This window comes from Rhinopithecus bieti, unplaced genomic scaffold, assembly GCF_001698545.2.
Source record: "Rhinopithecus bieti isolate Rb0 unplaced genomic scaffold, ASM169854v2 scaffold_45617, whole genome shotgun sequence".
Lineage (NCBI taxonomy): Eukaryota > Metazoa > Chordata > Mammalia > Primates > Cercopithecidae > Rhinopithecus > Rhinopithecus bieti.
Genome location: NW_016819136.1, coordinates 211,940 through 284,028, shown reverse-complemented (window position 1 = coordinate 284,028; position 72,089 = coordinate 211,940). Strand labels below are relative to the sequence as shown.

General features: G+C 36.5%; 2 protein-coding genes across 3 annotated transcripts; one reads left to right on the top strand and one right to left on the bottom strand.

The window, feature by feature from the left end:
• Positions 1 to 11,478: 11,478 nt before the first annotated feature.
• SLC35A5 (solute carrier family 35 member A5) lies at positions 11,479 to 32,544 on the bottom strand. The gene is made up of 7 exons (XM_017858570.1): positions 32,281 to 32,544; positions 31,009 to 31,157; positions 26,290 to 26,388; positions 24,841 to 24,971; positions 21,536 to 21,603; positions 14,280 to 15,060; positions 11,479 to 12,952 (listed from the first exon to the last, which is right to left on the bottom strand). The coding sequence occupies exons 2-7, from the start codon at positions 31,136 to 31,138 to the stop codon at positions 12,887 to 12,889; spliced, it is 1,275 nt and encodes a 424-aa protein (XP_017714059.1). The 5' UTR covers positions 31,139 to 31,157; positions 32,281 to 32,544; the 3' UTR covers positions 11,479 to 12,886.
• ATG3 (autophagy related 3) lies at positions 32,283 to 60,777 on the top strand. 2 transcript variants are annotated; one of them, XM_017858571.1, is made up of 12 exons: positions 32,283 to 33,092; positions 36,159 to 36,200; positions 40,340 to 40,389; positions 43,281 to 43,351; positions 44,878 to 44,985; positions 49,420 to 49,469; positions 51,628 to 51,709; positions 55,335 to 55,369; positions 55,625 to 55,780; positions 56,892 to 57,019; positions 58,959 to 59,027; positions 60,508 to 60,777. In XM_017858571.1, the coding sequence occupies exons 1-12, from the start codon at positions 33,021 to 33,023 to the stop codon at positions 60,587 to 60,589; spliced, it is 945 nt and encodes a 314-aa protein (XP_017714060.1). In that variant the 5' UTR covers positions 32,283 to 33,020; the 3' UTR covers positions 60,590 to 60,777. The 2 variants fall into 2 exon arrangements, with proteins under 2 accessions (XP_017714060.1, XP_017714061.1); XM_017858572.1 differs by lacking the exon at positions 36,159 to 36,200.
• The last annotated feature ends 11,312 nt before the right edge of the window (positions 60,778 to 72,089 follow it).

The following is a 72,089-nucleotide window of genomic DNA, read 5'->3' as shown; positions in this document are numbered from 1 at the left end:
GGAAAAAAAGGGTGACTCAAATTATTTTCCAGACAAGCTGTCCTTTGTATTAAATGGCTATAGAAAGTAATAAAAAATCCAAAACCTCTTTGAATAATAAGATGAATAGAAAAAGTCTGGAGTTAGTAAATAATTATTAGATGCTGAAGATATATATACCAAACCTCAGGAAATTTATCAGTCAAAACTCTTTCAGAAAAGAAAAATCTATTTTAAGACTGCTTCCAGCTGATAGATGAATTAGCATTAAAAAGTTATGAATGAGGAAGTTATGTCATGAACAAATTAAGTTTAATTACTTACGATAACTGGGATTAATAAACTAAAAGGGAAACTATTCGTTGTTGAAAAAAACTATATATAGTAAAACATTTTTTAAAAGGAAATTACAAATTAACAAATTATGACGCATAAATTCCAAGCGGCACCACAATTTTATATCCCACTAAGAAAGTATGCTGCTAACTAAAAACAATGCCTTTTTATTACTTAGAATTTGTATTTTATATTTGTTTAAAGACTGCTTAAAGACTGATTTATCATGTATCACTCTCTAATAACATAAAGGGAAACAATAAGCTAAATAAATTAATAAAGCTATTCCTAAAACATTTTCCCATTTCAAGCCAGAATCTTTTGAATCACTATTTGATTCATTGCTGTAGATGTCTGAAGTTTTCCACACAGAATAGTTCTCTGCACCATTGAGAGAACTGAGGATGCTGCCTAATTTCTTAAGGGAGTTTCTCTGCTGTCTCCAGGATTTTTTTCTAAGCTATCAATATCCATTCTGTATAATTTGAGGCTGTCATGTTCTTGTTCTTAACAGGAGGCATCAAAGGAAGATTTTCAGACAAGTAACACACTTATTCTCTCCTCAAATGGTCCTTCAGTGGTGTGTCGACTGAAATGTCAAGAAGTTGTACTTATTCAGTCATGCCAAATACCTGTATGCATAGGCAAAGGCAGCTGCATCACTACCATCACAAGGCAGCAGCTATTTTAACATGCTATTGCTTAAAACATTCCAATTTCAGAGATAGTAACATGTTAAAACACGAGTCTCAGAATCGACGCAATAGAGGATAGTAGACCTGGACAAAATACGCAGAGCTTATTAAAACAGACTGGGAGTTGGGAGGAAACATATCCTAAGTTCCTCATCTTTCAGTGAAGATAGTAAATTAATAATTTTATTTTTTGAAGTTGATAACATCATAAAGTTCTAAGTTGCTTTTAAAATTGTAAAAGTAAACACTAGTAATAAAACAGGCTAGGAGTATAGGTGTAATAAATTTCAAATATTATAAAAAACTTTCAGATCAGTTCAAAATACCAAACCAATACTAACTTTCTCAAAAAAATTATTGAGTACTAAAGATAGGCCAAACTACACCTAATAATTCAATTAAAATATGCAAATAACAATTAATAGAACATTAATGATACCAATATTAACATTAGTATCAACATATTAACATTAGCAATATTAATGTCATATAATATTTACATTATAAAAAATGCAAACAATATTATCCATAATAATATTGACCAATAAAATATAATATTAAATAGCATTAGATGGGAACAAGTGGTAACTTTTAATTATTAAGGACATATGTAAATCAGTTAAGATATAAGTGGCATGAAGCTTTTGCACCAAAAAAAAAAAAAAGCACAATGGTGAATGATACAAAATAAAAACAGTCAGAAATAAAATACAAGGGGAAAATGACAATAACGTTGTAATAAATTTTGTACTAAGAAACAGCATATATTCTGTTTAAATGTTCATGAAACATTCACAAAATTTGTCATAAATAGTCATAATTCTATAAAAGGTAGACTATAGATATCAACCCCTAACCAAAGACATAAAACCAGAAATTAATCATTAACAAAATTGAGGTTATTGTGTATAAAACTTCAAACACACTACCCTTGACTCAAAACACAATAGTTGGAAAATAATGATAATGACAATACTATATTTCAAAGTCTCTGAAGATTGGCCTAAAGTATACATACTTCAAGCAATGATTCTAGTAGTTATAAATATATTAACTAATAAGAAAAAAATGTCTTTCAACTACACATAAAAGATATTAGAGCGTAAACCCTAGGAAAAAAGAAGATAAACTTTAATAAAGCAAGAATTAATTTAAAAAAGGATTCTAGGAAGAAGGCAGAGCAAGAAGCTCTGTCATCCAAACATTGGATATCTGTGCACTGATCACTGATTCCTGCTTCTGATCACACAAAAGCAGACAAAATGGTGGCAGCTAATGGTGTTACACTTCCCCTTATTGTTCTAAGCCACTTTCTCTTGGATTGAAGTGACTCCTAGGGGATTTAAAAGGCTGGGGCCCTTTTCCTTCTCCCCATCCACTTCAATTTTTCTCTTTCCTCCCTTTTGGGAACCTTTCTGGAGCTGAAAGGCACAAAACTGAAATGAAAATTCACTAGAGGAACTCAGAGACAGATTGGAGCAGGTGGAATAAAGAATCAGGAACACACAACAATGAAAATAACTGAGTCTGAGAACAGAAAGACTAAAGAAAATTGAACAGAGATCAAGGGACCCATGGAACATCTTCAAGCAGACAAATACACACATTATAAGAGTTCAAAAGGAAAAGAGAAAGGGGCACATGGAATATTTAAAAAAAAAAAATGACTGAAAACTTTTCAAATCTGATAAAAGCCATGAGTATAAACATCCAAGAAACTCAATGTAATCCAAGTATCAAGAACTCAAAGAGACCCATACCAAGATACATTATATCTAAACTGTTGAAAGACAAAGACAAAGACAGAATTTGGAGAGCAGCAAGAAAAAAGCAACTCATTATAAACAGGGATTCCCAATAAGATTATTAGCAGATTTGTCATCAGAAACTTTGGAGACTAGAAGACAGTGGGCTAATATATTTAAAGTGCTATAGGGGGAAAAAAAAAGAAAAAAAAAAAAACCCTGCCAACCAAGAATTCTCCATCTGGCAAAAAACTGTCCTTCAAAAGTGAGGGAGAAACAGGCATTTCCAGATGAACAAAAGCTGAGGGTGTTTGTTGTCACTAGATCTGCCCTGTAAGAAGTACTAAAGGAAGTTCTATAAGTTGAAAAGGAAGGACAGTAGACAAGAGGAAATGAGAAATTTAAATGTTCACTACAATAAAATTAAACACAAAAGAAACATTAATGCAAAAAATGAGAGGAAAACAGCTTTAAGACATATATAAAACAAATAGCAAAATGATAAAAGTAAGTCCCTCTTTATCAGCAATTACTTTAAATGTAATAGGTTAAACTGGAGAGACATAGGCAAAAGACATACATAGGCAGAATGAATTTTTAAAAAAACCACAATCCAACTATCTGCTTCCTTCAAGAGATTTACTTTAGTTCTAAAGGCATAAATAGGTTAAAAGTGAAAGAATGAAAAAGAGTATTCTATGCAAATAATAACCAAAAGAGAGCAATGGTGGCTATATTAATATCAGATGACATAAAGTTCAAATCAAAAATGATTATGAGAGACAAAGAAGGACATTATATATTAAAAAATGGTTCAATATAGCAACAAGATATAACTATAAACATTTACATATCTAATAACAGATCATCAAAGAATATACAGCAAAAATGGACAGAATTGAAAGGAGAAACAGAAATATCTACAACAATATTTGCAGAATTCAATATCCCACTCTCAATAATGGATAGAATAACTAGACAGAAGGTAAGTAAGGAAATAGAGGGCTTGAACAACACAATAAATTACCTAGATCTAACAGACGTGTACAGAACACTCTATATATCAACAAGAGAATACAAATTCTTTTGAAGTGCACATGGGACATTTTCCAGGACAGAACATACATAGGTCACAAATTATGTCTCAATAGATTTTAAAAGATAGATGTCATACAAAGTATCTTCTTTGACCATAACAGAATAACATTATAAATCAATAACAGAAGGAAAACTGAAAAATTCACAAATTTGAGGAAATTAGACAACACTCTTAAATAACCAAAGAAGAAATCACAAAGGAATTTAAAAATATTTAGAAATGAATGATCATGGAAATACATACCAAACTTATGAGATACAATAAAAGCAGTGCTAAGGAGAACATTTATAGCTACAGAAACATTAAAAAACAAAAACAAAAAAAAACAACAACAAGATTTGAAATGAACAACCTAACTTTACAATTTAAGGAATTAGAAAAAGAACAAAATCACCCAATACTAGCAGAAGTAAGGAGTTGAACAGAGATGAATGAAATAGAAAATATGAAAATAATCCAGAAAAACAAAAGTTGTTTCTTTGAAAAGATCAACAAAATTGACAAACCTTTAGGTAGATGGACTAAGAAAAAAAGAGAGAAGCCTCCGATTACTAAAATATACAAATGAAAGTAGGGCCATTACTACTGATTCTACAGAAATAAAAATAATTATAAGAGAGTACTATCAGCAACTGTACACCAACAAATTGGATAACACACATGAAATGGACAAATACCTAGAAACATAAAACCTACCAAACCAAGTCACAAAGAAATAGAAAACCTGAGTAGACTTAGCAAGGAGATTGAATCAGTAATAAAAAACCACTCAACATAGAAAAGCTATGGACTGGAGGGTTTCATTGGTGAGTTTTACAAACATTTAAAGAACTAACACCAATCCTTCTCAAACGTTTTCAAAAACTTGAAGAGGAGAGAACACTCCCTAACTAATTCGAAGAGGCCAGAATTACCATGATACTAAAGCAGACAAATAAATTACAAGAAAACAAAACTACAGACCCATATCTCTTATGAACAAAACTAGAGGCCAATATCTCTTACGAACATGTAAAAATACTCACCATCCACAGAGAGCAAGTGTAGATAAACTCAGAACATGCCTGAGACCCGGTTAATTAATAATACTGACTTCTGGGGAGTTGAAAAGAAGGGACTTCACAGTACAGAGGATCAAAGCTGCCAGTGTTGGGAAAGGCAGATTGCTGGGGAAAGGAGTGAGATCTGGACCAAGGTAGCATCCTCTGGAAACTTGTGATGAAGGTAAGAATGAAGAAATTGCTATAAATTAAAGGTCCTACTAGAACAAAACAGCATCTCTGAATCAGAAAACACACTATGCCTATGCTCCAAAACATTTACTTTTATTAGAGTAACTGCATGTGCACACGTGCACGCATGCACGCACGCACACACACACACACACTTCTCAACAAAATAGTAGCAAGCTGAATTCAGTGCATATTAAAAAGATTATACACCATGACCAAATGGGGTTTATTCCTGGAATGATCAATGCAATGCGTAACATTAACAGAATGAAAAAAAACCATGTGATTATTTCAATTCATGCAGAAAAAGCATTTGATACTCTTTCATGATAAAAACCCTTAGAAAAGTAGACAAAAGCTACAACATCCAATCCATATACACAACAAACAATACATACAATCCATACATAAAAAACACACACCAAATATCATAAGCAATGGTGAAACACTGAAAGTTTTTCCTCTATAATCAGGAACAAGGCAAGGATCCTCACTTTCGCCACTTCTATGAAACATGGCACTGGAAGTCTTAGCTAGAGCAATTAGGCAGAAAAAAAAAATGCAAGGCATCCAAATTGAGTAGAAAGAAGTAAGATTATCTCTGCAGATGACATGATCTTATGTGTAGAAAACCCTAAAGATTCCACAAAACCACCACTAGAACTAATAAATGAATTCAGCAAAGTATCAGGATACAAAGTCAACACAAAAAATCTGTTGCATTTCTACATACTAACAACGAACAATCCAAACAGCAAACTAAGAAAACAATTCCATTTGCAATAGCAGCAAAAAGTATAAATTACTCAGCTGAGTGCAGTGGCTCATGCCTGTAAACCCAGCACTTGGGGAAGCTAAGGTGGGTGGATCACTTCAGGTCAGGGTTCAAAATCAGCCTGGCCAACATGGTGAAACCCCATCTCTACTAAAAATTAGCTGGGCACGGTGGTGCATGCCTATAATCCTAGTTACTCGGGAGGCTGAGGCAGGAGAATTTCTTGAACTCGGGAGGTGAAGGTTGCAGTGAGCCAAGATCATGCCACTGCACTCCAGCCTGGGCGACAGATTGAGACTCCGTCTCAAAACAAAAACAAAAACAAGAAGAACAGAATAGATTACTTGGAAATTAACTTAATCATTGAGGTAAAAGACCCGCACAACAAAGGCTACAAAACATTTCTGAAAATTAAAGACATAAATAAATGAAAAGATGTACATAAATTGGATGACAATTTTATTAAGCTGTCAATACTAAAATGATCTACAGATTTAATGCAATCCATATCAAAATCTTAATACTTTTTTTTTTTTTTTGCAGAAATAGAAGAACCCATTGCAAAATTCATACAGAATATCAAGGGACCCTGCATAGCCAAAACAATCTTGAAAATGAAGAATAAAGCCAAGGACTTACACTTCTAGATTTCAAAATTGACTACAAAGCTATAGTAATCAAAAGAGTATAGTACTGTCATAAAGAGAGACATACAGACCAGTGGAATAGAACAAAGATTCCAGAAATAAACTCTCACATATGCAGTCAAATGATTATTGACAAGGATAACAAGACCAATTAATGGAGGAACAAACAGTCTTTTCGACAAATAGTGTTGAGAAAATTGGATGGCCACATGCCAAAGAATGAAGCTGGACCCTTACCTAACACCATATACAAAAATAAACTCACATAAACTCAAAATGTATCCAAGACCTAAGTATGAGACCTAAAACTATAAAACTCAATAGAAAACACAGGGAAAATTTTTCCCAACATTTGATTTGGCAGTGACACCAAAGGCACAGGCAATGGAAGAAAAAATAGACAATTTGGACTTCATTAAAATTTAAAAATTTTGTACATCAAAACCTATTATCAACAGAGTAAAAAGGCAAGACAGATTAGGAAAAATATTTGCAAATAATATATCTGATACGGGATTAATATCAAGATATATAGAGAACTCCTAAAACTCAACAATGGCAACAAAACAAACAACCAGATTCAAAAGTGAGCAAAGGATTTGAACAGGCATTTCTCCAAAGAAGATATACAAATGACCAACAAGCACATAAAAAGATGCTCAACATTACTAATTATTAGCGCAAGGGAAATCAAGTCTATATCATCATACCCATTACAATGGCCACTAAAAAAACAAAAACAAAAATAGAAAACAACAAGTGTTGGTGAGTATATGAGGAACTTGGAACCCTTGTATACTGTTGGTGGGAATGGAAAATGGTAGAGTTTCTAAGGAAAACAGTATGCCAGATCCTCAAAAAATTAAAAATGTACCCTTTAATTTACAAAGAATTACCATATAATCCAATAATTCCACATCCAGGGGTGTGTGTGTGTGTGTGTGTGTGTGCATGTGTGTATATATCAGCTATACCCACTAGCATTCCCACCAACAGTATACAAGGGTTCCAAGTTCCCCACATACTAACACTTGCTGTTTTCTGTTGTGTGTGTGTGTTTTTTTAGTGGCCATTGTAATGGGTATGATGTGATATCTCACTGTAGATTTGATTTGCCTTTCCCTAATAATTAGTGATGCTGATCATCTTTCCATGTGCTTGTTGGTCATTTGTATATCTTCTTTGGAGAACTGTCTATTCAAGTCCTTTTCCCACTTTTCATGTATATACACTCAAAAGAACTGAAAGCAAGGTCTCTAAGAGATTATTTGTACGCTTACGTTCATAGCATCATTATTCACAAAAGCTAAATTGCTGTAAGCAACCCAGGTGTCCACTGATGGATGAACGGATAAAGAAATGTGGCATATACATAAAATGAAATGTTATTCTGTCTTAAAAAGCAAAGAAATTCTGACATACTACAACACTGATGAACCTTGAGGACATCATGCTATGTAAAATAGTCACAAAAGGACAAATACTGTATGATTCCACTTATAAATGAGGTATTTAGAATAGTCAAAATCATAAAGACAGGAAGTGGGATGTTGGCTGCCATAGACTGAGGGGAGGGAGAAATGGGGAGTTATTGCTTAATGGGTATAGAGTTTCAGTTTTGCAACATGAAAAGGGTTCTGGAGGTAGATAGTGATGATGGTTGCATACTATAAATATACAAATGTGCTTAACAACTACTGAATTGTACACTTAAAATGGTTAAGACAGGAAATTTTATGCTGTGCATGTTACCACAATAAAAATGGAAAAAATAACTAGAAATAGCTTGTTAGAACCTATACTTTTACAAAACAAGAGAAAACACTTTCAGACACAAAATAAAGAATGAGAAAAACAGAACTACACCAATGGGAAATTCAAAGGATTATGAGAATAAATAATAAATTCCTATGCAAATAAATTCAAAAATCTGTATGAATGGCTTTTTTAAGCAAAACAAATGATCAAGAGTGAACCAAGAAGAGGAAAAGGAAGAGAGAGAATGTTGTGAGAGGGAAAAATAAAGTATCTCAAAAAAGTGCCAAGCCTAGGCAATTTTACTAGTGAGTTCTTTCAGAACTTCAGGGAACACATAAAGTTGATTATTTTAAAAATCTTTCCAGGGCGCTAAGGCCAATGGGAGTTAGTAGCTTGACCCCCACCACAACCATATGGGATTGTTAGGAATATGGGTTGATAAATCCCCAGCAGGATTAAATGCATGATTTGCAAAGTCAGCAAGTTTCAGTCATCTTGACAGCCACAGGGTGGTACTTGAAGCAACTAAAACAGCAAGTGAGGGCAGAAGTTCTGCAGGATTGTTGGGGGTCTGTTATGATTCTATTTGAGCAAAATATCACCTTCTCATTACATTCATATTTGACATAGACGCTTATTGGTTGTAAAGCTTTGTATTTTAATTTGTAAATGTTTTGGTTTTCCTCTAAAAAGTATAAGCAGTTTATATTTTATTATATTATGTTTGTATGTATTTAAATAACAGTAAAGTAGAAAAAAGTCCATGCTGACATTTATGACATTTTTTTTTCCTTTAAAAGGAAGTTTAAGAAACTCTGCTCTAGATTTCAGAGAAAAAAATATTGCACTTTATTGAGCTTGACTTTCTCTGCCTCTTCTCCCCACAGGAAAGGCAGACGTTCATGGGAAAATCAGGAAATCAGGTAAAGGAAAAGGAGCCAAGGAGGATATGGCCTATTTAATCAAGCCTATTGGGTCTATACAGAAAAGCAAAAAGATTCTCTGCAGATCTACCAAGTCTAGTCCAGCTTACAACTGACAAGGCTTCCATATGAGACTTCAGAGGCAAAAAATGCCTTAGAGTTATAGAGTAATTCTGTCAAGCTATCCCCCCTCTATGCGGATCTTGAAAACCTACGGCAGCAAGATGCAGCTGGACAAGGATTTGAGATCTTGAGTCTAAGCCATCTTTCTCTCTATAACCAACAGCCATGTTGCTGCTTTCCCTCAGGATTAGGCACATTCCTGGATAGTTCAGTCCTAGGACCAATGACAGAGTTAGACCAGGTCATTCACCGCAGGCCACACTTGTGGCACAACCAAAGGCTATGCAGAAACTATCAAGGGAACAGATTCAGTGCATTATGTGTAGGTCATAACTGTGCAGAAGAGAATCTAAAAATAGAAAGGAACTTTAGAAATCAGTCCAACTTCTACACTAATGAAGGAATATCTTCTAAAATATCCTGATGACATAATCTCTTCCTAAAAACTTCAGTGATAATTTATTACTATTCTCTACTACTCTTCAGGAAGGTTCCTTTAACTGTTGAAAAGTAACCTATTTTGGGAAAGTCCTCATTATAATAATAATCACTACCATATAAATCTTACTGTAGTTTGGTTCTCCAGAGCAGAAAAAACGTCTGCTTCTTTTTTCACGTGAAAATTGCTCCTCTCCAGGCTACGCTATACTGATTTCAGGTGCATGCAGGATATGGTTTCTAGACCTCGGACCTTCTTAAACAGTGGTGCCCACAAGACCTCCAGTGGATACACATCAGAACTTCGCATCTTAAAAAAAATTACTTTTATTTCCGATTGAGGGGGTACATGTACAGGTTTGTTACATTGCGTATATATGGTATATTGCATAATGGTGAAGTTTGGGCTTCTAGTGGACCCATCACCCACACAGTGAACATTGTACCCAACAGGTATTTTGTCAACCCTCATGCCCTTCCCATCTCATACGGTTAGGCTTTGTGTCCCCACCAAAATCTCATCTTGAATTGTAATCCCCATAATCCCCAGGTGTTGAGGAAGGAACCAGGTGGAGGTAATTGAATCATGGGGACAGTTTCCCCCATGCTGTTCTCATGATAGTAAGTTCTCATGAAATCTGATGGTTTTATAAGCATCTGGCATTTCCCCTGTTGGCACTCACTCTCTTCTGCTGCCTTGTGAAGAAGGTGCCTGCTTCTGTTTCGCCTTCGGCCATGCTTATGAGTTTCCTGAGGCCTCCTCCCCAGCCATGCAGAACTGTGAGTTATTTAAACCTCTTTTCTCTATAAATTACCCAGTCTCGGGTATTTCTTTATAGCAGCGTGAGAATGGACTAATGCACCACCCTTCTCACTTTGGAGTCCTGTGTCCATGTGTACCCACTGTTTAGCTCCCACTTATAATTGAGAACATGTGGTATTTGATTTTCTTTTCTGAATTATTTCAGTTAGGATAATGGCTTCCAGCTGCATCCATGTTGTTGTAAAGCACATGGTTTCACTATTTTTTATGGCTGCAAAGTATTCCATGGTGTATATGTACCACATTTTCTTATTCCAGGCACTACTGATGGACACTTAGGTTGAGTCCACAATTTTGTTACTGTGAATACTGCTGTGATAAACATACCAGTGGGATGTCTTTTTGATAAAATGATTTATTTTCCTTTGGGTAGATACTCAATACAGGGATTGCTGGGTCGAATAGAACTTAACATTTTTAGTTCCAGCACATGATCTTGTGCTCTCACACTCTTTCTCTCCCTCTCTCTTGTTAAGTGGCAAGTTAACATAAGTAAACTTAACTTTGTGCAAAAAATGCTTTCCAAAGAGGAAGGTGAGGAACAAAAATAATTGTAAATAAGAAAATCAATCTCCATGCACTACTGAAATCTGCTATTTATGTATTCTGCATGTGATACCTTTGTAAAAAAAAATTTTTGTTTTATAAGATTAAAATGTTTTGTATGCCACATTTCCTAAAAAGGTCCTGCTGTACCTCATTTCCCTTACCTTTAAAATAAATTGCCATAATAGATATAATCTTCCTATTTCACATAACTGATAAAAATGCCTTTGTTATTCTTAGAAGTTAAGATCTACTTAAAGAGAAAGTTTTAAAAGTTGTGTGGGTTTTTGTCTCACTCTATTTTTTAAGATTAAAAGTACTCCACATCACACCCTATATGACAGAGTGGCAACACAAGACAGGTTTAATAACTATTTTAATTACAAATTTCCACCAATTCTTGTCAGTCATATTATTGTGGATATCACAAATGAATGTATAACAGTATTACCTCATATTCATCTGCATGAAACTTAGGAGAAAGGAGAGAAGAAATGTTTAAGTTTCTGAGAATGACACCATAAAGCTCATATTTACTGTATGGTAGTCTGTAAACATACAGTATGGTAGTGGGCTGCAGTTAAGCCCACTCTTTTATATTCACCCAGCTGCACGACCTTTGGAAGGGGGCACCCAAAAAAAAAAGTCTTTTTGTCTGGCTCATTTTAAAATATCTATCACCTGACTTTTATCTATGAGAGTTAACTGGCTGCATGCAAAAAATACCCATGAAAATCCATGACTGTATTAGTGTGAAGTAGCCCTGTAAAGTGACTTTATATTATGGTCTTTCTATTTAGGTAATAATTTTATATATCAGTAAACAGTCACATGGCTAAGTGATCCCATTTAAAAGTCCTAGTTATCAGCTTTATGACAATCTGGATTATTCTGAAGCCGCATCTCAACTCTTCGGATGATTACAATATTGTACACTTGAATTAATAACTAATAAATAAAATACCCCTTTATTCTCCAAAATGTAATAATTCAGGAGTAAGAGTCTAAGATTTTGTATTACCCAAACTAAGGAGAAAATGGCCCACCGTGGTTGTTTTAAATGATAAGCTACAGTGGTAACTATGGTGACTAGAACCACATTTAAAAACATAAAAATATTATTACAAAAAATCAAATTTCTCATGAATTTCTAAAAATTAAAATTTTGAGATTTTGTGTCTGAGATTTTTGTTTCTTCAGCAAAATATTTAGCACATACTACATCATCCCAAATCTATGGTATGGCCAGGTATTTAGGTCCTTCAACCAACATTTTTAGAAAGGGTCCCATTGCTCTTTACTCGCAAAATGACTATCTCTAGGGCCTCAAAATTCAAGAGACAACCTAGATAATCAAAACATTAAAAGAGGGAAGACTTTGGCATGTAAACTAGAACTACATAATTGTGAATATCTGGCAAACTGATCGCTATGTGTATATATGAGCTATAGCTAACATGATTATTACAAGTTTTTTGGAAACTTGAAGGCCAAGGAAAATAATCTGCAAACATATCTTGCTGATTTATCAAGTACGAGATGTTACTGAATTCTTCATATTGTTACTTCTGTATCAGTTCTTTAGAATTTCCTAGCCTTTGGGTACTCTAAGCCTTGGATGGAACCATTTAGGGAGTAGCCAGATATATGCAAAGAATATTAGGATTTAGAAATATTTCTGGTTTATCAAAGTGAAAAGATAAATATTACAAATACTGAAAATGTGAAAATAAGGTTCAAGAGAGCTGCCAACTATGTGGGTACCAGTTAGAAAGTATCTTCATCTGACTCATCACTCTTGGGTTTGGTAAGTCTTTCTAGTTCTTCTCCATCCTAAAAGGAAACATGAAATCAGTAATTAGAACAAAACTGGAAAGGTAGCATTTTTAAAGATTACTAAGGGGAAACCTTACTAACAAGTCATTGGTCTTACCTTATTAAGCTATAGATATAACCTGGTCAAATTAAATAAAAACGTTCTTGGAAAGTTAACTATATAAGTATGAGAGGGTAAAAAAGTGAAGGGCACTCGCACTCAGTACTCAAAATTTCAAAGCTAACATGAGCAAAGTGAGGAGCACCACCTGCTGGTAGGCCTTCATAGGCCTTGTTATCTATATATATTTTCTTTTACTTAAAAATTATAGCAAATGGCATTATCAGTTGTTGGAAAAGAATACAGGACTTCTGGATACACACTCTGGCTAAGAGCAGGGTATCTGAAACTCAAGATCCTATTTTTTTCATCTTTAGAATCTGTTGAATCACAACAGAGGCATTACACCCAGGGAAGCTCTGCCATGAATGTTATTAAGCAATAGATTATTTTTCCCAAAGAGTGAAATGTTCATTGTATAAAATATTTCATATTTCGTGTGTTCAAGAAAATTGTAAATCTAAAGCTAGATGTCTACTTCACTTATTTAAACATATATTTAACTCCTTAATTGAATCTTCAAAGAGATCATCAATTTGCCACTAAAATGATTGACAGAGCCTTCCAAAACAATTGCAAACAACTGGGAGATATTCGGAATAATTGCATAAGCATTTTTCTAGAAAATGTTTTCCTCCTACTTGCCTTGCAAGGATCCTTTTGAAAACTACCTTGCTAATGAAATAAACAAACCCTGCTCTTCTGGTATACTGGCTTATGAATAACTACAGGGAGGACTGAGGAGCCAGGTTTTCTATTCAACAAGACTTACTAATATGAAAGACCAACTTCTCTCACAAATGAGCTTATTTTCCTAACTATGGTGGTAAAGAAACAGCAAGGGACTTGGAGTCAGACATAGGTATACCAGTTCTTTCATTTATTATCTGTAAACCATTTTGCCTGTTTCTTCACTTGTAAAATGATGGAGACAGTACAAGACAACCTGTGAGGTACCTTCCAGGTGTGTAATTCTATAGTATTCTATGAAATAACACATAAGGTCCTTGAGATTGACTTATACTTTTTCTCTACACCTGACAGCACTGATCATGAGCCCTTGCAAACATCAGGAGTCCAATGAATGTTTGTTGATTCAGTTTTAAAAGTCAGAGATCCAATACATTCTTTGATAAATCAGTACTGATTTTATTTTTTTCCTTGAATTAACTATGCTTTAAATTTGAGAAGAACAAGCAAAAAAGAGCACCCTCACAAACTTACCCCACTGGAACGCTCCCAAAGATTGCCACTTAGATCTCGGATCCTTTCTTGCCTAGGTGCGTATTCTGGACCTTGAGGCTTGCTGGCATTATAAATAAATATAGAGAGAAGGACTGATGGGGCTTCCAAGAGAAATTCCAGGGAGGGTCTGAAGTCAAAGACCAGGACAGACACTGTTGTGATAATGACAGTGGTAACCTGGGCCATCAAGACATGGAACATGTTATCCAGGAACTTCAGAATGAAAGCCACTGAAAGGCCCTGGAATGCAGTTACAAAAATAAGGGCCACTGAAAATGCATTGTGGCCATAAAAAAATCCACAGTTCTTAATCTGATCACGGTTACTCCTCTGAAGGCCCAGAGTCAGCCCATTAAACAGAATGCCAAAGAAATAGAGTTTGCTGTTCTGTATGAAGATGCTTTCAGAGAGCTGGTTCCCTTCCTTCAATATCTTTTCATTATAAATACTAGCCATTGAAGAAATAAAACACTGGACTATAATAAGAACATGGCCCATGCCAACACGGATGTGACTGAAAACCCTGGCTGTGGTGTTCCATTTAGCTTCAGGAAAAGTCCATTCCTTTGCTGTACAATTGTCTTTTCTGGGACACTCACTTCTGAAAAGAAGGCAGGAATTGGACGGGCTGAAGAAGGCATCATGATGAAATCCATGTCCTGTCAAGTTGTGCTGTAAAGTTTTAGTCCCGGCAGTCAAGGCCACAATAGACAAAAATAAAATCAGGAGGGAAGCCCACTGGATCCAGTTTAGACGCCTCCTGTTCAAAGATGAAAAACAAGATTTTACTACTGTTTTCCCCCCATATCAAGAGTGTCTACTGAAAACTCAGGCACTTGAGTATTTGGTTGAATAAACTGGTCCCAGTTTTTGTTAGCATTTCCTACCATTCAAGTTCAGAGAAAACCTGTTGGTGCCTGTCTCTCAAATTTAATGTTTTAATTCATTTTTATAACACCTATCCCTTAAGGTTGCTCAAGTCATTTCCCCTCTGTGTAGGTCTTTCTAACCTACAAGTTTAACATGGCCTCCTTTCTACCTCTAGAGCTGATCTTGGACCTCTAGCACAATAACTTTTATCATACTATAAAGTTACAGCAGAGATTCTCAACCTGGTTTCCCAGAACCAGAAAGAATGTAGATGAGCTTCAGAAATCTTGTGCGTAGATGAATTTCTCTCTATGCAGGAGATCCTGCAAAGTTTTCTCAAATCTTTAAAGGTGTCCATAACCCAAAAAAGATTTAAAGGAGAAGGTCAGCTCTAGATCCATGGCCTAATCATACAGCATTAAACAGCAAACTGCTGGCTGACAAGCCAAAGAAAAATGTTATTTTGGGCAGTATTTCAGTTTACAAAGTCCTAACAATCTTTTATTTATTTTCCTTAGCAACAAACTTGTGATATATAAAGGATATGTACTATTGTTATTCCATTTTGCTGATTCATTCTATTCAACAGATGTTTAACAAGCAGCTACTACGTGCCAGGCAAGCTGGGGAGATAAAGATGATTTATCTCCATGTTCAAGGAATTTATGCTTTAATAGTGAGAAAACAATGAAACTAAATGATCTCAGTATGTGTGAAAAGTGATTAATGGGACAACTGGAGTATACTGAGGAACACTAGAATCTGTAAATAGTCAGGTATTGCTTCAAAGAGGAAATGACACTTGAGCTAAAAGATGAAAAATAAATTAAAGTTTATCATGTGAAAAAGGAGTTGGTGATATATCCAGGTAGAGGGAAGAGTCTATGCAAAGGCAACAAGAACATACAATGTTGACAAAGAAAAGAGGAATATCTCACTCTCATTGGCATTGTCAGGAGGCCTCTTGGGGGTACAAAATCTTGATGTTTGAAGATCAGTTAGGCAAAGAAGGGGAACACCAAGAAAAAAAGAGGAACATAAAAAATGCAGAAGTGTAAAGCAACAGGTGGGAACCAGAAGTTATGAGAATTTGTATAACATTGGAGCATTTATTGAGCACCTACCATGCACTTAGGCATTCCTGCTCTAAGGGAGGAAACAGTTAACCTAACAGATTTCCCTAAGGTCATGTACTTAAAGACTAAGGAAGGAATCGGATCCATGGTTTTATATGTCTTCCTTCTGCATCATCATACCTCCTAAGTATAATTCTAAGTTTCCAGGATGCACATATAGGAAGTTGTATGCATATAAAGCTTCATGCTCTGAAACTGCTAAATGCACAGACTAGCCTAGATAGCAGCATACCTGTGCACACTATTATATGCTTTCTCATACGTAAGTAATTTTCAAATAGCCAGATCTAGAACTTACTGATGTGGTTAGTGCAGTCTTATGTCATCAGGTGAGAAACTGTAAACTAATCACTTAAATTTCTGAAGGTGCAGCTGGTACACATTAAGTAGCAGAAAACAAATAGAATGACCACAGAGATAAAAAATGGGTGTCCATTTTACAAAAAAATTCTACAATTGATTATTGCAAATCGCATACAAGTGAGGCAATGATATAATCTACAGTTCCTTTAAAAGTTTTCTAGCAGCTACACATTTGTCACTAATATTGATATTAAGAAAAAAGAAATCCTTAAGCTAAACAACACCTTCTGTAAACAATTACTCATTCAAGGTAATGCTCTAAGGAATGTAAAATTTATTAAGGATTAAGCTAAAATTAAAATGGTAGATTTTCAGGAAAGAAAATAAAGCTTAACAAATTACCCTGTAAAGTCAGCTGACTATCTGAAATGACAACTGAGTCTGCATGACTGAATTCGTTCTTCAGTTTAACTGATACAGAACAGTGGAAGCTCACTCCACTCATCTCTCCACTGCCTGTAAAACATAGTAATGAATGCTCAGAGCTGAATGCCTGTGGCTAGAAGGCTACTCTTCATGAGGGCCTCTGCTCCCAAGTGAATTGTTTGCTCACAGAATCTCTGTTCCTAAACATGTTTTTGCCAGGTGACCTCACTGTTGTCACTACATAAAGATTACACAAATGATAAACTATGAGTAAAAGACAAGAAGCTGTTTTTATGAAAACTAAGTTGAACACTTTGGGAAGATTAAGGGAAAGTAAATCATTCAGAAGATAAAAAGCTGTTTTCTAATAACATACAGGTGAGCTAAGGAACTTCAATCAGTAACATACTCAAAGGAGGGGCTTTAGCTCAGCATTAGAAGAATGATGAATACATGTATATTGATATACTCTAAGTTAAAATAAATTGTTTATTTTCTATATATACTTACGTATATGATTCACAACTATAAGTTTTCCTAGCAACTAAGCAATAGGTTCAAATTGTGTCAGATAAAAGCACTTCTATATTTGGTAAACTAATGCAGGGTATGAAGACAATTAAATGGAAAGACTCACAAAATTGTTTTCTCCAGAAACTGTACAAAGCACATTTCTTAGTAGCACAGAGAGAGTGACAAGGGACAGATTTATAATGAGAAATCAAAGAGAAAATTTATCAAGTGAATGAATGATTCTGGAGAATTGCTTGTACTACCACTGACTGGCACTTTTCTTTGTTCTTATGTTGTTTCAGACAGTAACTAAACTTTCCCTTTACTTCCTACACATCCACCATGTTTCAAAATGTATTTTTAATTAATTTTTTACCATACCCTCTCTTTGAGGAAATCAGAGAAACTTATGTACATTTTTTAGGTAAAAATAAGTGCTGGTCTTGGTTATCTTTTGTCTCCAATCTCAATGTTTAGGTTGGTGTCATTTCCCAAAGCGAAAGCAAATAAGATTATACAACTTTGCTTAGGTTACAAGCAAACCAGGGAAGCAGGCTGCAAGGCATAATGCCTGCTACCAGTTTCTACCACGAACCAGTGGCTTCTACTTCAAAGAAAAATCCATACATTCACACATAGTTTGAATCCTTGGAAAACAACATGCTAATAATCTAATATTGTCTTTTATGAGAATGCCTTTAGGTATTTTATTCTTTTTAGAAAAGACTATAGGATATTTAGATAATATTTTTCTTTTTCCCACTTTCAAATTCCTCCAAGTAATCCTTGCAGTAGTTACCAGACTTACTTTGCCCGCTTTTGTAGCTTTATATTCTTTTCAAGAATTTTTTAAATTATTATTTAATTTTGTTTTTTTTCTTTAAAAAAATTTTTTTTTAATTATTTTATTTTGTAGCCTTGTATTCTTTACCTATATGGGAAAGGTATTTGATAGTTCTGCTACAATCAAGTATAAGACAACAGATTTAATATTCTAAATGAAAAGTGGCAAACAAAGAATATGTGATAGAACTATTAAGCTGCTACTCCTAGGTCAAAACTTAATCACAAAGGGCAAAAAGACCATCAAATGATTCACAAAGAGTAAATTAAACAGGGAAAACCAACGCAAACCACCAACTCCAAAAAGATCCAAATAGAACAAAGTTAAGTTGACTTCAAAATGTAATAAAAGCATATACATCAATGAGATATTTTTCAGCTTTAAAAAACAGAAGGAAATCCTGTCACGTGCTACATGGATGAACCATGAAGACAATATGCTAAACTAAGTGAAATAAGCCAGTCACAAAAAGACAAATACTGTATGATTCTATTCATATGAGGAATCTAAAGTAGTCAAATTCATAGAAACAGAGAGTGAAATGGTAGTTATCAGGGGTTAGGGTGAGGCAGGGAAAGGAGAGTTGTTTAATGGACTTAGACTTTCAAATTCGTAAGGTGAAAAAGTTCAACATCTACTTCACAACAACATGAATATACTTAACACTACTAAACTGTGTGCTTAAAACTTGTTAAGATGGGCCGGATGCGGTGGCTCATGCCTGTAATCCCAACACTTTCGGAGGCTGAGGCAGGTGGATCACAAGGTCAGAAGATTGAGACCATCTTGGCCAACATGGTGAAACCCTGTCTCTACTATAATACAAAAAATTAGCTGGGCGTGGTAGCATGTGCCTGTAATACCAGCTACTTGGGAGGCTGAGACAGGGGAATTGCTTGAACTTGGGAGGTGGAGGTTGCAGTGAGCTGATATCGCGCCACTATGCTCCAGCCTGGCAACAGAGCAAGACTCTGTGCCCACTCCCCCGAAAAAAATTAAGATGGCAAAATTTTTTTTTTCTTTTTATACCACAATTAGAAAAAAGAGTTAAAAAATGTAATAAGGCCAGGCGCAGTGGCTCGCACCTGTAATCCCAGCACTTTGGGAGGCCAAGGTGGGTGGATCACCTGAGGTCAGGAGTTTGAGACCAGCCTGGCCAAAATGGTGAAACTCTGTCTCTACTAAAAATACAAAAATTAGCTGGGCGTGGTGGTGTGCGCCTGTAGTCGCAGCTACTCGGGAGGCTGAGGCACAAGAATTGCTTGACCACAAGAAGAGGAGGTTGCAATGAGCCAAGATGGTGGCACTGCACTCCAGCCCGGGTGACAGCCCGGGCACTCTGTCTCAAAAAATTTAAAAAAGTAATAAAATACTTAAAAGACATTCTCATAAAAGACAACATTAGATTATTAGCATGCTGCTTTCCAAGGATTCAAAACAGAGAGATGTCAACAACAAAGCAAATATATGTCTAAGAATCAATATTATTCCTCTGAAAATAAGAAAGTATGTAGAAATGTTTTTGAACTTTAATTCATACCAGAGTTAGTTATTATTAAAATTAGCAAAATGTAATCAATATTATAATTAGTATTAAAAGCAAATATTTAAAATTTAATTTAAACTTAGAATGAACTTCCTTAATACAAAGAGTTAAATGCCTAAAAAGTTAACAAGGAATACTTACTATAGGATAGAACTACAGCTACTGGCCAATTTCAAGTCAGGCAATACATACTTTTAGTCTTTAGTAAATTCAGTTTTAAACTGATGTAATTTTGATATAATATTTTTATATTATACAACTTCAGTATAATACCATCGTTACTCATTAAAAGTAAACGACAAACACTTTGAAAACACATGTTTTTGAGACCTGCACTCCCTTATTAAATAGTGATCCTTTTATCATCTTGGAATATGGAAATGGTCTTGGAACCATTCTATTTATCTTCACAGAAGTGCATCTCTCATCTATCACAGGAATCAATACACAAATATTATTGCTTGCATACATTTTCTCAAAAGTCAACTTTTATACTACAAAGTGAGATTCAAATTGATTTCAAAGGCTTCAAAATGTTTTGGAATATCATTTTTAACTTGCTAAAGAATTATTTTCACAATTCACAAATAAATTGAAAAACAGATATGTAGAACAAACTTCGATGAACTCTAACATTTAAACTGGGCTAAATGTAATGTTCACCTTTTCCTTATCTCTCACATTAGCTATCAAATTAAATGTTTCCTCAGGGTAAAACAAAATTTATCAGGAATCTTATATAATTTATATATTAAATGTATCACGGACTCAACAAATTAAATCTTTGTACCAAGTCAGTCACCCTTTCATATACTCAAATTATGAAAGAACACACTATCAGCACACTGAGAATCAATAAATCAAAAAGATAATGTAAAATTACAAAAATGCAACAAATTTAGTAAGAAATTAATTTTATTTAATCATCATCATTAAGTAAGAAATTAAACTGAAGTATGCAGATCCTGTATCATCTTCCTGCCTCAGGACACTCTGCCTTTTGCTTTGAAGAGAGCTTAATTTACTTAAAAATGTACTATCCAATGGTCCTCTTGGAGATAGTAAAAATTGGTGATAATATTTTTAAAAGTTTAAAAACCTATCCTTCTTAACGGTAATTTTGACTAGATTTTTCACACAAACCCTGTGCTAATTAGTGCATAAATCACGTCCTCATCTCAAATAGTTTAATAAAAAACTGGCCATTATCTATCATCTCCAAACTCCAAATTACAAATATATTAACCATCTTAGGAACCATTTGCTTCCCTATTAGTGCAGAAAGATTTTGCATAAAAAGCTCATTAATTCTTTGTTGAAAATCTGGCACTAAATATGAAAATACTAATTATAACACAGTTAATTATCTTATTTTTAAGAAGCTCAAGACATTTGCATTCATCTGATCACAGAGGATTTAGATGGACTAGCACTGGAGTTGCTTTCTACATGGCTTAAACATGCCCAATACACAAAGCCAATTAGGAACAAAATCCTGGCTTTGGGATTCTGAGGGCTCAGTGTTCTGAGTGTATCATTTGAAATCGGGCTGTGTTATTTTAAAGTATGATATATGTTTTCACAGCAAGTTACTTACTTCAGCACTATCCTGAATAGAAGAGCTGTTGTTATAATGCTAAAATTTGAGAAGATAACAGCCATGGCCTAGAAAGAAAGAGAAGATAGAGTTACAATCCAAACAAAGTACTGACCTCAGAAATGTCCTAGCTTGGCAGTTCACCTGACAACAAAAGCTTTTTGGTCAAAAAACAGAGGGGTTATTAAGGTACCAATTTCACCTGAGGATTAAATTCCAGTTTTGTCGCTTGTCAAATTCATGTAGATGTGATCAAATTATTGTCCAGGCATTGCCTGTGAAAATAATCTTTATATACAGATCTGAAATTACTTACAAATTCCAAAGGTTTAGGTCTAGAAATGACAGTTACTATGCTTATGAAGCCTACTTTTCAAAGTTCTCAAAGTGCCTTATGGATTTTTAACACTGTTTCTATGGTCACATAGAAGGCAGGTACTGTTTGGCCCATTAATATAGTAAGAAAATTGAAGTATAGATTTTTTTAAGCATCTTTACCATTCTAAGAACTGTTATGTATCGATTTTCCTGGTTGAACTGCAGTAACTCAATACCAAACTCATACTCGACAGTCCTGGGCACTGATTCAAGTTGTTCTAAACATTTAGAAATGTATCAGCCAGATTTTAAAACCATTTGTTTTTATGAATTCAGTCCTATTTCACACATGAGAGTATTAATCTGAACATGTATACATTATGCTCAGAAAGCATGAAATTCCATCATTGCTGCCCATAATCAGATGTGACAATAGTAATAATTTTTTAACGCAAATCTTAGGATGTACTTCACCCTGCCTTCCTGCTTGCTATCACTTTAAGGTGATTAAACCCCAAAAGATATTAACAGTCACATATACCCACTAATTAAAACAAACGTGACTAATATGCAGCTAAATTAAACATAAGAGTAAACTCAATTAAAAATGGCAACAACTCCAAGAATATAACATTGTTGTTTTCCTACTGAATTCTCATGGGAACCATCATTTTAAGGTTTTCTCAGTGTACTTCTCTGTAGAAAAATGCCTGTGAACCCATAGTTAGGAGATGACTAAGAGGAGAAGAGGAAAGTGGCTGCGAAGTGTGGAAATAGTGGCCTTGATCAATCACAATAAGGGCAATGCAAAAGTGCCTAACCATGCAGCCTGACTGGCTTGATGAATTCTGAAAATTCTGAAAACTCTTTCCATGCAAGAAGATAAAATAAATAAAACATCAGAGCTCTTTGCCCCAAACATTCCAAGCATCTCTATTTAATTCCTTCAATAGACTCAGGCACAGCAATACACAGAGTATGCATGTGCTTTATTCTGTAAGATATATGGTTGTACAAAATCAGGAAGGAAGAACAAAGCAATAAGCTGGAAGAAAAATAAGGAAGTTGCCATTTTGCTTTGCTACTGGGGGACACAGAAAAGAGACACAAGTTTAGAGCGAATCTGTGATAAAATACAATAAAATTTATTTATTGAATTTGCATAATTATGTTATTGGGGACAGCAACTCTCTAAGAATTTAGGAGACAACAGATTCTAGATGGACTGGACACTTATTAGCAACATGCATTACAGAGTCAAAGAAAACTTCAGGTCATCAACTGGCCCAGTTCGCTGCCTTTGAACTAGTATATTATTATTATTATTATTATTATTAGTTTTATAGAAGGGGCAATTGAAACTTTAAGCAGTTGGGCCTGCCTAGTTACGCAGCTTCTAAATTGTGGAAAGTCAAACACCTGTTTTCTACTAAAATTCTTTATTTTTTTTATTTTTTTTTATTTTTGAGACAGAGTGTCGCTCTGTCGCCCAGGCTGGAGTGCAGTGGCCGGATCTCAGCTCACTGCAAGTTCTGCCTCCCGGGTTCCCGCTATTCTCCTGCCTCAGCCTCCCGAGTAGCTGGGACTACAGGCGCCCGTCACCACGCCCGGCTAGTTTTTTGTATTTTTTTTTTAGTAGAGACAGGGTTTCACCGTGTTAGCCAGGATGGTCTTGATCTCCTGACCTCGTGATCCGCCCGTCTCGGCCTCCCAAAGTGCTGGAATTACAGGCTTGAGCTACCGCACCCAGCCTCTACTAAAATTCTTGATAGGGTTTGGCGGTGTCCCACCCAAATCTCACCCTGAATTGTAATCCCCACATGTCAAGGGCCGGGCCACGTGGAGATAATTGAATCATGGCGGCAGTTTCCCCCATACTGTTCTCGTGGAAGTGAATAAGTCTCATGAGTTCTGATGGTTTTATAAATGGGAGTTCCCCAGCACAAGCTCTCCTGCCTGCTGCCATGTAAGACATGACTTTGCTCCTCTTTTGTGTTCCGCCATGATTGTGAGGCCCCCCCAGCCTTCTGGAACTGTGAGTCCATTAAACCTCTTTCCTTTATAAATTACCCAGTCTTGGGTGTGTGTATTTATTAGCAGTGTGAGAACAGGCTAATACAGTTCTGTATTGAGCCCCCCTTTTCACCCCACTCTAAAACTGATTTGCTTATATTTAAGAAATTTCACAGAGAAGACTGGTAGCAACAGAAATCCTATTTATAATCAAATGCCTAAATTTACTTTTTAAAGAAATTTAAAACACATTTTGGCAATAAAGGCAATAGCAATCTTCATTTTATAAAATATTACGGGGAAATATCCATGTGACCTATTGTGACCCAAACTGAGTAATAGGTGAAAGCAGAAAACCAAACTCGGATTACTAATGGCTTTCTAAACTGACATAAAGGATGCCAAGAAAGATGAGAAGTATTTCCAGCATTATCAGTTATAGATGGCATTTCTAGTTGGGAAGACATGATCCCCACCCTTGAAGAACTTGTTGGTTAAATGATAGGACTAACAGAAAAGAAAACCATACAAATAAAATTCATACAAACTACACTAAAACAGGTGTAAGAAAGGTACATTGAGTGTGTAACTTTCTGAGTTAATCAGGGAAGTTTTCTTGGCTGAGGTCCTGGATGCTGAGATGAATATTAGAGGTTAGTGGCCACAGGACGTCTCAGAAAATAGGTATACTAATTAGGGTTACATAAGAAGAGGTGGTTTCGGATTCCGTGGTCTAGGGAGAAACTCCCCCATGGTAGTCAGCCCAGTTTAATACAGTAATCTTGACCATTTAAGAGAATCTGGAATGCGTATTGATAATTCAGTACTCAGATAATTCTGGGGAAATCTCAGGAAGGCCAGTGAGGGCAATGAGGAACTAACAATGCCAACAAAATGATAAAAAAAAAAAGTTAATTCTGGGATTTATTTCTCCATATCTTTTCAATGATAGTTTCTTTGTCATATTTACTTACTGGTTGAAGATAGGACAGGACATAGAAGACAATCAAGTTATCCAGGAAATAAAGAAAGGCAGGAATGGACCACTTCATGAAATTAGAGAATTCCTTCCAGGAAGCATATTTCAAATTTGTACTTTGATGATCTTAGAAAGAAATACAGTGTAAATAAATGACCTTGATGAGAATGCCCACGTTTTTAGAGAAATTCCTCTGCACTTGATTACTGATACAATTATTTAAAGGGAGCTTCATAAACGTGCCTCTGTAAGAGAATATTAGCCAAAAGTAATCAAAGACAATATAGAATTTCATTACTGTCTCTCTTCAACCCACCAGTTCATCACTGACAATCAGCAGCAACCTTAGGACTACTGGTTATCCTAATTCCCATTAATTTGAGATAACAGAAGTATTACTTAAGGCAACTCAGGATACATATGTGGTTTCACTTACTGCTATAAGAGCATAAGGTCAAGAGGGAGATCAACAAGTGAGAATAAGTAATTTAAAAAAAAAAACAACAAAAAAAAAAACCAAGCCTTCATACTGGAATTTTGCCCCGAGGGCAAATCAGGAAAGGGGATACTAAATCGAAATTGATATATATGGAACTAGAGAAAGTTAACTTTTAGTAATCCTAGTCAGTTATTATTCCATCTCTAGGTTTCTAAAAACGTAGGCACTGTAGCAGAGAACGTAAAACAAAAAGAAAACAAAGGCAGTTTAAGGCCCTGCAAATCATGAGTTTTATAAGATTAAGAAAAGTAGTCACTAACTAGAAACTGCAAAGTTAGAAACCCTGGAGTATGAAAAGACATCTTGCTGGGCAAACACTTTAATGCTCTAAAGTTTATGTTTACCTCGTGTGAAGGTAGATAAAAAAGGCAGAGGGAGCGGAGGTGCAATAATTGGGGAACTAAGATGAAGAATTAATATACATTAAAGAGCATATACATTCCATGGAAGACTATATACTTTAAATTTGAGAAAGGAATTAGTATCCCTATGTGATAGCTCAGAAAACTGGAGCTCAGAGAAAATAATCTGCCCCAGAACAGTCTCTGATGCCAGTGCACTATTCTACCTTCCCTGTAGGAAATGGGAACTATTTTGAAATATGATACATCTCAAGTTAGACGGCACATGATTTAGAAAATCTTTAATTTGAATAAAAACTAACTTACTGCAACAACTATCAAAGAACAAGTAACAAGATAGAGTAATAGGAAGGGCATTAGGAAACATAAGTTGGTGTCCCAGCTCCTCCCCTTCCTATGCAGCTCTGCATAACACTTTCTCTTTCAGCTTGTTTCTCTACCTCTAAAACATACTTATGTTTGTATCTTAGCTTCTTCATATAAAATTTAATGGACTAAGCTAAATGATATAAAATGTTCCTTTCAGTTCTAACATTTTGGTCTTGTGATTTTAACAAGTATATAGCACCATTTCAAGACTTACCTTTCTTTATAACACAGACTGACACAAGCACACAGAAAACTAGCTTCACCAGCTCTGAGCACACATTCACAGTAGTTGGAAGATAATCATACTTGTTTTCTGAAATGTAACAGAAATGTTTTTTAACTATACATTTTATTCTATGTATGTTTATATACCGTATAACTTATAATTGTTTAAAAACTTAAAAGCTGGATTTACTACTGGCTATATTAAGTTTCTTCCAGTTGGCTTTGCTCCTTTGGATTTTTTAATCAATTCACCTAATGTATTAGCTATCCCTATCCCATTCGGCTTTTTATTATCCTTGAATTTGTTAAACATGCCTCTCATGTCTTCATCCAAGTTGCTAATAAATATGTTGAGGAGGCTAGGACTAAGGGCAAAGAACGCTCTGTGGCATGGCATTAGAGACTGCCTACTCAACTGACCATCAATCAATACCGACTCATCAGTTATAAACTGACCTGCTGAATTATTACTCAGCTCATAATTCTTCTTGTGATTTGTTTGCCTTGCTAAAATTGAGGTACATTCTGTCTATGACATTCCCTTAAGAGTCTTCCAATCTGTTTTATATCATCGTACACACGGAAAACATTAATATTTGTTTGGCACTCTGGGATAAATGGAAGAAGGAAACTATCTGAGGCAAGAGGCAACTGGCCTAGGGCTCTGCTACCTTTAGGGCTGAGAGGAAATACTTGGACACATCCAAACCCACTAATGAGTTGGAAAGCTACGTCCTAAATTGCAAATCAATAGAATTAGGAAGTGAGGTTTGGTTGGTATGACTTCATCTCAACTTTTACCTGTCTCTTCTAAATGCTTACAAACAACTTGCTTTACAATTTTGCCAAGGATAAACATAAACTTTATTGGGTACTATTTTCAGGAATGCATTTTCCCCACTTTTGAAAATATTTGCTTGCTTCTCTCAGTCACATTAAACCAAAATTGGCCAAGAGTAGGGGAAAAAAAACCAAGTGGACACTGTCTATCCAGAACACTTTCTTCCTCTCTTCTGTGGTTTCCCTTGACCTTCTCAAACTAATCAGAATCAATTCTCCATTCATCTCTGTTCTTATAGCACTACCTCTAAACCTCTATGGCACTGCTTGTCACATTGGAAGTGTGCGGAATGAAATGGAATGGAAGATCCTTACAAGAAATGGACCATGTTTGTCACCTTCATATACCTGGCACTTAGTAGGCACTTAATAAATGTTCGCCTGAATTTAAATATCTGCCTGTTCAACTTACCCCATCATTCAAAGCACAGTCAAAACATCTCCTTTTTCTCAGTTAAATGCTAGACTTAACTCACACTCTGTTGTCCTCTAATGATACTTCTCATGATCCATCACGATACACATAAGCCAACATGTGCACATAAGAAGGAGGGACTTTGGATTATAACTTTCAAACCCTTGTCACTGTTCTTTAGCTTGCTCTTGCTTTTCAGTGGTTTTCTTGCAGTCCTTTCATGGCCGATCCCAGACCATATGACAACATGGTATGTGACTTCCCTCCACACATCTCCTCCCCACACTAACATACCTTTCTACATGGCATTCATCCTCACTGGTTTCCCTTCAGCCCCAGAGGAAGGGGCCAAGGCCTGGCTACTCATCTAATCTCCCCTTTAAAACCTTCCCTTCAGGCCAGGTATGGTGGCTCATGCCTGTAATCCCAGCACTTTGGGAGGCCAAGGTGGGTGGCTCACTTGAGGTGAGGAGTTTTGAGACCAGCCTGGCCAACATGGTGAAACCACATCTCTACTAAAAACACAAAAAAAATAGCTGAGCATGGCGGCACATGCCTGTAATCTCAGCTACTCAGGAGGCTGAGGCAAGAGAATGCATGAACCCGGGAGGTGGAGGTTGCAGTGAGCCGAGATCACGCCAGTGCACTCCAGACAGAGCGAGACTCCATCTCAAAACAAAACAAACAAATCTTCCCTTCTCCTCAGATACTTGGCTCCATTTCCTTTGGCTTCAGTGTATACTTTTTTTTTTTTGAGATGGAGTCATGCCCTGTTGCCCAGGCTGGAGTGCGATGGCCTGATCTCAGCTGACTGCAAGCTCCGCCTCCCAGGTTCACGCCATTCTCCTGCCTCAGCCCGGCTAATTTTTTGTATTTTTAGTAGAGACGGGGTTTCACTGTGCTAGCTAGGATGGTCTTGATCTCCTGACCTCGTGATCCACCCGCCTTGGCCTCCCAAAGTGCTGGGATTATAGGCGTGAGCCACCATGCCCAGCCTAGTGTATCTTTATCTTCCTCTCTACTAACTGGCTTACTGCCCTTGGCCTACGAACATGCTCAAAACTCTCCCATCTGAAAAACAAAATATAAAATACTACACCCTCTAGCTACCATACCTTCTCCATCTCTCCCTGAAACAGTATCAACATTCTTTATGTGCCCTTTACTCACTTTCCATTCAGGTCTTATCTCCAAGTAATCTGATTTCTGAAACTAACTCCTCTCTGAGATTATCAAACATCTTCTCATTCTTAATTCTAAAGGGTATCCTTTAATCTTTAGCTTATAATGATGTCACAATTCTTTCTCAGTCTTCAAACTCTTTCTTTCCTTTCTATGAGTCATGTGCATTTAGTTATCCCATCTTGCTAACGATTTCTCCTTAATGCTTTTGAGCGTCCTCATGCCACTTAAATGCTGGCATTCCTCAGAATTTGGCCCTCTTTATTTTCTCATTCCCTCTCTCTGTTCCTTAAGTTTTAAATATCAATTTAACATTAATGTCCCCAAATCTATATTCTAGAACATTTAACTTACTGCCCAGTATAAAAATCCAAATGAAAACCTATCTCTTATTAATATAATTGGCATTTCCTTCATGTGCATGATATGCCAGACACTGCAGAAAACTGCATTAAGGACATAGCTCCTGACCTCTTCAACTACATTCTTTTCAAACTCTGCCCAACCTACTCTTCCTCCTAATAGTCTCCGTCTCAGCTGAGAACATCATCAATCTACTCAGCATTCAAACCAGAAACCCTGGAGCTATACAATGTTCTCTCTTTTAATTTTCATATTTAATACATTCTCCAAATCCTGTCTTTTCTACGTTCTGAATACTTCTTATCTATCTTACTACTTCCAAAACACTAAGTTAGTCTTCATCACCTATGGCTTTAATTTGCAATAACCCCTTAACTGGCTATTGAGCTTCCTGTCTTTTCCACTGCCATCCAGTTACCACAACAGGCCCTCATTTTACCTTCCTATTTATAATCCTTCAAGTATCCTTTATCCCTCAGACTGGCCTACAGACTAAGGTCCTAGCTCCTTACCATGGAATATGAAGTCCTTAACAATCTCAGACTTACCAACCTCTCTCCAGTCAACCACTCCTTCTCTCGCTTCTGAGTCCTTAAACTTTTTTTTTTCTTTTTTTTTTTTGAGACAGTTTTGCTCTGTTGCCCAGGCTGGAGTGCAGTGGCATGATCTCGCCTCACTGCAACCTCTGCCTCCTGGGTTCATTCTCCTGCTTGTCTCCCGAGTAGCTGGGATTATAGGCACACGCCAACACACCCAGCTAATTTTTTGTATTTCTAGTAGAGATGGGGTTTCACCATGTTGGCCAGCCTGGTCTCAAATTCCTGACCTCAAGTGATCTGCCCGCCTTGGCCTCCCAAAGTGCTGGGATGACAGGCATGAGCCACTCCATCTGGCTACTAGTCCTTAAACTTTTTGCTTGGTAATTTCAAACTATATATCCTGCTTTTTCATGCCTCTGTTCCCTTTTACAGGCTGTTGCTTCTGTTTTGAATACCCTTGTTCACCTTGACTTCTAGTGGATTAACTGTCCCCTAATCAGAGAATTGTTCTCTGATCCATTTGAACTCCACATCATCCCCTACCAAACAGTATATATGGCTTTATCCTCTAGACAATCTCTGCATCTTCAGGATATATCAATTATTGCAGTTATTATAATGGATTTTCATGATGTGTTTACATTTATGTCTTTCCTAATAAACTAAGTCTTGAGGACAAGGTCTATATCTTATGCACTTTGAACCTGCTGCTAATACTTACACTAGTGCCTGGCAGATAAATGTTAACTGCAGTAGAGACTTAGGTACACATCTGACTCTCCAAGTAGACCATTAAAGGTCATGTCATGATTGTATGTATACTCACCTCAATAACTAGTAAGAAGTACTCAATACAGTTTTGTGGAATTAAAGTGTTTGCTTAAATCCTTACATAAAAAAAGATTTCTTAAATACATACTTATCAGAGCTTATAATTTATACTGTTGACACACTATCATTGCCCAACATAATGCTGACACTTTACCATTGATACTGTAATTACAATAGTAAGTACCTCACAAATGCCAAGTGACCAAACAAATATATCCTTCTACTTCAAAATAAGGTGCAATTACACATTTTGCTATAGGTCCAGAAACACCTGCTGATTGAAGCAACAGTCAAATGTTATGACTGGTTCTTCACCAAAGGGTTTGATTTTTGTATTTGATTGACTCACATTTCATCCAGTATCAAACATTTTTTCTTTTGAGGAATGCAAGGTTAAATAATCAATTTCAAACATGCTTTATCACTCACATGAAGCAAAAGGCATTATTATCTCCATGTTATATATAAGAAAACCAAAGACGAGAGAGATGTGTGATTAGATGGAAGTGCTCCATACATATACCCAGTCTTAACTTACCTTCATTGGCAGAATACTTCACCAGTAAGATGCGACTTGAGCTTAAAGCAATGAATATGGCACCTAGCAGGAACGTATACATTGTCGACAAGGAGCATATTATAGGATGACTACAGCACTGTTTTTCCATTCCACAGTTTTTTAATTGCCTTAAAGAGAAAAACACTTTCATGAACAACCTTGTTGGCAGACCCTAAACGCAAATACCATTGATTGTGAGAACAGAAAAGGAATTTTTTAAAAATGTCTGGCTATGACTATATCAGCACCAAGAAAGCTAAGGCGTACAGAAGAAACTATGAGAAAAGGAAAGTTAAAATCTGGTACGAGGGAGTACTCTAGAGACAGAAAAGGTAGAACCAGATTAGACGTGCTGACAAAGACAGCAGATGAGCAAATGACACTTTACAACAGCAAAAAAGAATTCTTCAAAGCAATTTTAACTTTTATTTTTAAATTTTATTTATGTATTTTGAGACAGAGTCTCGCTCTGTCGCCAAGGCTAGATAGACTGCAACGGCACGGTCGTGGCTCACTGCAACCTCCACCTACAAGACTCAAGGCGATTCTCCTGCGTCAGCTCCAGAGTAGCTGGGACAACAGGCGCCCGCCACCACGCTCGGCTCATTTTTGTCTTTTTAGTAGAGACGGGGTTTCACTATGTTGGCCAGGCTGGTCTCGAACTCCTGCCCTCGTGATCCGCCCGCCTCTGCCTCCCAAAGTGCTAGATTACAGGCGTGAGCCACCGCGCTCGGCCTAGCTTTTACTTTTATTAGTAAATAATTTTGCTGTAAGATGAGACTTTCAGAATTGTATTTTCCTCCTCTTTTCCCTCTAAGGAAAAAGCTTATTAGGACAGACTTCATTACAATAACGACCAAAATGGAAATATCTGAAATACTGCTGTAAAGTTTTACTGAACTAGTGTTTGAAACGGAGGAGATCGTAGGAATCAATGAGTCTAAGGCCCTCTTTTAATAGGTTGAGGACACTAAACCCCAGGTTGGGTAAGTAACTTGCCCAAAGCCTCCCAGCGTACCGTAGGAATAGCGCACAGAGCCTGCGGGGAGGGGGGAGAAATGCCAATACTGACAGCCCAAGTGGGCGCAGACGTACAGTAGACCAATAAGACGCCTGCCCAACAGGAGGCAGCCAGGTTTCCCTTCACAGTCAGGGAATAACCCTCTAGTCACACATGCGCAATAGGGCTCTTATCTGGCGCACCCTCCCCTCAGACGCACGCGCAATTCCTTGCCCGCGGGGCGCGGTTACCTCCCTCAGAAGAGCTTTCAGTGGAAGAACACACATCCTAGAGCTGAGACAGTAACTGCCCGGCCCCGTAGTAGCAGCAGTAGCCTTTAGGGTCCATACGTGGAGAAGCTATAGTAGATACAGGCGAAAGAGCCTCTGCCTCTAAGCCGCCAATTGCGGAACAAAAACCAGAATTACGTCGGGACTGGGAAAAAGCGCACGCAACACCCATTGCGCAGGCGCGTTCAGTGTTAAGCTTACGGAAGGAGGGGAGAAGCCTCTTATCCTGCTCCAACCCAGCCTTTCTCACGTCACGTGCCGGGAGAGTCCAGTGTCACGTGAGGCCCAGGTGGCGGCGCAGCTACGGCAAGAGAGTGAGAAGGAAGGGGAAGCCGGAAGGGGCGCGAGTGAAGCAAAGCGAGGAAAGGCAGCTCCCGAGAGGGCGAGGGGTGCGCCTGCGGCCGCTTATCGCCTCAGGTCTCCTCTCGGCCTGGCTGCCCTCCCTCGCGGCTGGGTGACAGCTGGGCCCGGTCCGTCGCGGGCTGCCTGGGGCTCAAGGATCGCGCACCCTGTCTTCGCTCGTGGTGCCTACCGCCCCGCCCCCTCGTCCCGCCCGTCCCGTCGCGTCCCGTCCCCTCGGGTGCTGCCAGCCGGGTGCTGATGCGAGTCGGTGGCAGCGAGGACATTTTCTGACTCCCCGGCCCCTGACCCGGCTGCACTTTCCATCCTGTCGGGGGGCCGGCGGCTACTCCGGCCCCAGGATGCAGAATGTGATTAATACGGTGAAGGGAAAGGCACTGGAAGTGGCTGAGTACCTGACCCCGGTCCTCAAGGTAAGCCAGGCCGGACTTGCCAGGGGCTGTCAGGCACATGCTCGACTCTTCAGGGACCGGTCGCCGCAGGAGTCCCCGCCGGTGTAGGAAGGCGGTAGGGCTCGGGATCCAGGGAAACGTGCAGCCCTCATCCGTAGTCTTAACCGGCTGTTCGTTAGGTCTTTCTGACCCCTCAGGGGTAAACTTGGAGGGACGCCCTGTGCGTGTTCCTGCCTTCGCCCGTCATAACTCTGCGCGATCGGGTACGTCGGGTTGGAAGGGTGTTTGGCGGCCGAGTAGATTGAAGATCGTTAAATCCAAAGACTGGATGTCTTTTAGCCTTTTTAAACAAGGATTTTGCTTCTCTTTTTAAAAAATGAATTCAGTGTTTGACATATGTCACTTTTCCTTTAAGTTTCATAGAAAGTTCGCTGTAGTGGGTAAGTTGTGACTGGGATCCCAACTCGTTTAGATTTCAGAGGAACGAGGTGAAATTGGCAACATTATCTCATTCGGTAACCTTGAACCAACCCATCTAACGAGCATAACCTTTTTCCCGAGCTTTTCAGATAGCCGTAACTGATTATTAGTGATAACAAGGCACGGTTTGATCCTCGTGGCTGTATAATTTATTAAAATATGTTGGCAGCAGTACAGCATTTTTAAAGTAAAATATTGTGACACATTAGCTGTTACAGTAGTGACTGATTTTTTTTAATTTTCAAAAGTAAATTTCTACAACTGCCTTCAGGCTTCGCTTTTATAACCCTTTTGGAGTTGTGTTTTGTTGTAACTTCATTTTTGCTTTCTGAAAAGTGAGCAATAATAGTAAATGGGAAGTTCTTGCTTAGTTTTTTGTTTGTTTGTTTGTTTTTTTCTAGTTGTTTTTAAGCTTTCAGTTAGAATGTACCAATCTCAATGTGGGGGTGAAATACCCTAATATGCTAAGAATAGTGGAGAGTTTTGCTTTGCTCCCTTTCCATGACAAAGGGAAATATTTGGTCTGTACTTTTTTAAATACGTTTTTGTAAAACTCCTTTTAAAAGAATAACTTATTGCAAGTAAGAAATAAACCAGCGATTATAAATGAGAATTTCAACTGTTGCTTTGCTTACATTTGTTTACCGTGAAAGTCATTTTAAGATTATTCAGTCAAACTAAGATTGGAAAATAATTTTCACATTTGAATCAAATGCCTTTACATATTATGGTAACTTTTCAGAATATCATATCTACCTAGGTATACAGTATTTTAGTAATACACCATTATTACAACTTTTTAGTTTCAGGGAGAGAGGAGCAAGAGACTGCCCAAATTAAATGTAAAATTTATGATGTAGAATTAGTTTTCAGGAGTCATCTTACTTGCTCACCAAACTGAAAAGGAGCTGTTAGCATGTCAGTATGTATGATCTATGTTTTTAGTAAAAAGGAGAGAATTAATGACCGTCTCCTTGATACTCCTGTGCAAACTGTTGGTTTACAGAGAGAATCCTTAGTTTCCTGCTAGATAAGGGAGGGCAAGTAGAAAAAACAAAGTCCTCAGGAAATAAGTAGTAGCCTTCTCCTAGCAAGTAAAAATTAAGAAAAATAATGTTTTGTTTGGAGTATGTGCGTGCAGTAAACACTGAAGTTCTTACAATCATCGATAAGGTTCTGCTTAATTGGTAGAGGCCCCAGTCTCATCTACTCCATCTCCTGACTGCTCTTGCTTAAGCTAACCTGATCTCCTCTTTATTATTCCATTAAGCACACTCTTGGTTCGGAGTTTTGCATGTGCTCTTCCCTCTATCTGAAACGCGCTTTGCACTTACAGCCTTATGGCATGTTCCTTTCCTTGAGGTTTTCAAATCATTATTCAGTGAAGTCTTTGTTCTCTTATCATTTTATTTTAAATGGCCATCTCTCCCCAGCCACCCCACAGATTCCTCTCAGCTTCATTTTTCTTTATGGCATGTTATTCATTACCATTTGGCTTTTCTTCCTCAACTGGAGTTGAAACTCCTTATGAGGGCAATAATACATTTGTATTTGTTATTCACATCTAAATATCCCCACTGCCTCAAATAGTGTCTGGTACATAGTAAACATTTGTTGAATGAATAATGTTTATAAATGAGTGTTTTCATTTTTGTAGACTCTACCAGAAAATCTTACGTATAACTTAAAGTTTAGAAAAATTTAGTCTATAGCATCCTTGCTTTAGAGGAGAGAATAGTGTGTCAATATCTTGGTGGAGATGAGAATTAGGGGAAAATGCTAAATGATTTCTAGATTTGGTTTCTAACATTATTCAGTGTAAATAAGACTGGCTAAATTGTAAGATGTCTAAACATCTTTAAGACATTTTTGCTGTGCTTTAAAATAAAGATATTTATTCATTTCACAGAATCGCTGTAAGGCTTTATTTTATTTAAATCTTAGAATGTTTCTAAAAAGAGCTTGGCTGGGCGCGGTGGCTCACACCTGTAATCCCAGCACTTTGGGAGGCCGAGGCAGGCGGATCACCTTAGGTCGGGAGTTCGAGACCAGCCTGACCAACATGGAGAAACCCCGTCTCTACTAAAACACAAAAATTAGCCAGGCGTGGTGGCGCATGCCTGTGATCCCAGCTACTCGGGATGCTGAGGCAGGAGAATCGCTTGAACCTGGGAGGTGGAGGTTGCCATGAGCCAAGATAGTGCCATTGCACTCCAGCCTGGGCAACAGGAACGAAACTCCGTCTTAAAAAAAAAAAAAAAAAAAGAGGAATATTTCTACATAGAGCTTTATTATAGCTCTGATCCGATAGTATTATAATTATTTTCATGTCTGTTTCCTACATTAGACTTGTATATTCCTGTAGTCATTACCAGTGAGTGAAACAAATAGATAGATATAGATAGGTACCAGTGAGGGAGGGAGGGAGGTAGATAGATTAGATAGATAGATTATAGATTAGATAGATAGACTGATTTTTTTGTTTTGTTTTGTTTTTTGCATGTGCTCCATTGCTTGGAAGGGCACCAGGCAAATAATTGCCCCAAAAATATATTTAATTGATAGTGAAACATAATGTTTTTTTTTGCTTTTTTTTTTTTTTTTTAGGAATCAAAGTTTAAGGAAACAGGTGTAATTACCCCAGAAGAGGTGAGTGCTGAAGATAATGCTGAAGCCCTTTTATTTTACAATTATATTAAACTAGATGGCTTTTCTGCTTCATAAGAAAACATCTTGAACTTTAATTTTGATTTGAGTAAAATTAGGTTTTATGACTGTTTGTGATTTACGGGAATTTCTACTTCCCATACAGGAAAAGATGTAACTTCCTCGTCAGTTTGCCTTTTCTCATATTTCTCTGTAGTTCCTTTTTATTTAGAAATGAGGGTGAAAGAAGGGATTGAAACGAGTCCTATGTCACTTATCCTTCATTTGTATTGGTGTTATATTGAGCTGTGCAGTAAGTTCTGTAGTGTTTGTGGTGTCTTGATTCTGTCTACATCAAATGTGAGTTTTCATGCTTTTCATTGGAAAACTTTGCTCACTACTTAGATACTGTTTATCCTAAGAGTTCTTTTTTGTTTAGTTTATTTTGTTGTCCCTGGAGAAATAAATACTGGGCTAAAAATCTTTTCAGGCTCCAATTTTATGAATAGTTATGGTTTTTTCAGATTTATGTTGCTCTTAATAAAAGACTGTTTAAGCTTTTTTTTTTTTTTTTTTTTTTTTTTACTGTCAATGAAAACACCTCTTAAGGGCAATAGAACTTTATTCACTGTTTTGAAACAAACTTTTTAAGCCTCATTGTATGATGAGGCTGCTGCTGTTAAGGTCCAGGGTGTTGAGCTAGAGAATTCTTTAAATTTTCAGTTGTAATGGGATCTGTCTAGTTCCAAATCACTGTGAGTTTTAAAAATAGTTTGGCCAGGCACAGTGGCTCATTTCTGTAATCCTAGCACCTTGGGAGGCCGAGGCAGGCGGGTCACGAGGTCAGGAGATCGAGACAATCCTGACTAACGCGGTGAAACCCTGTCTACTAAAAATACAAAAAAATGAACCGGGCGTGGTGGCGGGCACCCGTAGTCCCAGCTACTCAGGAGGCTGAGGCAGGAGAGTGGCGTGAACCCGGGATGCGGAGCTTGCAGTGAGCGGAGATCGCGCCACTGCACTCCAGCCTGGGCGACAGAGCAAGCCTCCGTCTCAGAAAAAAAAAAAAAGGAAAGAAAGAATGGTTTGCCTAACTGATCTTTTATCTCAAATTGTCTTTTATTTTTGGTGAAGACACATGGTAATATGGAAAGAATCTAGGAGACCTGCCTTCTAGACCTATTTCTGTAATTTCTCCTAATGAGGAAATCAGTTATGCTGTACCTGCCGAGGCTTCATGTTTCCTCATCTATAAAATAACGGTTGTGGGCTAGACCTTCTGTAAAGATCCTATTCTGTCTTAGGTTTTGTTACCTCAAATGCCAAATAAAGCTAAGTTTTGATTTTAAGGATATCATTAACATTCTTGCCAAGCAGGTGTAATTTGACCATGGCTCTTCATCTGAAATCAAGATCGGAGATGAAAGTATGCTGTTCTTGCACTCTTTGGTTTTATTTCCTCTGTGAAGATGACTAATTGTTGAATAGATAGTTGCAGTTAGAGATGCAAGTCCGTGGTCACTGAATAGAATTAAGCAGTTTCAAAACAGGAATTCATCCTAGAATAAATAACTGTTACACTTAATTACAACATCAATCAATTTATGAATTTTCCTCCCTCTAAAAAAATCCCAGGCCAAATTAGCCCAGCTGGGTGCCTAGCATATAATGCAGCGTTGGGATAGAGCACAATTACAGGATTGAGCTAGAGTAGAATGAGCCTGGAGAAGGAAATGGGAAGGCATCATTTGCTTTGTGTAAATATTATATACTGAGTTGATTTGTTCATTTGTTTCCTTTTACTGTTTCTGGGTTTCTGCCAGACATCAGCTGTCTTTTCGTTTTCATTCAGAGGTGTGACAGTATCGTTCTTAAAAAGAGGAGCAGCTAATATCTGATACTGTATTGTCAAAAAAAAAAAAAGGAAAACCTCATGTTGGATGTATGTATGATTTGATTAAGTAGAATACTATTAATTGAGGTTAGCTTGAGGAATGGAATTGCTCACCAAGATGTAAACATTGATTCTTGTTGGAGTTAGTCAGTATTATATACTGATAAGAAAGATCACAAGAGAACATTTTTAGTCTCTAAGAGAAAGCTACTGCAAACAATATTGATCATTTAGAAATTTGAATCTTATATTATTTGAACACATGAAGCAAGTAATAATGGCCATTGCTAATGAGGGCAGATGTACACATGTGTTTATTATCAGTGCAAGTCTGGGGTTTTTTTTGTCTTTTTTTTTTTTTCATTTTTCTTGCCTTCTAGTGTTCTTGTTTTTAAATAGAAGCTGCTATAGGGACTATGAGACAAAATGTTTGTCTTGTTACCTCAAGGCAATACAATGAAAGAATTTTTAATTATTTATTTTGCTTTCATTTTGTTAAATTACTACTTTTAATGGTAATAAATTAGTTCCTGATAACCACAGAGCTAAATGTAGCATCTGGTTGCAATGACCTCCAAGTGCTCAAAACTTGGGGAAGAGACTATTGTTTTTGTTTTGGTTTTTGTCTTTAAGCTGTTTACTTAAGCTGTTTAAATAATAAGGTTATTTGAAGTAAAAGAACAGAAACATAAAGTCAGGAATCCAGTTGCTGTATCTTGTTAATGTTTCATCTTAAAAGAGGTTGCTCTTAGAATTATTTGATAGAATTGTATGCTCAAAATAGAGTATTTTATGTAGACCTCCTTTCTCAGAAAGGTATTAGAGATTAAATATTTTGTAATTTTTTGCTGTGTAATAAACCCATGAACGATACAAGATTTTAAGCTAGAGCTTTTGCGAAATAGAAGTAATTTGGCAAGTATACGCGTGTCACGCGCGTCCGTGTGAAGAGACCACCAAACAGGCTTTGTGTGAGTGAGCAACAAGGCTGTTTGTTTCACTTGGGTGCAGGCGGGCTGAGTCCGAAAAGAGAGCAAAGGGTCCTGGGATTATCAGGAGTTCTTATAGATTTTTGGGATAGGCCGTGGAGTTAGGAGCAATGTTTTGCCGGTTGGGGGTGGATCTCACAAAGTTCTTTCTCAAGGGTGGGGAGAATTACAAAGAACCTTCTTAAGGGTGGGGAAGATTACAAAGAACCTTGTTAAGGGTGGGGGAGATTACAAAGTACATTGATCAGTTAGGGTGGGGCAGAAACAAATCACAATGGTGGAATGTCATCAGTTAAGGCTATTTTCACTTCTTTTGTGGATCTTCGGTTGCTTCAGGCCATCTGGATGTCTACATTCTGGTCACAGGGGATATGATGGCTTAGCTTGGGGTCGGAGGCCTGACAATGCGCATTCTGCTTGAGTTGGAACACTGCAGTTATGCTTAACAGACTTAAATTTCTGCCCGCAGAAATAAGCAGGAATTCGGTTACCCAGTAAGATCAGCTCATGTTCGATAATTCTCAAATGGTTAAAGTTAAAGTTTATCTCCCTGAATCTGGTTTTATTTCTGAAGAAAACAAAACTTGTACAATATTTCAGCCCGCTTAGAAAGCCTAAGGTTTGTTAGAGGATTCAATTTGTTAATTTTGTAGGTGTTTTCAGAGTGAGATCAAAAAGCTTCTAATTTTTTCCCATTGTTTTGGCACTGCATTTCTCTTTTAGGAGTGCAAAACAGCTTTCAAAATTACTTAAATTTTTAAAAATAATAAAAGAGGAAGAAGTGTGCCCGGTGATATAATAAAGTAGATTTACATCATAGACTTATATCTATTTGGTAATTTTTTTGGATTTTATTGTATTTTCAATCTTTGACAAGAATGTGTCTACATTTTTGTATCCTTAAAATGGATTTTGACAATTTAAATCTGATAGCCTTACCTTTATCAATTTCATGATACTGCTTTTGGCATTACTTAATCCAATGATAAAACTGAATTTTAAAAAACAGCACTTGACGTTTTTTCTTCCAACATTAATTTGAATTTTTTTATGGACGTTAGAAAATGTTGCGGTTTAGTCATAATCAAAAATAAATCTTGAGGCTAGTAGAGCAGCTTTGGTGCTGTTTATATTTTAATTGCTTACTAGATTTCAATGTTACCTAGGGCCCTCAGTTTGGTATTTTGCCACCTTGCACATTAAGTGATGTTTGATTTTTCTTTTTTCTTTTTTTCATATTACTTCTAAATCCTGAATAGTTTGTGGCAGCTGGAGATCACTTAGTCCACCACTGTCCAACATGGCAATGGTAAGTAATATTAAGTAAAGAATAGAAAATTAGTAAAAGGCATGGCTTCAGAATTATAGAAATTTGCAAAACAGGTTGATGGATGAAAATTAGAATGACCAGTTTAACTTACTCCCAGCAGATTTTTCTGTTAAACAGTGCCCTCAGTGATACTCAAAGTAAAGTAGAGGAAGAACAAGTGGGTGTTGTACCTACGTTATTTTACTATGTTAGCACAATAGGTGGACTTAATTTGAGAAAAATGCATTTGCTTCTTTACTATTATTTCTTTTCTTTATAGAGTCTAGGTCTGACCTTCTGGTTTGTTGAATAATAAATAGTTTAATAAAATTTGATCGGGTTTTTGGCGGGGCGCAGTGGCTCATGCCTGAAATCCCAGCACTTTGGGAGGCTAAGGCGAGCAGATGACGAGGTCAGGAGATGGAGACCATCCTGGCTAGCGTAGTGAAACCCTATCTCTACTAAAAATACAAAAAATTAGCCGGGCGTGGTGGCGGGCGCCTGTGGTCCCAGCTACTTGGGAGGCTGAGGCAGGAGAATGGCATGAACCCAGGAGGCAGAGCTTGCAGTGAGCCGAGATGGTGCCACTGCACTGCAGCCTGGGCGACAGAGTGAGACTCAGTCTCAAAAAAAAAAATTTTGAACAGGCTTTTTTTCAAATTAACAAAATTTATTGAACATTTTTGTGGCATTAATAAATGCAGAGATTTTGCAGTTTTATTTTCTTTAAAATACAAGACATAAACATTTTCCGTTAGGTTCAAAAGTATGCTCCATCTTTAGGAAATTAGCTAAAGCTAAAAGAAAGGTTTATGATACCAATTAAGGCCTTCACTATAAGTCTGCTTTTAAGAGGCTTTAAGTTTTTGTTTTTTTAATAGCTTTTATTTTAATTACTAAAGTACTTTAAGCAATTCAGCAGTTTTCACAATCTATATTTTAAAATATTCTGAATAATCACAGTGTTTTATTACTTTCAAGTACTCGTGATAAAGGTTCCCTGTTGGTAGCTGAAATATTGGCAGAACTTTTATTTAAACTAGAATTGTTTGGAATTATCACCTTGTTTGGATGTAGGTGCTTCAACTTGTTATATGTTTTTTTTTTTCTTAAAATTTTTTTTCAATTGTAGTTGAAAAGTATAGTTTTGACTGGAGATAGGAGTTCTATAATTAACAAGTTTCCAATTGATAATGTTTTTCTTAATATCTAAAGACCTTGAAATGCTCTTTCATCTGTGGCCTGTTATTGTCCTGCATTTTAGTACTTACCATGTAGCTGAAACAGTTGTCACTGCTTTTTTCAATTAGTCTTTATTTTGTAGGGCATTATTTATGTACCAAAAGACTAAAGTTTCAAGTTTGTTTTTATGTATTTTTCTCTCCTTCATGTGTTTTCTGTTCCATATTTAAAATTAAATTCATGTCATAGAAGCTCTCTGATTTAATAAAGTTTTTTCTTTTCTCTATATTCCAGGTATTCTGTTAAAACTATATTTAGCTATGTTCTAGTCTATAATTTATGTGTATTTCAAGTCAAATAGGGACATGATGTTTACAATAATATTCACTTTGTGAAAATAAGTGATTTAGGATTTTTTTCAATATGATAAGCATTGAGATTTCTTTGTTCTACCAGCTTAATTGTTTAAGTAGTTTAGGTATTTGATTTATAACATTGTTGTAGGGGCTTGTATATATGGCCAGGATCTCTTTTTTAGCAGGTACTAATAGTTTTATTCCATTTTATGAATTACAATGATTTAAATAATTTTACTGTAACTTGGAACACAATTATACCCCACTTTAGTGTCCACACTTTTGGCTAAATTGCTAGGCCAAAGGAAAAATTCATTTTAAATCAGTGCTAGTGACAGGTTATAACTTCATGCTTATACCTTCATGTGCACAAGTACTATTATGACCTTATTTTAACTCTTCCCTTAGAACTTCAGGTGTTGCCATGACATTGTTGAATTTGACACTTGGGACTAGTCAAAAGAAGCCTAGAAGACTGTCAAATAATTTTAGGGCTTTTCCTGACTTTACCTTGTGCCCAGATCAATGGTTTGAACTTTAGACTGAAGCTTGAAAAGACAGCAGAACTCCAAATTTATGCTCATATGTTTGTGACAGACACCACATACCATTCCACCTCTCACCATTTTCAGATGACCCACAAATTCTTAAGAAGAGGTGCCAGAGCAGCTCAGAAATGTAGATAGTTGGCTCTGACCCACAGAGGGAGCAGTGTTTAAAAGTAGGAGCCCTGAAGTCACTTGGCTTTGATCCTTGCTCTCCCACCTAGTTTTGTGATCATAGGCAACTTGATCTGTTTAATCTTTAGTTTACTTAACTATAAAATGGGATATTTATATTTTTTACTGTTTAGAGTTATGAAGACTAATTGAAAATAACATGTTGGAAACTTAAATTCTATACTTAATAAGCACTCAATGAAAGGGTTTTTGTTTTCAAGAATTGTTAATATTGTCATTTTATGATTCAAAGCATCTTTTGTCTCTTAGTTCTGATTTTAATACAGTGATAGGAACAGGGATTTTGCCAGCCACCTACATTGTTACATAATGTCTTGCAGCTTTTTTTTCTGCCTTGTTCTCAAGATGAGCAGCAGTACTTTAGGATTAAAAATGTGAGAGATTATACAATGGGCTACAACTTACTGAGGAGCAGCATATTTCACTTAGATTATTGTTGTGCTTTTTTCCATGCCCTGACATATTTACTTAATGGAATCCTTCCCAAATCAATTTTAAACCAATTTTCTGAGAAGTATGGATGTCATTTTGAGATTTATATGTGATACTTTCTGCTCAATATTTGCCTATTAAAATATATTTTGTATTTTGGTGCTTTTCACTGTTTTTAAAGGGCTACAGGGGAAGAATTGAAAGTGAAGGCATACCTACCAACAGGCAAACAATTTCTGGTAACCAAAAATGGTAAGAATTATGTTGCATATATTAATAAATTTTGCACAGAGGTATATTAAAATGAAGCTCTGGGTTTTTCTGTTGCTTGAAAATTTTTTCCTTGGTTTTATCTCCTCTTTCTGTTATTTCTTTCTGCCAAAAACATATAGTTGTCAAGATATGAAGGAAGAGGGCCCTAAGGAAAGTTAGACTTCTAAGTGGATTTTTTTGAAGTTGGCTTCATAATAATCTTTCTAGGTATTTGATTTTAATCTTCTTTAGACTGCAATTTTGTATGGAAAATGTAATTCATACTACCTATGATAGCTAAAAGTGCAGAGCTGAAGATGTTATTACCCATTGTGTCATAGAAGGGCACAAAAATATTTGGAAACAGGTAGTGGTGTTTTTTTTGTTTGTTTGTTTTTTTGAGACAGTCTCGCTGTGTTGCCCAGGCTAGAGTGCAGTGGCGCAATTTCGGCTCACGGCTTCAAGTGATTCTCCTGCCTCAGCCTCCCAAGTAGTTGGGATTACAGGCCTGCCACCAGGCCCTGCTAATTTTTGTATTTTTAGTAGAGACAGGGTTTCGCCATGTTGGTCAGGCTGGCCTTGAACTCCTGGCCTCGGGTGACCTGCCCGCCTTGGCCTCCCAAAGTGCTGGCACTACAGGCGTGAGCCACCGCGCCTGGTGGATACAGGTAATGTTTTATTTATGAAGTGAAATTTAGAAACAACATCAGAAGGTTGTTATAGTTCCTAACTAATCACAGAACAATACATTGATTTCTGTTCCAATTTACTCATTATAGGAAAGGGAAAATAATGTGTACAAAACAGTTTTTTCTTTTCTACAGTATATTTCTTTTTACAAAGGCTGATAATTTATATCCTGATTGTTTAAAAAAATCAGGAGATTAAAAAGCAATTTGTTGACTTTATACCATAATGCTTTTACCATATAATTACCCAATCTTAGGCTTGTGAATAATAATGCCTGTTAATTGACACATTTGCTGTATGAACAACTTACTAGTGTGATATAAAGAAGTAAAAATCAGAAGGTTGGTGAATTTTAAACTGTTTTATCCATTGTGAATAATTGGAACTTAAATATGAATTATAAAATTTATATTGAAAGTTGCTTTAGCTTTGAAAACAAGAGGTCACCTTTACCACCACTGAATATGACAGCTGGTAGCTCCATGTTCTGAGAGTAAAGCCATTAAAATAAGGTATTATTATTCATTAGACTGACATTGAACTTCAGCCTGCTGTTCTTCACGGACCATCATGGTAAAGGAATGCATAGAACATTCCCAATAGAAACTTTCTGCTTGTCTTCTGACAAAGCTATATAGGAAAAGGTAAATGTAGCCAAATAATTTTGTGTCTATGGGCTGAATGTAACTCTTAATCACCTTTAAAAGTGAAACATAATATTCACTTAGTATTTTGGTGGTATAAACACCCTATTTTATGGACTAAGCTCTTCTTTCTAATGGGTTTATGGTTAGCAGATTATGTGCCAGTAACTGTATTTACCATTTTTTTTATAGTGCCGTGCTATAAGCGGTGCAAACAGATGGAATATTCAGATGAGTTGGAAGCGATCATTGAAGAAGATGATGGTGATGGCGGATGGGTAGATACGTATCACAACACAGGTAAGAGGAGAATAGAATGACATACATTTAGTTTAAACTCTTTCACAATCTTTTATAATAGCCTAGATTTAAAAAAGAGGATACATAAGGCATAGTTTTGTCCCAGTAGACTTACATGAAAAAAGCAGGAGGACAAATATTTAAAAAGAAGCCTTTAGAGTATGCCAAATTTACTTCTTTTTGTTGTTGTTGAGACAGAGTCTCGCTCTGTCGCCAGGCTGGAGTGCAAGCAGTGCGATCTTTGCTCACTGCAGCCTCCACCTCCCAAGTTCAAGCGATTCTCCTGCCTCACCCTCCCCAGTAGCTGGGACTACCGGTGCGCACCCCCATGCCCAGCTAATTTTTGCATTTTTAGTAGAGATAGGGTTTCACCTTGTTGGCCATGATGGTCTCCATCTCTTGACCTCGTAATCTGGCTGCCTCGGCCTCCCAGAGTGCTGGGATTACAGGCATGAGCCACTGCACCCGGCCAGAGTATGCCAAATTTCTATAATACCTGCTACTTCCATTGCAACTTGAAAATACTCAATATTATTTTCTTAGTTCCTAAATAAAGAGAGGGGGAAAAAAGTCCATCAGAGATGCTGAATATGCATACTACTTTGGTTTACCGTCTCTTGCTTACATGTCATTGTCATTCCACTGCTGGATTATGTGGTCCTCTATGACAGGAACTATACTGTATTCACATTTACCCAGAGAACTGACATCTATTAAGTATTTAATAATTACTTGTTAAATAACAACTAAAAGAAATTTTTAGTGCTGTAAGCTCCATGAAAGTAAAGATTCATTGTTGAATTCTCAGTATCTAACACGGTGTATGCTATAGAAGTTGTTCAGTAAATATTTGTTAAATGAGTTGAATGCAAGGTTTTTATAAGTGTTTCCATGATTTATTTGAAACCTTGAATATACTTTTTTATTCTAAATCCTAAAACACTGTTTTGCCACTATATTTATATAACTATGTAAATGCATATTATGTGCTGCTGAAGCTAACTACCATTTATTACTTAGTTTTGATGAAGAAAAATGTGCTCTAAGTTTAAATCCGTGATACTAAAAACAAATTTTTCTCCCTTTGAGTCCTAGAGATTAGGAGGTATATCCTTAGTAGTAGTAATAGAACAGGGTTTCTCAAATTGGCGCTGCTCTTTGGAATGGAAAATGTGCTCTAAGTTTAGGTCTTTGATACTAAATACAAGTTTTTCTCCCTTTGAGTCCTAGAGATTAGGAGCTATATCCTTAGTAGTAATAGAACAGGGTTTCTCAACCTTGGCACTGTTTTTTGGAATGGATAATTATTTCCTGTGCATTGAATTCTTAGCAGTAGCTCTGGCCTGTACCCACTAGATACCAGTAGCATCCCCCAGTTTTAACAACCAAAAATGCCTCCAGACATTGCTGAATGTTTCATGGGGGAAAAAAATTGCTGCCTTCAGTTGAGACTCACTGCAGTAGACAGAGGGCTAAGTATCTGCCCAGGTAAAAGTTCCTTCTTAGGTCGGTTTCTCCTCTACTCTGAATAAAGGATGCTGCCTCTTTCCTTATGGAAATATAGGCAAAGATTTAGGACTTAGGTTCCTTGATCTGAAATTTATTGGCTTATTAGTGAGTTGAGTGCTGTATCAAAGCCTAAAGGAAATAACAGATTGAAAAACTTTTGAAAGTAACTTCAGAAATCATCCTTCTTTTCCCCCCACTGACTAGTGAAAGTCTATTAACTCTTCTGCTTTGGTTTTTCCATGCCTGGAAGATGTTGGCAACACATCAGTAGGAAATTCTGTGTTGACTGACTGGAACCATTGATTGTGTGTTGTTGTAAATGTCAAGTTAGTGACTTACGAGGCCAGATACTGGTTCCTTATTCAACTCAGAGTCCCTTGCTTTATCCTTGCTTTTCCTGGGCTTTTTCTTCTATAAGCTTGTGTATTATTCATGGTTCTCTAGAGAAACAGAACCTATAGGATGTGTACAGAGTAGGTTTTGCTTTCTGTGGTTTCAGTTACTTGTAGTCAACCATGGTCCAAAAACATTAAGTGCAAAATTACAGAAATAAACAATTCATGGGTTTTAATTTTTGCCCTCACTGTTGGAGTAGCGTGATAAAATCCGTTCTGCCCAAGAGGTGAATCATCCCATTGTCTAGTGTATCCCTGCTGTGTATGCTACCCAGCCATTAGTCACTTAATAGCCAACTCTGTTATCAGGTCAACTGTCATGTATAGCATAGGTAGGGTTTGGTACTATCTGTGGTTTCAGACACCCTCTGGGGGTCTTGGAATGTCCCCCACAGATAAGTGAGGACTATTGCATAGGTATAGGTATAGATATAGGTAGATAGGTTTTTTTGTTTGTTTGTTTGTTTGTTTTAGAGGAATTGGCTTGTGTGATTATGTGGGCTGGCAAGTCTGGATTCTGCAGGGCGCACTGGCAGACTGGAGATTCAGGGAGTGTTGATATTGCAGCTTTAGTCCTAAGGCATTCTGGAGGCTGAATATCTTCTTCTGGAGGACCTCAGTCTTTTTTTCTTATAAGGCCTTCAACTGATTGGATGATATCCCCCTATCTTGTAGAGGGTAATCTGCTTTATCCAGTCTATTTATTTAAATGTTGATCACATCTCAAAAATACCTTAACAGCTACATCTAGAATGGTGTTTGACCAAACATCTGGGTGCCATAACCTAGCCAAGTTGACATAAACTTATCATAACCCTTGAGAGTATTACTCTCATTAGAGTCATTCGAGCTTTCTTTTTCTTTGTCAACTATATCCTACTTTTAGAAGTGTTTTAATGGCATACTACTACATTATTATATTTTGGCAAATTAAAGAGATTGATTTTCTTTGTTTTTATGTTCAGCAGTCAATTCAGTATGTTAAAATTTGGTTTTACTGTTACGAAATAATCATACCTATTAATTTCTAGTAATTTCTAGAAAAACTGAAGTAAAAGCTTTGTGCTAGACCTATGGATTTTGACCTATTTTATTTGTGAAAGTGAGCTATTTATTATTTTGTTTAGGCATGTTGAACAGACATCTCAAATTTTAGAAGATTAACAAAGGAGCTAAGCATATTCTGTACTCAGGGTTTTTCTTTAGTAACTTTAGATGCTATTGTCTTACTGTACTTCTTGTTAAACTATTTTGTTAACATTGACAGGTACTTTGAAGTAGAAATGTTATCTAGCTGACTGGTGGTGCTGCCACCTGCTTAATGCTTTCTTTGAGACAAGTAGATTTTGAGGTATTTGCCCAGCAGAGTACAAGATAATTGAACCAAAATTTAGCTTGTATGGATTTTAATCCCAATTTCATCATTTAACTGGGTATAACACTCAAGCAGGTCATCTCTCCAGTGACTTCATTTCTTCATATGAATGCATTATTACTGTAACTTCCTTATAGGATAGTCATTGTAAGGATTAAATAAGATGTGGAAACAGTAGAAAGCCCCATATAAATGTGATATGATATTACTACCTTTGGGTATCCTACATTTCTGAAGCAAATAACAAACAGATTGAGTATCCCTAATCCAAAAATCCAAATGAAATGTTCCAAAATCCAGAACTTTTTGAGCACTGATGTCATGCTCAAATAAAATGCTCATTAGAGCATTCTGAATTTTTGTATTAGGGATACTTGACCAGTAAGTATTTATGCAAATATTCCAAAATCTAAAAAAACTGGAAATACTTCTGGTCCCAAGAATTTCAGATAAGGGATAATCAGCCTATATGAAGATAACTAATAGCTTTGAGAAAATTTTGATGCAAGTTTAATTAAAATGTACATACGAGTCCTGTAGTTTCTTAAACTCTTCTCTTTCCTTTTTTTTTTTTTTTTTTCTCCCGTAAGATGGAGTTTCGCTCTTGTCGCCCAGGCTGGGTTGCAGTGGTGCAATTTCGGCTCACTGCAACCTCCGCCTCCCGGATCCAAGCACTTCTCCTGCCTCAGCCTCCCAAGTAGCAGGGACTACAGGCACACACCACCATGCTGAGCTAACTTTTGTATTTTTAGTAGAAACAGGGTTTCGCCATGTTGGCCAGGCTGGTCTCGACCTCAGATGATCTACCCGCTTCGGCTTCCGAAAGCATTGGGATTACAGGCGTGATCCATCACACCTGGCCAAACTGTTCTGTTTCTGAGAAAGTGTGATAGAGATTCTAACAAGGAAAGTAAGGAATAATAAGTGAAGAATGGCAGGATAATTCATGGTAAAATATTAATGAGTTTTTCAAAATTTGAGGAGGCGTCATTGTGACCATTCTTATTAGAGTTCATTTGTAAAGATACTACTATTATTTGCCTCCTTTTTTCAGAGAAATTGTGAGAATTTTCAGCATTTTTGTATTACTTTAATAAGTAAATAGGGTGTTTGCAGTTTAATTTTAATTATTCTTTTCTGCCGAATTTTACATAGGTATTACAGGAACAACCGAGGCAGTTAAAGAGATCACACTGGAAAACAAGGTACTGCTTAATTAGTTATATTTTTAAATTTAATGACTAGTTATTTGCCTATCGGTCTATCTATCTCTACACACACATATATAATCACCATATCTTTCTTATAAAAACCCTGGTTATTTATTATCAGGCTCTTTTAAATTCCAGCTTTCTTCCCCATTCATTTTTCTGTCTCAACACACCAAAACACTACTGCTGCCTAATGCATCTCTTATTTTCCTTAATTTGCAGTATGGTTAAGTAAAACAGCTTTTAGATTGTAGCTTGTGCAAACTACTAATTTTCACTGACTGGAGTGACTTCTAGGCTAGTTTAAAAGAGATGACTTTTGTTTTAAAATGTATTTAGTACCAAATGTCATATAAGTAGAGAATTTTGGAGTGGAATTAGCTACTTGCTTACTAGTAGATGCTAATATATTAACATTTAAATTTTATAGCTTAAATAGTGCCATAAGCAATTTAATCATTCTCTGTATTTTCCTCAACTACTGGTAATTTGGGGTTTATTTGTTTGAATATTTGAAAGCAAACTATAGCTTGCATCATTCAAATTTGTAACATTTTGAATGAATAGAAGCTTAATCAGTTAAGTTTTATTGCATGACTTATGGGATAAAACATAATTGGATAGAGTTTTTCTGCTTGGAAATTTTGAGTTATTTTAGGCTGTCATAGGTATTAGATTAGCTTTTCATTTCTCAGAGAGATCAATTGCAATTGTCTTCGTGTTTTTATATACCTGTAGTTGTTTGAAATGATATGAAAATATAATATAAAATGCTCTCACCCTTGTCTTAGTTATGTTTTTAACCATCAGATCACTTAGAGGATAGACTATTTAGGTGGAATAATTGTGTTCCTAGTCTTAAGACACATTTGCTACAACAGTTACTAAAGATATTCTTTATGTGTTTTTGTCATTTGGATCTTTCCAGATTTGTAACTGGGGCTTAACAGAAAGTGATAGAAATTAAGACAAGTTTTGTGGGGTTTTTTGGTACAGTTTTATGCTTTAAGATTTAGTTATTTGGCCTGAGAATTCTTCATTTTGAAATTCGACTTTTTGGAGTGTTTGAATGACTTAAGGAGAAATCACACAAATTGCTTTGCTGTTTCAGAAGATCTTGTTTACTCTGACCATTACTATGTATGCTTCAGACTTTGGGAATGATAAATGACAGAGTAGTGTAGATAGTGGTTTTCGTGGATGGGCTTATGGTAATACCTTTAATTTTTTTATAACTTAGAATACTTGCCATCCAAATGCAAGTATTAATCTTGGTTGTCAATTTCTATTGTATTCTACTTTATCAAGTATAAATATCACCAATATGATGAAAATTTTTCTTAATGATTAATTTGTTAGATAATAGCTCATATAATAATTACTGAGACACTGACAGTGGTTTTGTGGTTTCAGTTTTGGGTGTAAGAATGATTTAAGTTTTAAACATATGACTTAAGTTTTCTAGCGTTAGATAAAACCACCCCTAAGTAAAATGAAACCTAGGTAAAACTAAATGTTCAATTTATCCACTTATTATGTTGACTTCAGATTTTCAGAATATTAATTTTGTGAAAACAATAGCCAGATGTTAAACCTGTTGGTCAGTATTGTTCTTTCACTGTAGAGCTGATATAGTTAAGAAATTAAACTGATATTTTGTGCATTTTAATAATTGTAAAGTCTGATAACTTGCCTAATTCAGCTAGGATATTGTTAACAAATTAGAATGTAATAGTGTTTGATTTATATTTTAGCTTATAATATATTTGATTTATAAATATATGCACTTTTTCCCCTTAAATTATAAGTGCACAAGTTAATATAATATTGACCTGATTTTCTAATACTAATGAATTGATTGACCAAAAATACTGTTTTATTGGAAGTGCAACTGGCGATTATTTTTAAATAGTTAGCTTAGATGACTCTTACTGCTCCCATAATAACCTTTGTTATTTTTCAGTCACAGCACTTAGCACATTACTTTTAATGATTGATGTATGAATTCATTATCTCCATTGGAGTTTTTTGTGGAGAAGAGCTGCCTTATCATTCTTATTTTCACAGTGGTTACCACTGTGCTAGCACATGGGTGTCCAGTGTTTAAATTATTGAATATATTTAAGTGGTCTTAATGTAATTAATTTCAAAGGACAATATAAGACTTCAAGATTGCTCAGCACTATGTGAAGAGGAAGAAGAGGAAGATGAAGGAGAAGCTGCAGATATGGAAGGTATTCCTGTTCTAGATTTGCTTCAATTTCACTAGAATATTGATTTAGAATATTTGTAATTTATGCAGATTGAGAATTCTTCATTGAGTTGTAAGTTTAGCATATAGCAGCCTAGGGTATATTTTATATATGTTTAGTTTATAAAAATTTCATTGGTGTAAAACTTACCTTGATCTTGGACTCTTCTGTTTTACTCTGAACATAGTCTTGGACAACATCATTTTTATTGGAATAACTATTAGTTATAAATATTTAATACTGGGTACAGCTGCAAGATACTAATTCCTAACCAAATTATTTCAGAGCAGAACAAAGTTTGCTTATTATGCATTTTGTATTTTCTTTTCCCTCTTTGATAGCATCTTTCAACTAAAACCTGAAGATAGTGAGTTTCAATGGGGCCTTTTTTTTTTTCCTTTTTTTGAGACGGAGTCTCACTCTGTCACCAGGCTGGAGTGCAGTGGCGCAATCTCGGCTCACTGCAACCTCCGTCTCCTGGGTTCAAGTGATTCTCTTGCCTCTGCCTCCTGAGTAACTGAGACTACAGGTGCACGCCACCACACTCAGCTAATTTTTGTATTTTTAGTAGAGACGGGGTTTCACCATATTGGCCAGGATGGTCTTGATCTCTTGACCTTATGATCCGCCCACCTCGGCCTCCCAAAGTGCTGGGATTACAGGTGTGAGCCACTGTGCCCGGCTAATGGGGCCTTTTGAACTACACAGAATCCCCTCAGTTTCCCAAGATTCTGAGAAGTCCTCCTCCTAGAGTTGCCAGTTGAGAATCACTGCATTGGTGAATCATTGTTACAAGAGAGAGAAACCCACTAAAATCAGAGAAGTATGGGTCTGTTAGCACATGGTTATTTAAAGCTTTGTATTTCATGAGCATGATAATCTTTTTTAATACATTTGAAACCTCAGATATTTAAAAGTAGATGAAAAAATTGCTGTCACCAGGGTGACCTCTTTGTTAAATCCAGTTTATCTTTATTACACTTACCTTTTCTGCATTGATTCTGTTAACCGTATCTTCCTCTTTTTTTTTCCTCCTTTGGTTTCTATAACACTGGGTTTTCCTCCTCTTTCCTGGACTCTTTCTTCTAGTACTCTTCCATGATTCTTTTCTTTCCCTCAGCTATTAAATGTTACTGTTTCATGGGTTTCTTTTTTTTTTTTCCTTGCTTACTCTCTGTACTGCCAGATTTTTTCTTCTGTAATGGCATTCTGTAGTCTGGCATGAGAATTTCTGCAACAAGAAAGATAGCATGTAAATTACATCCAATACTTTGTGAGAGTTTATGAGTATATTTATATATGTAAATAGGGTGCATGTGTAAGAAGTCAGAAAAAGGAAAAGGATATGAAAAAAGGGCAGGCGTTGAAGGCTGTAAGGCAGCTGAATCCCAAAAATACATAGACTTTAGAGTGAGATAGATTATGTTTTGTAGCATGCAAAAGTAGAAGATGGTGCCAGGTAGAGTTGAAACACCATAATGGCAAGTGATGCTTGCTGGACCAAAAAAGTACCTTTCAGTTTTTTTTCAAAATTACTTTCGGTTCCCCATGAAACCTAGCTATATCTGTTCCTAAATTTTAGTGAGATTCTTGTCCTTATTTTCATGGTAAACTGCTATTCCTTAAGGAAATCTGAATGAATTCCTTGTAACCAGAATTGATCACAGCAGCTTCCCATACCATCTGTATGCTAGGGACTTCCATATCAAATCCTCTAGCCTAGATATTCTCAACTTCAGATTTATTTCAGTTTCATTTCCACCTGGATGTCTCATAGTTGTCAGAAACTGAACTCATCACCTTCTTGCACAAATACTGTTTCTGAATTTCATCTGTCTCTGAATGGCATAGTTGACCAAGTTGGGTTGGTGGGGTGGCATAGAACCCTTCGATGAAAGCACTGTTTTCAAAGTACAAGCTGTGGGATTGCCTTAAATATCTGGTAGTCATTTAGTATGTTTATTATATTTCCCCTAGATAGAGTTAAAGAATTGCTATATATGTAATTTTGCTCAACAATAGTGTTGATGGTATCTAATATAAACGTAATTTTCATTTATTGAACAAATTATTTATTGGGCAGTACAGTATTTATCAGGTATTGTCCTTGGTGTTGGAGCTAAAGCAGTAGACATGATCTCATGGAGTTTATATTCTAATCAATGGAGACAAAAAATAGATAAGCAAAAGATATACTGTATTAGTTATAAGTGTTAAGGAAAAAATAAAGGAGGAAAGGGGATAGAGAATCTTGGGGTGGGAATGAGTGTTGCAAGTTTTAAATAAGTTGGTCAAGGAAAACCTAATTGAAAGTACACACCATTAAAATAAAGCCTGGAAGGAAGTGAATGAAACTAGGTATCTGAGGGAAGAGTGCAAATGTCCTGAGGTGGGAATGTGTGTGGCTTATGTAAAATACTGTAAGGTATGCTTATGTCCAGATAGGAGAGAAGGGAGAGTAGTAAAGGGTGGAGTCAGGTAACCAGGGACCAGATTCTATAAGGTCTTGACATAACTCAGAGTGAGAGAAGCCATTGGAGGGTTTTTTTCTTTTCAAGTAGAGGAGCGACATGATTTAACATTTCAACAGAATCACGGTGCAGTGGTAAGAATAGACTGAAGGGAGAAGGGGACAACAGGGGGCTGTTTTGATAATCTAGGCAAGAAAAGGTGGTGGCTTGGGCTAGGGTTGTAACATTGGTAGTGGTGCGAAACAGTAGTATTCTGGAATATTTTGAGAGTTGAGCCAAAGAGATTTGCTGCTGGATTGGATGTCATATGTGACAAGCGGAGTAGTCAAGGGTGACTCCACGGTTTTTGACCTGAGCTTCTAGAAAGATACCATTAACCGAGATGCAGAAAAATCAAGAGTGATTAGCTTTGGAGAGGGAGTCAGGAACTCTGTTTTAGACATGTGATATTTGCAGTGTTCATTAGTTATCTAGTGGAGAAGTGAAATAAATATCCAAGTCTGCAGGCAGGGAATAAATTTGAAAGTCATCGATATTTAAAGTCATTGAGTCTGGATGAAATCGTTACAGAAATAAGTGTGGATAGAGGAGAGACAAGGTCCGGAAACTCAGCCCTTGGTTACTGCAGTGTTTGATTTTAAAGTAGAGGTTCTTTTAAAGTAGAGATGATGAAGAGGAACCAGCATAGAAGATAGTGAAGCAGCAGTCAGTGATGTGGGAGGAAAGCCATATTTTAAAAGCCAAGGAAAGAAAATGTTCCAAGGAGAAGGGGCTAAATAATGCCACATGTTCCTGATAGGTCAATTAAGATGAAAACTGGGAATTTACCACTGGATTCAGCAAAGAGGTCACCGATGACTTTAATGAACATGTTTATGCAGTTATAGAAGTAGCCTTGTATACACTGTGGAGCCACTGAGGACTCTATAGTATTACTATGTTAAGCCTTAAACATGCTGACTTTCTCTGGGCTTTTGCCTTTGGAAGTATCGAATTAGCTCACTTATATCTATTCAATATCTTTGTTAAAAACAACGGCAAAATCTCAGTTTTTGAATGATACTATGAAGTAATACTTAAATTGGTTTAGGCAATTTTCTTAAACTTGATTAATCTTTTGTTGCTTTTTATAACAGAATATGAAGAGAGTGGATTGTTGGAGACAGATGAGGTTTGTAAATTGAGTTTTCTTTAGTTAATTTTTAATGACTGAACTTGGGGATTTGTGTTCTTATTAATAATATATTGATCTTTCAAAGAAATTCTAATTTGTTAATATTGCTTATAGCATATACAATTTAGCTTTAAGTTCAAGTTCATTTACTCTTAAGAAAACAAAATATAGAATGGAAAAAATAGGTTTTCTAGAATGTCACATTCATACTGATTTAATGGTTGTAAATTTTTCTCTTTTATTATGTGCCAGGCTACCCTAGATACAAGCAAAATAGTAGAAGCTTGTAAAGCCAAAACTGATGCTGGCGGTGAAGACGCTATTTTGCAAACCAGAACTTACGACCTTTATATCACTTATGATAAATATTACCAGACTCCACGATTATGGTTGTTTGGCTATGATGAGGTAAAAATTAGAAGCATTATATTTTAATATCAATATTTTAAATTGTTGGGTTTAGTTTCTTCTTCATTAGGTCCATGGGTATTTATTGCTTTAAATGTTGTTTTAAATTTTGTTTTAAATGTTGGAAATCATTTGTTTTACAGTTCTATGATTAATGTTGAACTTGATTCTTTCTTATTTTGAATGAACTATGAATTATTCAGTGTAACAACAATAATGCTAAGACATAAACAGAAATAGTCTGTTACATATTCCTTGACCTCTAAGCTTATGCCTTCAAAATGTGAGGGAAATTTAAATTTTGTTTGGGATTACATCAGTTGGTTATGTAGGCATTTAGAGAATGACCATTGTCACATGTGAAGAGAGTGGATTGTTGTATGTATGTATTTTTCCCCTTGAGACAGAAAACTCATCTGCTTAATTGAATTAAAGGATAATTGACATAAGATCAACTTGTTTAACCTGTCAATCTTATGGCTATACATGGGAAACAAGAAAATAAAATCAGTCTAAAAGATGAGTTACAAAGCTATAAAATGTTTTGACAGCCACAAACTTGTCTTTTTGTGAGATTTTTTTTCTGTATTACAGGGTAGCTGTCACAGAGCTTGGCTATGACTCCTTCCTGTCCCTCCCTTGATATTAATAAGTAGTAAAATTTCCCGGAAATCATTCAAGAGTCTAGAATTCTAAATTGCAAGTGATGTGAAATGGAGAACTAAATATATTAGAAACCTTGAGATTTAGGCTGAAAGTTTCTAAATAGTAAATTTTTTTTTTTTTTTTGTTTTGAGATGGAGTCTCACTCTGTCGCCCAGAGTGGAATGCAGTGGCGCAATCTCAGCTTACTGCAAGCTCCACCTCCCAGGTTCACACCATTCTCCTGCCTCAGCCTCACAAGTAGCTGGGACCACAGGCGCCCGCCACCACGCCCGGCTAATTTTTTGTATTTTTAGTAGAGATGGGGTTTCACCGTGTTGGCCAGGATGGTCTTGATCTCCTGACCTCGTGTTCCACCCACCTTGGCCTCCCAAGTGCTGGGATTACAGGAGTGAGCCACTGCACCTGGCCCTAAATAGTAATTTCAAAGCATTTTTTATGCTTTCAGCAACGGCAGCCTTTAACAGTTGAGCACATGTATGAAGACATCAGTCAAGATCATGTGAAGAAAACAGTGACCATTGAAAATCACCCTCATCTGCCACCACCTCCTATGTGTTCAGTTCACCCATGCAGGTATGTATATGTAGAGATAAATATATTTTTTGGTGTGATTGTATATTTCATGGATTTGTTACTTGAGAATCTTTAAACGTAGAACCCTAACAGAAAAAAATTTGCTTAATAAACAAGTAAAATTCTCTCTTGTCCTCCTTAGAAATTTTCTTGTGTTTAAATATATAGGAAAAAAACAACTCACCAATTTAAGTTTAGTACGTTAACAATTTTTTTGTTCTCTGTGGGTGTTTGTAGAATAGATGGATCTTTGTGATTTTACTATACTTTTTAGCTCCCAGAACAGTTTGGAAGATTCTGTTTTTGACTCAGAAATAGTTTGGATATGGTTTGCTGTGTTGTGACTGCTTTTCATGTCTGAAACTTTAATTGCTAGCTATGAAAAATAATTTAGGAGCCATTCACTTTAGTTTTGAATTATGTAACTAAAAGGTTTCAGTTTTTTTTTTTTTTTTTTTTTGAGACGGAGTCTTGCTCTGTCGCCCAGGCTGGAGTGCAGTGGCCGGATCTCAGCTCACTGCAAGCTCCGCCGCCCGGGTTTACGCCATTCTCCCGCCTCAGCCTCCCGAGTAGCTGGGACTACAGGCGCCCGCCACCTCGCCTGGCTAGTTTTTTTTTTTGTACTTTTAGTAGAGACAGGGTTTCACCGTGTTGGCCAGGATGGTCTCAATCTCTTGACCTCGTGATCCACCCGTCTCGGCCTCCCAAAGTGCTGGGATTACAGGCTTGAGCCACCGCGCCCGGCCAAGTTTTCAGTTTTTAGAGTTATTCTCTTGATTCCTCTTATGGTTTAAGGTCTTAGGATGGTGCTTATCAAACTGAAGCATATTTCTTTCTGAGGTGTAAACTTTACTCAGTTGGGGGAAAAGTAATTTAACTGGTAATTATGTTAAACATTTTGATAAAATAGATGACTATATTGTGGAATGGGATACAAATATTTCAAAAAATCTGAGTGCCTGTAAAATAAAACTTCAAGAATATTTTAGAGCGTTCCACGGGCTGCCTCAGATTGTGCCTTCAAATCCTCTGGAATAATACATTCACTCTCATATTCTAAGTTGACTGCCTCTGTCATGAAGGTTATAGTCGTAAAAACTGAAGCAGCATTATTTAAGCCAAGGTATGTTAAAAGACTTTCTTTAAAAGTATCTTTTTCTTAGTTTCTGTGCCTACTTTGATATCACTATTTTCTGTAGCACAGGAGAGATACCAATTGGCCATGATGTATAGATAGGATAGAAACTTCATATAAATAAATACCTTTCTTTTTATAAGCAAAAAAAATTGTTTTTACATAGAATTGGATAAATTTTAGAATACCCATTAGGACAAAGAAACAAACACAAACCTCTTAACTCTGACCAATTAGCTTTTCTTAAACCCTCTCAGTTTTGGCTTATTCTCAACTAAATCAACAGCCCAGATCACACGATTATAGATACCTCTTTGCTTTTTTGTCCAGCTGATACCATGTGCCTTTTTTTTTTAATTTGCGTGATATGACTCTTTTGTTTCTTAGAGCAAATAGCTGTCATTCCACATTTTCTCCTGGCATGATTTCCTCTTCCCTGGTTTTCTGCCTTCCTTATCTGTCCCAATTCTCAGAACACTAACTAATGCCATTGTGCCTGCTGTGACTACCATAGCTTTTTAAGATTATGCCCTCCACTGGTAAAACTATTTGCATGGCATAACAATCTATAATCTTGTGTTTCGGAAGTGGAGGGGAGATATTTTATAATTTAACTATTTTAATAAATACTTTATAGTTATTGGAGAATGGTGGGAGAGATAAGTTTATAATGTAACTATGATATTAAAAATTAGTTCACTGACAGTAATACGGTCGATTTCTTTACAAATGAAAATGTGTTTTTCCTCTTTTGGTCTAATCGGTCTACATTAATAATTTTTTTTTTTTTTTTTTGGCTTCTAGGCATGCTGAGGTGATGAAGAAAATCATTGAGACTGTTGCAGAAGGAGGGGGAGAACTTGGAGTTCATATGTATCCTTCCCTGTGTGTAGGATTAGTGGCAAAATGGCTTTAGGATTTTTTTTTTTTTTTTTTTTTTTTGAGAAATTTAGTGTAACCTTAATGACATAGTACCTATAACTTGTTTTAGCTTCTCATATCTGAAAATCCTAGTGGAAGTCTTTAATTTATTTAGAAAATGTTTTTTGTGGCAGTTATGCCTTGCTTAGTTGATTAGAACATGTCCCCATATGTAGCAGTAGCTCAGCCTTGTTACAGAGGTAACTACTAATTTAGAGTAATAACATGAGTATCTTTTTCTTATGTACATTTCCAATTTAACTTGTTACCAAAAATGTACTTTCCCATCAGGTAAAAGTAAAATTACAGGTTGTGTCAATCGGAGGTGTCTCTGAAGCAAATAATTCAGCTTAAACAAATAGGTAAATTAAAAAGTAATTAATATACTACATGAAGTACTTTAGATATTCTTAAAATATAGTATGTTCATTTTTCTCAAGACAGTAGCACCTTTCTTGTATCTTACTGTAGTTTTCCTACTCAGTTTTCTTGGATTGACAAAAGTAAATCAAGTTAATGCCCATGCAAACTGTTGGATCCTGAAGTACCTGTACTCATAGCATAGATTCATCAAAAACAGTCAAAATCAATGATTAAGATGCCAGATAGCTTGAATTAGTTTCATGCTAGGTTAATAGTTGACATGGTGGTGGTTTCTGTTACTATGTGTTAGATTAGATATGGAGACTCAGACTGAGGGGTGTTGCTAATAAAGTATGTCCCTAAGAAGAACTATGAGCTGATTTGATATTGAAACAAACCTAAAACTTCCAGTCCAAACCATATTTACTCCTAAAGTCCTATTATGCCTAACTGGCACATCTCTATGCTGGATACTAGGAAGCAACTGGGAAGACTGTCTATATATAATTCATAATAATAATTGGTTTCCCCCAATGAAAAGTAAGCTCTTAACGTTTTCAAGTGCAATGAACATAAAAAATATTTCAGAATTTAATTAAAGACAGTCCAGTAGAGCAGTCTGACAAATACATACAGTAACCTAGAATCAGTCTACTATATAGGGTTTTCATTTAATTTTTTTCTCATTTGCTACAGTACTTTTATAGTCTATTCTGCCTTATTTTCTGACATAACTCTAGCAAACTTAAAGGGGTCTAGTAAATGAGTACATTTTGTACTCGATTAAACATGTATAGCTTTGTCCCTTTATTTTTATATCAAAGTAATTGTGCTTATATGAACGCCTACTCATTAAGAAGCTTCAAATTCAATATTAGAATGAGTGGTCAAGTAATCTTAAAGAGCTTCATGTTAAATAGACACAAATTTGCATAGTTGAATTCTTTAATAGACTTAAGAGTTTTTTATTTTTTTGAGAAATTAATGGCTTAATAAAATGGATAATTACAACATGGGCTTAAAACATAGAACTGTTTACAAATCTTATTTTCCTTAACTAAACCTTTAGGTATCTTCTTATTTTCTTGAAATTTGTACAAGCTGTCATTCCAACAATAGAATATGACTACACAAGACATTTCACAATGTAGTGAAGAGAGCATAAAATCTATCCTAATTATTGGTTCTGATTTTTAAAGAATTAACCCATAGATGTGACCATTGACCATATTCATCAATATATACAGTTTCTCTACTAAAAGGACTTATATGTTTATGCATTAAATAAAATATGTTCCACTACCAGCCTTATTTGTTTAATAAAATCAGTGTAAAGAGACAGTTTTCTTGCTTCTTATTAAAAGGTTATGATTTGATTTCCCCTAAATAACAATAAGTGAAGACATCTGTCTCATATAGAATGCTAGATTATTTTTGGTTCACATTTATGAGGAAGGTATTAAATGTATAATAGTCTCAAAACTAGGATTAGAAAATACTGTGTGCTAGACTGTCTTCTCTTCTTTCTTTTCTTTGTTCCTTTTGTTTTCTCTTTTCCTGTCTGCTGATAGTTAATATTTATGATGCGCTTACTGTTTGCCAGGAACTCTTCAGTACTATTACTTACTGGTTTCCCAATTGTTGTATTAAGTTCATAGCACCAAAATTATTTTTTATTAAGGATTCGGGAATATTTCTTCTATTGTAATTGCCTGGTAGAATACTAGAATTTAAAGGGATAATAAGTTTATTCTGTCATATCAGCTTACAGATCGGGTATTGGAGTTTAGAAAGGCAAGTATTCTGCTCTAGGATACATACTGAAAGCCAAGGACGAAAACTTAAGCCCTTTATTCTCTTTATACCACTACATTCCTCCTCTTTGTTCTTTCAGTAGTCTGCACGAAGTGGAATGGCTAATCTTGTCCATAGTTTTGTTTTATTTTCTCCTCATCATTTAAGAATATCCTCCTTGCTTTCTTTATTTTCCTCCCTTTTCCAATCAATTGTTGTATTACAAGAAAATCTCCATAATGAAGTTAATGACTTGGAGGTATTGTGGTGTTTGATGGTATAATATGGAGATGATAAACTTGGACGTCATCCTCATACTTCAAAATATTCTGCTTGCTCATGTAGACAGAAAACTGCTCTCCTTTCTTAAATTGATCTTTTAAACCGATTTTACTGGAATTTTTTTTTTTTTGGTATCTTTCATTTACATGATCTCAAATATTAAATGTTATCACATTGTCAGCATTTTTCTCCCAGTTAAGTTTTATTTGTCAAAAGTATAGGCATCTTCAATCCTTCAATTCTTTTGTTGTTAAGTAGTCATATTTATCTCAGTCACCACTAGGTGGCACAAATAATTTTTTGGTCAAACCTTTTAAATTTCAGGATATTTTTTACAATTGAAATATTTGTATGGTTATCCAGTGTGTAAATAAAAGCGCGTGTGTTGATGGTATAAATGTGTTTTTATGAGTTCAGATTTATAGCACTCATTGAAAACTGAGTTTTGATGAACAGTAGATTTGTTCTGAAAAGCTTAAAATTCAGATTATGGGTAATCTTACAAATTTTCACTTCGAGTTTATTTCTAATTTTAGTTTCATAGTATTTTAAAACATTAGCTTTACATACATAGCAAATGGTATTAACTTTTTTAACTTTTAATTTTAAAATAATTTTATAAAGATTTATAGAACCGTTCCAAAGGTAACACAAGAGTCCTTTATACTCCACTCAGCTTCCTGTATATTAATATTTTACTAAGAAATTAACACTGATACTATCAACTACAGATTTTATTCACATTTCCTCAGTTGTTTGTTCATTGTTTCCTCGTTGTTAGCCTGAGGTTATGAATTTTGGGGAAGCATACCACAGAAGTTATGTGTCTTTCCCTTTACATTGTCTTTCTCATTGCATTTAGTACTACTAAGTCTATAGTACTTAAGGTGATGTTTGCTAGGTTTCTCTACTCTATATAGTTTAATATTTATTCCTTTCCATTGTTAGAAGTGAATCACTAAGTCTATAGAATTTTATAGCCACAAGGGAAAATAATTAATCTTTGCCTTCTGGAGAAACCACCACGGTAGTAATCAGTAAATTTTGGGGGCGATATTTTGAGGTAATAAAATATTTTAGTTTTAAGTTTCATCTAGTAATTTTAGCATTAATCAGTGAATCTTGCCTGAAACAATTATTACTGTAGTGTTCTACTGGTATGCCTATTCTTTTGCTTATATCACCCCCCCATTTATTTATTTATTTATTTATTTATTTATTTATTTATTTTTTGTCTTTTTTTTGGAGACAGAATCTTGCTCTGTCACCCAGGCTGGATTGCAGTGATGTGATCTCGGCTCACTGCAACCTCCACCTCCCTGGTTCAAGTGATTCTCATGCCTCAGCCTCACAAGTAACTGGGATTATACAGCATGTACAACCATGTCTGGCTAATTTTTGTATTTTTAGTAGAGACAGAGTTGCACCATTTTGGCTAGGTTGGTTTCGAACTCCTGGCCTCAAGTGATCTGTCTGCCTCAGCCTCCCAAAATGTTGGGATCATAGGCATAAGCCAACACGCCTGACTTTCACCCCACCTTGGTTACTGTGGTAAACCTTGAAATAGCATAGTGTGAACCCTCCAACAATTGTTGTGGCTATTCTAGTTTCTTTGCCATTCCATATAAATTTTAGAATCAGCTTGCTGGGATTTTAAGTGCCTTCAATCTGTAGATCAAGTAAGGGAGAATTTACATCTTAACGACATTGAGTCTTCAAATTTATAAATAGAATATATCTCTCTAGGTTTTTAAAATTCCTTTCATCATGTACATATTTCGTTAGATTTATACCTAAGTACTTTGAGTTTTTTTGGTGCTATTATGTGGCTATAAACTTTCTAGGAAGTCCAGTATAATGTTGAGTAGGAGTGATAACAGGTGACATCTTTGCCTAGTTTTTGATCGTGGAGCAATTGAGTTTTCACTATTAAGTAGAATGTTAGCTGTAGCTTTTATGGATGCCTTCTGTTAAGGAAGCTCCCCTCAAATTCTAGTTTGCTGAGAGTTTTGTCGTGAATGTTGAAGTTTTCCAAATTATTTTTCTTTATCTCTTGGGATGATCAATATAGTTTTTAAAATTTAGTCTGTTAATTTGGTGAATTACATTAACTATTGAGGACAGCCTTACATTCCTTGAATGAACTCTGTAGTTTCATTTTTATATGTTGCTGGATTTGGTTTTTTAAGATTTGGGATGGGGGGTGACTTTTGCATTTGCATTTAGGGATGTTGGACTGTTTTCTTCTAATGTCTTTGTCTGGTTTCGGTTTAGGAATAATGCCTCATAATATGAGTTGAGTAGTATGTGTTCTCTTATTTTCTTGAAGAGGTTGCATAGAAGTAAAATTTGCCAGTAAAACATTGGGGCCTGGATATTTTATTTTAAATTTTAAAATGTAGCATTATATATAGGAAAATTTCTTGTGTGAGTTTGATAGTTTGTGTTTATTTAAGGAATTTTGTCCTATAGTAGATATAGAAGGGAAAGATCCTGGTAGAGTTTCTGTCCCTCATGCATAGCTAACATTCCCCTCCCCTAGGTCTCCACCACAATGAATAGGTTCTTTTTATTTCTGTGAGTGCCAGGTGGAGTTCCTGGAAGAAGAGCCTGTAAGAGGATGTGGTCTCCTCTCCAGGGGTTTCAGCCTCAGGGCTTTCACCTTATTCTGCACTCAACTTTCACTAGTTTGTCAGCTATTTTAGATGAACTACCCCAAGTGGGCTTGTGTCATCTCTTTCTGTAGAGGAGATTTTGGACCAGTTGTTTTCTCTGAAACCTCAGGTCTCCTGAGAGTTTTCAGAAAGTCTTGAATTTGAAGTTAGTTCTGCTCCTTTTTTACTACAGGGTGAAATCAACACTTCCAGCTTTCTACATCCTGAGGCAGAAGTCTCTTTATGTTGTTTAAAACACCAATTCAGGATATACTCCTTAAGCTAAATTGTGGAAGAATGGTTCCAACCTCTGCCTATAAATGATTTTACTTGGAAGTGTAATGTGATTGTTCATGGTATACTAAGCATTTAGTATATAACATGTTGTTTACTTTTTTTAGCAGTTTGAAAAATAGTTGGTATATGTTTAAAATGTAATTCTGTGGGGAAAAGAAAGAGATCAGACTGTTAATGTGTCTATGTAGAAAGAAGTAGACATAAGAAACTCCATTTTGTTCTGTACTAAGAAATTCTGCCTTGAGATGCTGTTAATCTATAACCCTAGCCCCAACCCTGGGCCCGCAGAGACATGTGCTATGTTGATTCAAGGTTTAATGGATTTAGGGCTATGCAGGATGTGCTTTGTTAAAAATGTGTTTGAAGGCAATATGCTTAGTAAAAGTCATCGTCATTTTCTAACGTGGAGTACCCAGGGACACAATGCACTGTGGAAGGCTGCAGGGACCTCTGCCCAGGAAAGCCAGGTATTGTCCAAGGTTCCCCCCATGTAATAGCCTGAGATATGGCCTTGTGGGAAGGGAAAGACATGACCGTCCCCCAGCCCCACACCCGTAAAGGGTCTGTGCTGAGGAGTAGTAGTGAAAGAGGAAAACCTCTTTGCAGTTGAGATAAGAGGAAGTCATCTGCCTCCTGCTTGTCCCTGGGAATGGAATGTCTCAGTGTAAAACCCGATCATACGTTCTATTTACTGAGATAGGAGAAAACCGCCTTATGGCTGGAGGTGAGACATGCTGGCAGCAATACTGCTCTTTACTGCACTAAAATGTTTGTGTAAAGTCAGACATAAATCTGGCCTACGTGCACATCGAGGCACAGCACCTTTCCTTAAACTTATTTATGACACAGAGATCTTTGCTCACATATTTTCCTGCTGACCCTCTCCTCACCATTACCCTATAGTCCTGCCACATCCCCCTCACCGAGATGGTAGAGATAGTGATCAATAAATACTGAGGGAACTCAGAGACCGGTGCCGGCACGGGTCCTCTGTATGCTGAGCGCCAGTCCCCTGGGCCCACTGTTCTTTCTGTATACTTTGTGTCTGTGTCTTACTTCTTTTCGCAGTCTCTCATCCCACCTGATGAGAAACACTCACAGGTATGTAGGGGCTGGCCCCCTTCATAATTCAAATAAATTAGTGATATAAGAACCCCCAAAGCACTCTGCAAAACTTACTCGTCTAAAGAATGCATAGTTCATTTTGTAGGATTTGAGCTTCTATTGCAAAAAAGGAGAGACAACCAAGCAACTTAAGCCCGACGTCTCCTAAAAAATATTAAGTGGAAAGAATAGCAGGCCTGTAGAAAAATATTAAGTAGAAAGAATAGCAGGCCTGTAGAATAGCAGGCCTAAGTGCATAAGCTCCAGTAAGTTGTTTCATAGGTAAATCTTACTACTTGTTAGGCCACAGAATGGAGGATACTTTGTGTTTACAATTTATATTCTTCCTATTTCCAAAGATTTAAGGGAACATATTCTTGCAGTGACAACTCAAATCACTGGCAAATTGGTCGAGCTATATTGACTGCTTCTCATCTTACAGACCTTTCCAGAAGGCCGCTTAGTGTCTTTAGGACATGACAGCAGGTTCCTCCCAGAGCAAGTCATCTAAGAGAGTAAGGCAGAAGTTGCAATATTCTTATGACCTAGTCTCAAAATTCACATGATGTAATTTCCTCGGTGTTCTATTGGTAATAGAGGTCAGCCTATTCAGTGTGAGAGGGAACTACACAAATGTGTGAATGTCATGAAATGATGATTGTGAACCATCTTGGAGGCGCACTAGCACAGCAGGAATCTCAATTAAAAAAACAAAATTTGGAGGCATCAAGATAGCTGACTGAAGGTGCCCAGCACTCACCTCCAAAAAGAAAAGCCAAACAACAAGTAGTTAGCTACATGTTGAATAGAGTGTCCAAGGGAGAACACTGGGGATTCAACAGGGAAGTGACGGGGACCCTAAGGCACAGAAACTCAAGATGGCAACAGAGAGGGGGAAGCAAAGCACCCAACTTGGATTGGCTTTTAGCTGAGAAGGATTCCCCATTCTAGGGAAAAGATAAATGGGAGATCCCCAGCAGACCACATTCCCACAACAGATGCTTGCAATCTTACCTACATGAGAGCCCCTTAGCCCTCACAGGTCCTGACCCTAGAATAGGGAGCTGCCTGGAGTTCTTGCCAACTATACTGTTTCAGAGAGAGAATTCACACTGGGTCCCACTGACCCCCTGGTATCCAAGCTGCTATAGCACAGTGCCATTTTGAGAGTGGCACTACCACTGTACTACATTGTGCTCAGGTGCCCAGTAGACCCTGCATCTCCACATCCCTGGGACCCTGTTGACATCCACTCAGAGGGTTGTAGCATCACAACACAAGCTGGACCCCAGCAAAGTCTTGTTCTCGGCACTTGAGCCCCGTCAGCATCCTATACCCTGGGGAAAAGGAAGTCCAAAACATCCGGGAGGCTGCTCCCAGAACATAGCCAATATGTGCACTCCCCGGAGCCTGAGAGCCATTTGCCCGTGTGTGCCACCCATAGTCCAAGGACTGTCCTGCCCCAGGGCTTGCTGCCACTGGCACCTATGCATGGTATCCAGGAACCAAGGACTAATCTGCCTGCAACCCACCATCACCAGCAACCTCGCCTGCTACAGTGGCAAGGCTGCTGCATGCCTGCACCCATTGCCCAGGAGCCCCAAGGACTGGTTCACCTGGTATCTGCAGTCACCATCACCAGTACCCAAGCATGCCCCCTCTGAGACCTAAGAGCTGGCTTGCCCAGCATTCCTGTCTCCAGCAAAGTCTTGCCATAGCCTCCACAAACAATTGCAGCCTAAAGTGAGTAACTTGCAGACACCACTGATTATTACAGTTTAAGAAAATATGGAGACTACACTACTTGTGCCTACCCAGAATGAAAGCCAAAACAACCTACCCAATTGACACTATAGATAAATGTAAGGAAAAACTGCTTATGGAAGCTGCTCCATAAAATTGGAAGAAGCAGTGGTTACAATAGATGCACAAATGTCAACATAGGGACACAAACATGAAAAAGCAAGGAAACAGGACACAATAAAGGGGCACAATAATTTTCCCCAGTAATAGATCCCAAAGAAAAGGAAAGCTAATGCCTAAAAAGAAATTCAAAATAATCTTAAGGAAATTCAGTGAGGAGCAATAGAGCACAAATGGACAATACAAAGGAACCAGGAAAACAGTGTATGATCTAAGTGAGAAATTCAACATAGAATAAAAAAGAAAAAAAAAAAAGAAGTCCTGGAATTGAGGAATTCAATGAATGAAATAAAAAATGCAATTGAGAGCTTCAACAATAGACTAGCTCAAGCAGAAGAAAGAATTTTGAACTTGAAGACAAGTGGTTTGAATAACACATTTGTACATGCAGAAAAATATATTTAAAAGAATGAAAAACGTCTACATGATACTATCAGGTGAACAAATATTAGCATTTTAGGGATTTGGAAGTGAAAAGAGATGGGGAAAAGCATAGACAACCTATTTATTGAAATAATAGCTGAGAACTTCCCAAGTCTTGACGGAGAAATAGACAAAACTCTCAACAACTGAGTATAGAAGGAGCACACCTCAACATAATGAAGGCTATATATGATAAGTCCACAACTAACATACTGACTGGGGAAAAGCTGAAAGCCTTACTTCTAAGAACTGGTACAAGACCAAGATGCCCACGTTCACCACTATTTTTCAACATAGTACTGGAAGTCCTAGCCAGAGCATTTAAGCAAGAGAAAGAGATAAAAGGCCTCCATGGTGGAAAAGAGGAAGTCACATCGTTCCTCTTTGTAGATAACATGATACTCTATAATATATAGAAAAATGTAAAGACACCATGCAAAAGTTCTTAGAACTGACAAATGAGTTTAGTAAAGTTACGGGATACAAAATCAAATGCAAAAGTCAGTAAGTCAATGGCACTTCTATACACCAATAATGAACTAGCTGAAAAAGAAATCAAGAAAGCAATCCTATTTACAATAGCTACAAAAACAACAACAACAACTAAGGATGAATTTAACCAGGGAGGTGAGTGACTACCGCAATGAAAACTATAAAACACTGATGAAAGAAACTGAAGAGGCCCCCAAAAAATTGAGACATCCCATGCTCATGGATTGGAAGAATTAATGTTAAAATGACTATACTACCCAAAGCAATCTATAGATTTAATGCAATCCTTATCAAAATACTAATGTCATTCTTCATAGAAATAGAGAAAACAATTCTAAAATTCACGTGGGACCACAAATAGCCAATGGAATCCTGAGCAAAAATAACAAAGTTAGAGGTCTCACACTACCTGACTTCAAAATATACAACAAAGCTACAGTAACCAAAACAGCATGGTACTGGCATGAAAACAAACACATAGAGAAATAGAACAGAGAACCTAAAAATCTGCATATTCAAAACCAACTGATTTTTGACAAAGGTGCCAAGAATGCTGGGGAAAGAGCACCCTCTTCAATAAATGATGCTGGGGAAACTAGATATCCATATGCAGAAGAATGATACTAACCCCTTATTTCTCACTGTATACCAAAACCAATCAAAGTAGAATAAAACAAAAACAAAAATAAACAAATGGGATAATACCAAACTAAGAAGCTTGTGCACAGGAAGTGAAACAACTGAGTAAAGAGACAACCTGTAGAATTCAAGAAAATATTTACAAACTATTCATGTGACAAGGGACAAATATTCCCAATATACAAAGAACTCAATTCAACAGCAAAGAAAAAAATCTGATTTTTAAATGGATAAAGAATCTGAACAGTCATTTCTTAGGAGACACACAAATGACCAAGGATATGAAAAATGCTCCACATCACTAATCATCTGGGAAATGCAAATCAGAACTACAATGAGATATCTCATCCGAGTTAGAATTGGTTATTATCAAAAGACAAAAAACAAATGCTCAAGGATGCAGAGATACGCTGTTGGTGGGAAGGCAAATTAGCCTTTATGGAAAACATTATGGAGGTTTCCCAAAAAAACTAACAATAGAATTACCCTAACATCCAGCAATCTCACTAAGGTTATCTGGAGGAAAGGAAATCTGTATATCAGAGAGATTCCTGCACCTTCTTGTTTATTGAACCACTATTAACAATAGTCAAGATATGGAATGTCCATCAAAAGATGAATGGATAAGGTGGTATATATACACACAATTGAATTCTATTTGGCCATAAAAAAGAATGAAATCTTCTAATTTGTGGCAAAATGGATGAACCTGGAGGACACGTTAACTGAAATAAGATGGCACAGAAAGATAAATACCACAAAAAAAAAAGAGCTCATGGAGAGTATAATTGTGGTTTTTAGAGTCTGGGAAGGGTAGTGGGGAGGGAAGAGTAGTGGAAGGGGAAGGATAGGGAGAAGTTCGTTAACAGATGAAATTATAGCTAAAGAAGAGGAATAAGTTCTAGAGTTCTGTAGCACTGTTAGATAAATATTGTGTATTTTTTAAAAGCTAGAAGAGAGGATTTTTATTTTGAATATTCACATCATAAATATTTGAGACAATGGATATGCTTAATTACCCTGACTTGGTCATTACACATTGTATACATGTATTGAAAAACTACTGTATATCCCATAAATATGTAGTTATCACATGGCAAAGAAAGAAAAACAATGAAATATTAATAGGCAATTTACAGAAACCCAAAAGTCCAACAAGTGTGTAAAGATCCTCAAACTTATCAGAGAGATATGTATTATTACAGTAAGATGCCTCTTTATCTGGTGAAAAATTAGGTTGGATAGTTGTTAGCATTCAAAGAAATGTGAACATAGAGGAACTCTTGTGCATGGCTGTTAGGGTATAGACCGGCACAACCATTTTAGGGGGTAACCTGGCAGTATCTAATCCAATTGAGTATACCTCACTCCTGAGTATATACCACAAAAGAATACATGCAGAGGACCTTAAGGAATGGTATAGGAGGATGCTCACTGCTGTGTTGCTTGTGGTGGCAGGAGTTGGAAGTAATCTGGCCTCTTACTACTGATAGAGTTACAAGGGATTATGCAGCAGTTAGAGAGAGATACACGTGAAACAACATGAATAGATCTGATAAATATAGATCTGAGTTTTTAAAAGTTATTTGTAGTTAACTCTACCATTTTTATTTGGTTACCTATATGGCAACATAAATATATTATCTAAACCAAAATTCCTGATTTTATATCTGCTGCCAAAAAAGTAACTACCACAACTGAACTAACAGTAAAAATCCTTGCTCCTCTAATAATCTTTCTCATCTCAGTGAATGCCACTACTCTCCTCAAAATTTGTCCTGAGCCAAAAATTTTAAGAGCCAGCTTTTGTTCCTGTTTCTCTACACCTCACTTGACTAACACATGTCCCAGCTCTCAGGAACAAGCTCTGTCCTCTCTACATCCAAAATACATTCTGGTGCATAGGATTTTCTGTCCTGAAGTAGAACCTCATGTGATTCCAATGCAGAAGTTTCCTGAATCACACTTTGAGAAACTCTGAAAACATGCCTTCCTACTCTGTTGAGGAGTAAGCTTTTCCTCTTTGGTAAATTTTGGGAAGATAATAATTTTTGGCTTTAAAGATTCTTGTGATTCCATTGTTAATAATCAGTGAATCAAAAGATGCCAACTAGTAATATCATTCCAGTTTTATCACCAACACAGCTGACAGATTGAAAGTTTAATGAACAGCAAGTAATTAAGACCTAGGCTTTAGAACCAATATTTAATTCCCAGGTGCCTTACTTTTAGTTGTGTAACCTTGGTTTGTTTATTTACCTCTGAACCCCCAGGTTCTGCATCTACAAAATGAGGAGAGCATTATCTAGCCATAGAGTTGTTAGGAGGATTTGGATGTAAAGCACGTGGCACAGTGCTTGACCTTGACAGGGCTGCTGCTACAATGACAATGATGATAATGATGACTATTGCTCTGACTACTACAACCACTAGACTTCTCGTTTTGAGGCCACAAATACTGAGAGCATCCAGCAGAGGGCAATGGAACAGTGCAAGATTCAAGTTAGTATATGGGCCTACTGGAGATGTGTCAGATTTACCAAGCATTATTTCTACTTTTATATTTCTTGTTTTAATGGAAGGAAGAGATAGATGTTATTGATAGACCTCCTTTATATTTGAGATTCTCACTTCTCCAATTATTGAAGAATGATGGTACATCTATATCTACACAATCCTCACTTACAACTTGCAATCTCAATCTCCTAATGCATTAGTCTGTTTTCACGCAGCTGATATAGACATACCTGAGACTGGGTAATTTGTAAAGAAAATGAGGTTTAATGGACTCAGTTCCACGTGGGTGGGGAGGCCTCACTATCATCACAGAAGGAGAAAAGGCATGTCTCACATGGCAGCAGGCAAGAAAGAAATGAGAGCCGAGCAAAAGGGGAAACTCCTTATAAAATCATTGGAACTTGTGAGACTTAGTCACTATCATAAGGACAGTATGGAAGAAACTGTCCCCATGATTCAATTACTTCCTACCTGGTCCCTCCCACAACATGTGGGAATTATGGGAGCTACAATTCAAGATGAGATT

Coding starts and splice junctions, on each gene's coding strand:
- SLC35A5 (XM_017858570.1), bottom strand. CDS start 31,138: ATGGAAAAACAGTGCTGTAGTCATCCTATAATATGCTCCTTGTCGACA. Junction 21,604..24,840: donor TCCTGTCCTATCTTCAACCA/GTAAGTAAATAT, acceptor CTTTCTTTCTAG/GCCATGGCTGTTATCTTCTC. Junction 15,061..21,535: donor CTATTCAGGATAGTGCTGAA/GTAAGTAACTTG, acceptor ATCTTTGAACAG/GAGGCGTCTAAACTGGATCC.
- ATG3 (XM_017858571.1), top strand. CDS start 33,021: ATGCAGAATGTGATTAATACGGTGAAGGGAAAGGCACTGGAAGTGGCT. Junction 36,201..40,339: donor GTGTAATTACCCCAGAAGAG/GTGAGTGCTGAA, acceptor AATCCTGAATAG/TTTGTGGCAGCTGGAGATCA. Junction 44,986..49,419: donor AGATACGTATCACAACACAG/GTAAGAGGAGAA, acceptor AATTTTACATAG/GTATTACAGGAACAACCGAG.